The sequence below is a fragment of the Rhamphochromis longiceps genome, linkage group LG20, assembly GCF_057381845.1.
Source record: "Rhamphochromis longiceps isolate RC_006_pf linkage group LG20, R_longiceps_female_GT1.1, whole genome shotgun sequence".
Taxonomy (NCBI): Eukaryota; Metazoa; Chordata; class Actinopteri; order Cichliformes; family Cichlidae; genus Rhamphochromis; species Rhamphochromis longiceps.
Genome location: NC_140576.1, coordinates 29514387 through 29586475, shown reverse-complemented (window position 1 = coordinate 29586475; position 72089 = coordinate 29514387). Strand labels below are relative to the sequence as shown.

Genomic DNA, 72089 nt, shown 5'->3' with positions numbered 1-72089 from the left:
AACATTTGACCGTCCTTTTGCTCCTATTTAAATGTATACAGCCTATATAAAATCTAAAAAGGTAACATTGTCCATAGCCTACTGTTGTTACCACTGTCCTGTTTGAAATGGAATGAGAGAAACTGGTTATTTTGTCCTATATGCATGTACTGATAATGAACCCAAGGAACTAACTAGCTAACCGGATGCCCATTAACCTTATAACTCCTGTTGTGTGTGTGTGTGTGTGTGTGTGTGTGTGTACACAGAGCGACAGCCAGGTTCGTAATGGATATGAGGAAGTTTTTTCAAAAAAAGGAGCCACATTTAGGTAAAAGTGTAAGATCAAATGATCCATCAATAAAGGATAATGTTGGATAAGTGTTTCAATATTTATATCCTTTATTAGATGTACATGTGGTTTGGTTATTTGCCTTTTGGTTGAAAGTACACTGAGAGGACTTTTTTTTATTAGTGATCTTAATAGTATTTTTTAAATCTAATTGAATACAATCTATTTGTGTATGATTGTCAGTCCAAAGAAAGAGAGAGGAAAAAGGGGAACCTGAGGAGTACAAGGTCAGGAAGAACCAGGTAAGAAAACAGACGGGGAGTACTAACAGGCAAAACAGAAACTGTTAAACTGGCAAAGAAAAAAAACACAACTAATTTTACTCATACAATCTGGAAGTTGTGTTCTCCCTATATTAAAGCTGCTATACAGAGTCTGGAAAACAAACTGGGTTGTCAGCCCTGGCACTGCATTACCATATTGAAATTCAGTCAGAGGAAGTCACGGTTGCCAAAAACTTTCTGAAGCTCAAGAGTGAGGCTGGTGCCATTCTAGATATGTTAACATTGTACAATCTTCTGGATAATCAGATCTTCCCCACACTGAAAACTGTTATTCAGGTTGCCCTAACAAACCCATTTAGCAGCTGTAGCTGTGAAAGGTCTTTTAGTGTCTTGGGTCAGCTCCATACCTGGCTGAGAAGGACCATGGGTCAAAGCAGACTCCAGCACCTGGCTGTGATGTCAGTTGAGAAAGAGATGCTTGAGAGACTTGACCACCAAAATGTGATAGACAGATTTGCCAACCTCAAGGTGAGGCGACATAGGTTAAAAGAAAAGAAAAAATCTGCAGAGCCATAGTAGTATCTGCAGTAAAGATCTTTTCATACATTTTATACATTGTACAATAGGCCAAGGTGTCTCCATTTTTTTATTTTTTAATAATATTTTGTACATTTCAAGGACTCTTCTATTTTTGGAGTGTATTTTTTATGTATCTGTATTGTATTATACATACACTTTAAAAGTGAATCTCTGTCCAAAAATGCACTCAGTTTACTTTTTACTCACTGTGAGCATCATTCGTTATTCTCCCGCAGTAATTAAGGTTAGGATATGTATTTTTTATTCCAATCCATTCTTCTTTGGCAGCATTTAAATAACCTTTATCAGATTTGATGGTTTTGTTACAGACTTTTCAAAAAAGCGTTTTGCTTTTCTTTCACAAATGTGGGGATTAAATTGTGTTAAAATGTACAAAACAGTGATGTCATGTTTTGTGACGAGGACCCAGGCACAGAGATACTTGATGAATTTAAGAATCTTATGATTTAATAAAGAAATGTGCAGACTTGCACAGAGAGGGTAAAATTATGATGACTGATAATGGAGATGAAGACAACAGACAATGAGGACAGGGAGGAATAGGGGTTTAAATGCACCAAAGAGACAGTCAGAGGGAACTCGGGACAACGGGAGACATTTAAGGATGCAGGGACTGACAGAGAAGGGGAAGAAGTAAAGTTTACCGTGCCTGGATGGGCAGCTCTCTGGGTGCTCAGCACCCCCAAAGCTCTGATCCTAGAATCGCCCCTGACAACTGTTTAGCTTTATTTTTGTTTTTTGTTTTTTTTTTTGTTTTTTTGTCTTGCTGAGAAAGAGGACTTTCAGACAGAGTTTACAGAGGATTCACCCAAGATAATCATGCAAACATTGCCAAAATTATGTAATGGGTGTTAAACAGTCTTGCATTCTAAACTAATTTAAATGCCATCCAGTCCTAGTGTTTACTTCGGAATCTACCACTCATCTTTGGAGATTAGTTTGTCCAAATGATTACCACTGCTATTTGCTACTGCTGTTGCTTCAAATAGTGAATATTGTATTTTCACCAGTGTTATCAAAAGGTAACACTATTTTCTTGAAACACCTAAGCCCGAGTCTGTAGAGGGTTCCTGAACTGTGGAAGACTTCCTGTGTGGTTACGGTGCCAGATATCACACACTCCAGGGAGCCCAACCACTTCAGGCCTGTGGCCTGATGAAGACCATGGAAAGGCTCATCCTGCACCACATTGGTGAGCTCAGCGATGGACCCCCTGCAGTTCGCCTACCGGTTTGGAATCGGTGTGAATGAAACTGTCACCTACCTGTTACACCGATCCCTCTCTCACCTAGAGCAGGCAGGGAGCACTGTAAAGATCATGTTTTTTGACTTCTCCAGTGTTTTCTACAGCATCCAGCCTGCACTACTGAGAATCCCCCGGCAGCATACACCTATTACAGCATAACTAAGGGAGAATTCAGGGTCACCTGGTCCAGCCCTAACTATATGCTTTAGCAAAAAGAAAAGTTTGAAGCCTAATCTTAAAAGTAGAGATAGTGTCTGTCTCCCGAATCCAAACTGGAAGCTGGTTCCACAGAAGAAGGGCCTGAAAACTGAAGGCTCTCCCTCCCATTCTACTTTTAAATACTCTAGGAACAACAAGTAAGCTGCAGTGTGAGAGCGAAGTGCTCTAATAGGGTGATATGGTACTACAAGGTCATTAAGATAAGATGGGACCTGATTATTTAAGACCTTGTATGTGAAGAACAGGAAGGTCCGACCAAAATTAACAGATTTTATGGTGTTTCTCATCAACAATGCTCCATCTGGTGGCAGAAGATGCATAACATCTAGGACACAACTACTTATAGGCATGGGTATGAATTAAAATAATTAGAATAAACTACTAGTGTCTCTGGTACCGACTAGTGACAATGGCAATAATTTGTTGACTTGTCGCCAAATCCTTAAAAAAATAATTGTTTAATGAACTGAAATATTAATGTGTGACAAATATGCAAAAAAGAAATTAGAAAGGGGGCATATACTTAATGGCACTGTAAATATTTCTTGCATTTAAAACCCAGTGTCAGATGATTTGTGTGGTTATAATAGTAAGGTTAGCTGTCATAAGCCGTCTTATGCCATGAAATAGCTTCTCCCACAATGTTCTCTGTGGCTGCTGCCTATACACCGAATGCTGAGCTTTTCAGTGCTGCCATCTCTTTCAGAATCACAATATTTTAAAAGAGCTGTGGCACTGCTGGAAAGTCTTTTAAGATACCAGAGCAATGTGGGTGGTAGACAGTGGGTTTAAACCTACATGGTCTTTACAAACATACAAGAAAGACAAGGGGCCTGAGCAGGAATAAATTTAGAAGTCCCCTCCTTTCTGAAGAAATCGAGCTCTTAGGATAAAAGGCATAGTGAAGGAAGATAGAGAAAAGAAGTATTACGAGCGCCTCCCATCAGCCATCTGGTGTTCCTACAGTCTACCAGTGCATTCCAAGGAGTACTAAAATGGGAAACACCGGGTAGAAGAATGAATGATTTCTATGAAGGAGGCCCAGAGATACTGTCAAACCTCTCCATGCTGACCCTGTGCTTTTCACTGGATATACAAATGACAGGGATGTCCTCTCCATCTGAACAGTCCCCTGGAGGGGCCCTCCTCTCTTCTTCCTAAGTGTTATTGAACATGCAGACAGAGTTGAGGGAAGGCAGCTCCACAGATGGAGAGAGACACGGCAGAGCTCCGGAACAAGATATGGAGAAAGAAAAGCTATTATGGTGCACACAAAAAAGATACAGGAAGAAGGAGCTTTTTAGACTGAAAATACAAGAGTGGGCAGCGGGCACACGCCATTCACCATACTGACCTGACTTTCTTCCCCACTGCCATGACATGTACACAACAGGTAGAGTATATGCAGGTCAGGCAAGCAGCTTTACCATATTGTGGAGTGTTTACTGCTCAAAACACTCTGAAGAACTAGCACACTTAACTTCAACCCCCCTTGAGAACCTAGTATAATATAAGTAGTGAATGTTGGGTTTCAGGATTATATTATACAACTAATTTTGTTTGTGAGAAAATGTAAAGTCTGAAACAACATTGATCTGCTGTAGAACATGACTGATGGGGATTCATGAATCAAAAAGGGTCAGTAAGTATGAAAAAATACTGCCTTCATAAATATTATTTTGGACCATCAGCCAAACAAATCATTCTGCAGGGTTGAAGCACTGAATGAAACATGTGCAAACATCCACTATTAAAGCTGACCTATTCTGTTTGTTATTGTCTTCACAGTTCACTTCAAAACAATCTTCATTTTTCTTGTTTTCCAGCCAGTGCCTGAAACAAGCCCTTTTATCTCCCTTCCCTCTTTATTTAGGTTTTTTGCTTATTTGTTGCCCCAAAGGAGTAGCCAGCTCAGAGGCAGAGCTCTATGCTCGAGACAATCATATGATGGCTGTTTCTCACCAGGATCCTTCTTGGTGCCTAAGCCTCCTGCTCATTTGGAGTTGTTCTGTGTGGAGTTTGAACATTGGTCCCATGGTCCAATGTTGGTTTTCTCCCACAGGAAATACATCAATGACATTCATGTTAGGTAACTGGTGTTAAATTGGTGATGACGTTTTTTCAGCTTTTACAATCAGAGTTATATGTGATGCTGTACCAAACACATTTTGCTTTTCCAAAATAAGCTGTATAAAGTGTCTGTAGGCTCCTCTTGTTCATGTTTTTCTTTTGTCTGTTTATTTATTCAAACACACACACACACACACACACACACACACACACACACACACACACACACACACACACACACACACACACACACAGCCCATTCACTCACGCACTCACACATGCCCACCCACTAATAACGCACAGAAAAGACACACCCCCCCCCATTAAGGCGAGCAGACACCCCCGAAACCATTAGCTAACCAGGGTGCAGCCAGACCAGCCCCCGAACCACCAGTGGATCACTGCCCTAAAAAGAGTGTGTGAAACAGTAGTTCACCATAAGAGATGAGGTTCCTCATGTTAAGCACCTTAGCTAACATGTGTGATGTAGAGAAGATGAAGTGTGAAAAACCTGTATGTTAGCAAAGACAGCCCTGACAGTGATGGAGCGAGGAGGGCAGCTCCTACCATCTCAGGCTAAAGTTGACCTCGTGCGGGCTGATCCATCACTCTCAGAAAAGCATGTGTAAGAAATTATTTGGCTCAATGAATTCACTAAGTTTAATCAGCTGTTTTACAAAGACTACACCTTCATTTCTCATTGATATGTTTAATCCTCCAGTAGATATTGAAAGTTACACACTGTTCAACCATGACCAACTGTTTTTGTTTTTAGAGATATGTGATCATCATAGGACAGTGACTAAAAACATACTTATAGAATATGATTCTGGACATTAAACAGATAACGAAATAAGCTCAACCTTAAACTTTTGCATCAGTAATAATAATCAATTTAACACTAATTGTAATCATTTTGTGCAGATTACATATTTTGCTTTTGATACTTTTCCACAGTTTTCCAATAACAGTTTAATGTGTAGTGATGTGTTTTCATAGTGTTTTGGAAAAGACGCAGTGAAACTTAATGGCTCCATTTCCCACTGTAGAAAAGTGAAATCAGAATTTCCTGCCTATGCTGCCTGCCATCTTGCATTTTTGAAGCCAGAGTCTGCGCAGTAGTGATTGAGGTTGAGTCGTTGTGTTAACCTGTGTTGATGATTTTACTGCCGGTGATGGCTCACTAAATAAAGTTAAATACAATCATGTTGCTATATTTTGAAGGGCACACATCTTAACTGTTCATCATCACATCTAACATCATAACATTCATGCCTTGGCTAGATTAGCAGTGACCATACACAAGGTTGAAGTTAGCTAGTAGGCATTTCTACCCAGCTTTGTTGCACTCAATGAGTTTCAATATTTAGTCAAGTAAGGGACGCCATCAGGGCCAAGCTGTGTCAGGATTCCTGGGTCAAGTGGTTTTTAGAAACTTCCTCCTTATCACAGACGTCCTGTGCCAGATATTCAGCTGATCCAATGAGGGAGACGACATAGTAGAAACATTCGAAGTTCATTGCAAGGCTCAACAAGGACTCACGATTTTTACCAATATCTCCATCAGACTTCTCCTGTCAGCCCACGGCAGAATATGGACAAACCCAGCACTTTATGAAGAGTGTAATCAGTTAAAGTACAAACGCTCTGGACTTTTACGAAATTATGTCATATTCAGTCCCATAGAAAACAATTTGTTTAAAATGTATATTACTCTCTCCGGTTACTCTGAATGCCACTTAATAACTTTTTAGTAAATAACACACAATCTTAGCAAAGCACTGTATAAACAAAACCCAGATGAAAGTTTTTAGCTCGACATGTAAGTGAAAGTGACACGTCAGTATTAACAGGTTTTTCTGAATGCTTAAACCCAAACTGTGATTCTTATAGCACAATTTCTAAAACTATTAATACTTATGGCAAAACCACTCACTGAGTTTGCAAAACTAAAAGCACAAACATTGCTTTGCACTCAGTTTGCCATTTTGTAACACACACTTTGCAAAACTGTAATAATAATAATAATAAGAAGAAACTTTATTTATAAAGCACACTTAAAAACCAAGGGTATGCCAAGGTGCTTAACAAGTAACATAGAGAATAAAAGGAAGATAACAGAAATAGGACCAAAGCAAGTACTACGTATGCAAGCAGATCGTCTGGACGTCTTTAAAGAAGTCCAGAGGCTTTTCTTTGCAAGCTCCTTTGACTACGATGACCTGGATGACTGAGAACCTTCACAGACATATGCAAGCAGATAACTGTCACTGATAAATAAGAAAGCAACAGATACAGAACAAACAAGGAATTTAATGAGCATAAAAGTGCATAATATAAAATCATAAAAGAAGTGTTAACTAGAGGGAAAGGCAAGATTGAATAAGTAAGTTTTTAGTTGTGATTTAAACAGTGCAGCAGAATCAGATGCGCGGATATCAAGAGGAAGGGTATTCCACAGTACCAGGGCAGCCAGAGCAAACGCATGGTCACCCCGAGACTTCAGATCTAAGTGTTCTAGCAGGAGTGTGTGGCTTGAGAAGTTCACTAAGATAACTCGGCGCTAATTTATTAATAGTTTTGAATGTAAGGAGTAATATTTTAAATTGAATATGGCACTTTATGGGCAGCCAGTGCAAGCCAGCTAGAACAAGAGTAATAGGGCAAAATTTCCTGGTACCAGTCAAGAGGCGGGCCGCAGCATTTTGGACTGTTTGCAGTCTAAGAAGAAGAGAAGAGGGAAGACCGTAGTACAAGGAATTACAATAATCCAACCTGGAGGTCTCAAAAGCGTGAATAATCTTTTCCAGGTCCTCATGTGGAACATAATGCCTAGGCTTAGAGATAAGGCGCAGTTGGTGGAAGCTAGATCTCACTACAGCAGACACTTGCTTATCGAGTTTGAACGAGCTATCCAGCAGTACACCCAAGTTACTGACATAGTCACAGGAAGAGTTAGCAAAGGGACCCAGGGCAGCACAAAGTTGGGCACGAGGGATTTTACTGTTGAACACCACAATCGCAGTCTTCTTATCGTTTAAAATGAGAGAATTACTCAGGAACCATTCTTTGACCTCCCGCATGCATTCTTGAAAGTAGTGCAGGGACACAGCAAGGTCGTCAGCAAGTTCAAAATAGATCTGTATGTCATCGGCGTAACAGTGGAAGGTGATATTGTATTTTTCAAAGATTGCGCCTAGAGGGAGCAAATACAATGAGAAAAGAATAGGGCCTAAAACTGATCCTTGAGGCACACCGCAACAGACCGGTACAGTGGAAGAGGAGAAGGCACCTAAGTTAACCGAAAAGGACCTGTCAGCGAGGTATGATTTAAACCAGTCGAGGGCAGTGCCTCTAATACCCGCAGTTTGCTCAAGTCTTAATAATAAGATGTTATGGTCCACCATATCAAAAGCCAAAGAGAGGTCCAATAAAACTAGGACCATAGAGCGTCCAGTATTAGTAATTACAAGAGAACTCTAACATTAAGAACTCTAACCAACGCTGTTTCAGTACTACAGTTGGGCAAAAAAGTATTTAGTCAGCCACCGATTGTGCAAGTTCCCCCACTTAAAATGATGACAGAGGTCAGTAATTTGCACCAGAGGTACACTTCAACTGTGAGAGACAGAATGTGAAAAAAAAATCCATGAATTCACATGGTAGGATTTGTAAAGAATTTATTCGTAAATTAGGGTGGAAAATAAGTATTTGGTCACCTCAAACAAGGAAAATCTCTGGCTCTCACAGACCTGTAACGTCTTCTGTAAGAAGCTTTTCTGTCCCCCACTCGTTACCTGTATGAATGGCACCTGTTTGAACTCATCTGTATAAAAGACACCTGTCCACAGCCTCAAACAGTCAGACTCCAAACTCCGCCATGGCCAAGACCAAAGAGCTTTCGAAGGACACCAGGAAAAAAGTATTGTAGACCTGCACCAGACTGGGAAGAGTGAATCTACAATAGGCAAGCAGCTTGGTGTGAAAAAATCAACTGTGGGAGCAATCATCAGAAAATGGAAGACATACAAGACCACTGATAATCTCCCTCGATCTGGGGCTCCACGCAAGATCTCATCCCGTGGGGTCAAAATGATCATGAGAACGGTGAGCAAAGATCCCAGAACCACACGGGGGGACCTGGTGAATGACCTGCAGAGAGCTGGGACCAAAGTAACAAAGGTCACCATCAGTAACACACTACAACGGCAGGGAATCAAATCCCGCAGTGCCAGACGTGTTCCGCTGCTGAAGCCAGTGCATGTCCAGGCCCGTCTGAAGTTTGCCAGAGAGCACATGGATGATACAGCAGAGGATTGGGAGAATGTCATGTGGTCAGATGAAACCAAAGTAGAACTTTTTGGTATAAACTCAACTCGTCATGTTTGGAGGAAGAAGAATACTGAGTTGCATCCCAAGAACACCATATCTACTGTGAAGCATGGGGGGTGGAAACATCATGCTATGGGGCTGTTTTTCTGCCAAGGGGACAGGACGACTGATCCGTGTTAAGGACAGAATGAATGGGGCCATGTATCGTGAGATTTTGAGCCAAAACCTCCTTCCATCAGTGAGAACTTTGAAGATGAAACGAGGCTGGGTCTTCCAACATGACAATGATCCAAAACACACCGCCCGGGCAACAAAGGAGCGGCTCCGTAAGAAGCATTTGAAAGTCCTGGAGTGGCCTAGCCAGTCTCCAGACCTCAACCCCATAGAAAATCTGTGGCGGGAGTTGAAAGTCCGTGTTGCTCGGCGACAGCCCCAAAACATCACTGCTCTCGAGAAGATCTGCATGGAGGAATGGGCCAAAATACCAGCTACTGTGTGTGCAAACCTGGTAAAGACCTATAGTAAACGTTTGACCTCTGTTATTGCCAACAAAGGTTATGTTACAAAGTATTGAGTTGTATTTTTGTTATTGACCAAATACTTATTTTCCACCCTGATTTACAAATAAATTCTTTACAAATCCTACCATGTGGATTCATGGATTTTTTTTTTCACATTCTGTCTCTCACAGTTGAAGTGTACCTCTGGTGCAAATTACTGACCTCTGTCATCATTTTAAGTGGGGGAACTTGCACAATCGGTGGCTGACTAAATACTTTTTTGCCCCACTGTATGCAATGGCTTAAAAGCAGATTGAAATTTCTCAGCAATATTGTTCATGTCCAAGTACGCCTGGAGCTGGGAGAGAACTAGTCTCTCCAGGATCTTGGACAAGAACGAAAGCTTAGAGATCAGTCTGTAGTTTGAAAGGTCATAACAGTCAGAGTTTCTTTTTTTAAGAATCGGGTGGACTACAGCATGTTTAAAAGCCAAAGGAACACAGCCTGAGAGCAAGGAAAAGTTCATAAGAAATAGGATACTAGGTTCAATTACATCAAAACAGTCCTTAGCTATGCGAAATGGAAGAATGTCAAGCACAGTATTGGTGTTATTCATTTGATCAACTAGCCACTTAAGAGACAAAAGTGACACAGGCTCAAACTGGTGGGAAGAGGACATAAAACAGGGGGAAGGGAGGACTTAAGAGATGTGATCTTATCTAAAAAGTGAATTTGAAATCGCTCACAAGAGCCCGAGAATAAATTAAAGGCATCTCTGGGGAAGGGTTAACCACTTCAATTTTTAAATAAGGTGCGGGGGGTATGGCCATTGGCCAGGATGATTTTGGACAAGAAGGACACTTTGGCCATTTTAGCAGCACTTTGGAATTTTAAGCGGCTAGTCCGTAGCATGTCGAGAGAAACCTGAAGTTTATCTTTTTTCCAACTTCTCTCAGCGTGCCGACACACACGATGTAGAGCGCTCATAGTGTCATTAAGCCAACACCGAGAGTAGGTTCTGGGGCGCTTCATTTTAATAGGGGCAACAGTATCAAGGATAGAAGAAAATAACGATAACAAGGTATTAGCACAGTCATCAACCGAGCGGAAAGAACAACAGTCGGGAGTGACAGATGCAGAATTGAAGGAAGACAGAGAAGTTTGACACCGCTTCAGCATTAATTACAAGTAGCGGGCAAAGGGGAGCCGCAGGATATACTTCATTAGTGCATAAGCCAGTATCAAATATAACTGGGAAATTATCCGAGATCCCAGCATCACTTATAGCCTTGATACAAATGTCCAGACCATGTGAAAAAACCAAGTCCAAAGTATGTCCATTAACATGCGTTAGGTCATTAACCCACTGAGCCAGGTTAAAAGAGTCAGTTAAAGCAAGGAAGTCTTTAGCAAATGGGTCATCCTTACAGCAAGTGTGTCTGTTAAAATCACCAACAATGAGAACACAACCATACTTAAAAACAACGGAGCCTAGGAGATCAGCAAATTCTGTGATAAAATATTTGCTATATTTAGGCGGTCGGTAAATCACCATGCAGAGTGTGGTCATGGATGCAGTCATCTCCAATAACTGGACTTCAAAACTAGAGTAGGTAGGTGAGGGTAGCTGCCGAACTGCATATGAATTTTTAAAAACCGAGGCTACGCCGCCACCCCTACCAGCAGTGTTGGGGAGTAACGGAATACATGTACCGCCGTTACGTATTTAAAATACAAAATATGAGTAACTGTATTCAGTTAGAGTTACCGTTTAAAAAGGTGGTATTCAGAATACAGTTACTTTGTTGAAATAAATGGATTACACTGCGGTACTTTCCTGTTTCATTTTGTTGTGGGTCAGGACTGTTTGGGTTTTGTTTGACAGCTACGTTCTGTTGTTGTTACGGTTGCCATGGTTACAGGGCGATGCTCTCTCTCTCTCTCCGCGACTATGTGTTTCCTGGGTGAGAGAGCGCCTTTTCGTTGTTGTTGTTGTTGTTGTGCTAAGCCAACAGGCAGAATGCTACAAGCATAGCTCTAAAGAATGCAGCATCATGGGCAGTGTAGTCCGTGTTGCTGGGAGAATGGACTGCCATACACGTTATGGTTCTGTGAGCGCGAGGAGGGGAGAAAAAGGGCAGTGGAAAGGTACGAGTTGTCATCGAGGAAAAACGGGAGCTGGAAGCATGTAAATATAATAATAACCACTTCAGCCAAGAAGAGTGCCTGACGAGCCCAGTTGTAAGTAAGCTATTAAGACTCGACTGTACACTGTGTTCGTGTTTTCCTCCGAAAACAATAAGTTCCATTGGAGCAGTCTTTCAACGCCTCTCTCTGTCTCTCGCAAGAAAAGTTGACCCACACAACAAAGTAAAGCTATTTTTCGACTACGAGCCGACAGGGACCCCGCCGTATTAGTCAGAGGTCCCTTTACTACAGTTCGGAGTCGCGGACCTTCAGTAACAGTAATAAATCACACAGCAATAGTACATTCACGTTGTTGTAAAAAGCATGATAATATATTAAGTAATCCAAAGCATTCAGTCATTGAGTAACGTAACGGAATACGTTACAGAATACATTTTGGGGCATGTATTCTGTATTCTGTAATGGAATACATTTTAAAAGTAACCTTCCCAACACTGCATACCAGTAAGCCTTGGTGAGTTAAAAGCGACACAGTCCAATGGAAGAAGTTCGGTAAAAGGGATAAACTGCCCAGGACAAATCCAGGTTTCAGTCAGGAATAAAGCATCAAGCCCATTATTGGAGAGGAAGTCATTTAAGAGAAAAGTCTTATTGACCAGCGACCTGACATTAAGCAATGCCATCCGTATCCTAGGGGCTAAATCGCCACGTGTGGTGCGTCGTAGGACACTTAGGTTGCTTCGGCAAACGCCGCGTCGGAGCGATGTTATCCAAACCCGAGCAGGAAAACATGCCACAGGAAGGGCAGGGTAGACTTCGTGGTCAGCCGAGCAGATCCAACGGTGGGTGAGCAACTTAGCATCAGAGCACTCCTGGGAAGGAGGGAAAAAAGATAAAATATCCAGGCTGGCATGTGGGTAGCCTGTGGCTCTGGCTTTAAAGTAGACCCTGAGGCGAATGCAACGGCCACTCCTTCTACCGCGTTTCCTGTAGCGTTTCTTGTGTAGATTAGGAATAGGGTAGGTGGAAGAAGCCGGTCGGAGGGTCCAGTTGGGGCGGGGTGGCGTCGCCCAGGTTCCAGCAAGGATCAGCCTGAGAGGAATGGGAGAGTCTTAGATTTAAAAGTGTTTGCCTATCGTATGTAATCAGTGCACAGCCATTAGATGAGCATACAACTAAAAGGATAAAAAGATACAATGCCAAGGTCCATAAAAGAGCGTAGAGGGGGTAAAAAGCAGCAAAACAGATACAGCCGAGGACGGCAAGTCACGTACACCGGCGCTATCTTTCCCTCACTGTACCAAACTGTAGGTAAAATCCACTGCACAGCACTCTTTTTGCGGAACTGTAAACACAACTCACTGCTTTACACTCAATTTCCAAATGATCAACACACTCCTAGCAAGACTATACACATTTATGGCTATTATTTACACTATTTTGCCAACTGTCTGGCACACTGTCACATGTGAAAACTGTTTTAGATAATTAGTTCAATTTGCAATCAGCCTAAGCACTATAAATAAGCTACAGGTAAGCTGTCCGTGTGGAGTACAATGGAGGGAGCAGGAAGAGTGAGAATTAGAGGAGGCCGAGGAAGAGGACGTGGAGGTGAAGAAGTAGGACGAAGAGGACAACACGGACAAGGAGGTGACGTTAGAGGAAGAGGACAAGGAGGAGCAAGAGGAGGACGAGGAGAGGGAGGAGGAAGGGTAAGAAGAGTAAGAAATAGAATTACTGATGACATCAGAGCTACAATAGTGGATCATGTAATCAACCATGGAATGACCCTGAGGGAAGCTGGCCAACGGGTTCAGCCTAACTTGAGCCGCTACACTGTAGCAAGCATCATAAGGACATTTCGAAATCAGAGTCGGTTAGTACAGTCACTTTGCACTAAGATTTGTAGCACTGCCATATGCTACTGAAAAACACAACAATACCATAGATGTAAAAATACTGAAATTGTTACCAGATGCTGGGGGCAGAGGAAGAATGCTCACTGCAGACCAAGGAACCCATATAGTCAATATAGTGATTGCAAATAATTCCATAAGGCTACACGAAATTCATCAGCGCATAATTGTGGATGACACCACCTTCCAAAACACAAAATGTGAGCATTTCTGTATTAGGTCGTGTACTTGCCCACAACAGAATCCGAATGAAACAAATCTACAGAGTACCTTTGGAAAGAAACAGTGAACGTGTACAACAGCTGCGATATGACTATGTGCAGGTAAGCTATAGTAGCATTGGTACTGAATCTGGAAGTGTATACTGTAGTGCTGTGCATGTGCCTGCTGTGCTGAATTTGTTTTGTCTTGTCTAGAGAGTGATGGAGCTAGAGGCAGATGCCATGGGTCATGAGCAGTTTGTTGTGGATGAGGCTGGTTTTCACCTCACTAAGAAAAGGAGACGTGGCAGGAACATCATTGGACACCGTGCCATAATCAATGTCCCAGGACAACGTGATGGTAACATAACTATGTGTGCAGCTATAAGTCAAAATGGTGTTGTTCGCCATCATGCAACCCTGGGCCCATATAACACTGCACACATTATTACATTCCTGGACGCCTTACATGACATGCTCACTAATGTTCAGAGACCAGAGCAGACCAGATACGTCATCATATGGGACAATGTTAGTTTCCATAGGGCTGCTTGGGTCTGCAACTGGTTTACAGATCACCTACTCTTCACTGTACTCAACCTCCCCCCATACTCTCCATTCTTGAATCCAATTGAAGAGTTATTCTCTGCCTTGCGCTGGAAGGTCTATGACTGTCATCCCCATCAACGCATAGCCCTTTTACAGGCAATGGAGGAGGCATATGGGGATATTGACCAGCCATCATGTCAGGCCTGGATGCGCCATTCCAGAAGATATTTTCCCCGGTGCCTTGGACTAGAGGACTTTGCATGTGATGTAGACGAAATTTTGTGGCCGGAGAGATGACGCGATGTAGACTGATTGCTCTTTTTTCCTCAGGGAAAATACTATTTTGATTTGACTTGGAAATAAGCACTTGTGTTTGTTTTGATGTGTGTGAATAAACACCAGTACTTGAAGTTTGGATCCCTCTATGTTTATGGACCTATGACCTCAAACTGACATAGCCTACCTTGTGCACAGAGAAAGCAAAAGCCAGATGTGTTTTTTTATTCATACTATCAGTGTGTAGTTGGTGCATTGTGTGCTTATTAATGTGATGGCTTGTGTTAACTGTTTGATATGAAAATACTATTTTTACAAAGGTTTGGAGAGTTAAGCAAGAGTTAAGATAAGATAAGATAAGATAACCTTTATTGGTCCCACACGTGGGAAATTTGTTTTGTCACAGCAGGAAGTGGACAGTGCAAAAGTTATGACGCAAAAATTAGAATACAATAAGAATAAATACAGTACACAGCTGTACAGAATAGAATAAAATAATATACTATATACAGTAGAATAAAATAGAATAAAAATATACAATAAGATAAAAATAGAATACGAATGCTATATACAACTGAGTAAAAATACAACGATGCCAGAAAAGATTATTGCACTTAGTGTTATTGCACATGTGTGGATGTGTGTGTTTGTTCAGTTAAAGTCTTTGTTGTGGAGTCTGACAGCAGTGGGGAGGAAAGACCTGCGAAATCTCTCCGTCCCACACCGTGGGTGCCGCAGTCTCCCACTGAAGGAGCTGCTCAGTGCTGTCACAGCTTTTTATTGCTTTTGCAAGAAAACTACAATGTTTTGCTGATTTGGTGAAGGGTTTTATTATTTGTGTGTAGAGTTTTGCAAAAATAGGCAATAGTTACAAAAAAATTGCTTAAGCCATCAGAAACAACTGTAACACACTACCACTCAAAATTGAAAACACATGTTGCAACCTCTTCTTCTGCGTTTTGCTAGATTGAATCCAGCTTCATCCACAAAGATATATTCATGAGGCCTAACCATTGAGTCAAGCTCAAAGATTCTAATTTTAGTTTTGTAAATGAAATAGTATAATGTATACATGTGCTGTATATACAAGTATACTTATAACTAAATGGTATTTTGTTTAGAATTGAAAGACGGCCACATGAGGGTGGAAGAACACACATGTGCTCACGTCACCAGGAGACACTTATTGTGGATATGGTCCATCAGAATAATGCAATTTGACTGCATGAACTGCAGCAAGGGAATATAGAAGACAAAATTTATTTTGAATCTCGGAAAAAGGAGAAGGAAAGGTTACAATGTCATAGCTCAACATGCCATTATTGAACTGCCTGGCCAGCGTGGTGGAAATGTAACTGTGCTGCCATCAGCAGCTATGGGGTTCTCCGCTGTCATGTTACTGTTGGGCCATACAACACCGAACTTCTAGCAACATTCCTGGATGGTCTACAGGATGCTTTGCTTGAGCAGAGACATCGCGAGCAGGCAGAGCATCCCATATCATTTGGGACAATGTGACCTTATTTTATGCAGTTAAGTGTTATATGTGCCTTGACTGCATAAAATAAGGTCCTGGATAAATTATGGTGCTTTAAGCGGATTCCATACCTATGGCCAATTTAGAATTAAGTTAACCTAATAAACATGACCTTGGACTGTAGAAGGAAACTGGAGCCAAGCAAAATCAAGCAGGTGTGGTCAACCATGCAGGGTTACGGCTTGTAAGCAGGGGTGGGGGTGGGGGGGGTTCTGTATAATTATGAGCTGGGACTAGGATTTTGGCTGTGAATCCTTTAAAGCGTGTGGATTGCAGGTAAATTGAGATAACTCAAATGGAGATCTGTGGAGTTTGAACACTATGATGACAGACAGACGAGGGATTACACTGCAATGGTAATCTCTCATTTTAATATGTTTTGCTGAATCTATCCAATGTAAGTTCTGTTGATTCAAGGTCATAATGCTGTGTGTCCAGGAAAAAAAACTGTCTAAATTATTTATTATAAATTATATATATATATATATATATATATATATATATATATATATATATATATATATATATATATATAAAATATACCAGACAAGTTAAAGTCTGCACCTCCTTGAAGACCTCACACCGATGGGCCTCTTTTCTTTTCTTCTACCCTCTATTCTTCATTATCTAATTCAAGTGTCAATTTTCAGCTGGCGCCTGCATTTACCCTTTCTTCTGCTATTGTCTCTGCTCAGCGGGGTGGGATGCCTCCCACTTAATCGTTGATCCAATTAATCTGAAAAACCTTTCTCTGCTTCTTTACAAGAATGATGGCCGATGAATAAAAATGTGCAACAAAAGAAGCAAGTTAAAACAGAGCAGTGTTAGTGATTGACACCGGAGCCAAAATGCCTGTTCATTGCCATTATGCCAGATCGAGTTATGGAACCTTAGTAGAGAAAGGTGGCCTTGATGAAAGAGATGAACATATCTAATTAACTTGGGTTAAATAAAAGTTTCCAGCTCCACACAAGTGAGTCAACCACCCCACAGCTTTTCATCATTTTGCCTCCTGGTAGGGCTTTGGAAATTGTGGGAGCTTATTAAACTGATGTCATTTTATCTTCATTCTGCAAAACACACCTGGCATTTCTATTTGCCATTTTCTCTTGGGTACACAAAGGGAACACTGGCTGCACTGCAGTACATTTCAGCAATCCAAGCAGGCCAGATGGGTTTGGGGTGCAGAAGTCTGCAGTTACATACTTGTCTACATGTACAAGCCCAGTCCCCAAAACACTGGGAGTTTGTGTAATGTGTTTTTTTTTAAAAAAACAAACCCAAATGCAGTGCAGTGATTTCCAACTCATATTTTATTAACAGCAGAAGAACACAGAAAATGAAAAAAACAAACAACAAAAAATCAAATTTTTAAACTAACAATATGTACTGTTTAAAGTGGGACTTTTGGTCATTTTGAATTTGATGGCACCAACTTGTCTCAAACATATCTGGGTACGTGAATGAATACCACTGTGTATCATCCCCTCTTCTTTGCAATATGTAAACATCTGGGAATTGAACAAGTGCTGCTGGGCTTTTGAGAACTGAATGTTGTCCAAATGTCCAATATTTGAACCAGCCCGAATCCACCATAGCACAATGTGTACCCCTTTGGCACTTTACCGACACGCTGTACATCCCTCTCCGACCAAGGCAAGGCAAGCCACATGGCTCACTTGTCCCAGTTCCAATTCAATTCAGTTTATTCCATTTTATTTAAACATGGACATATATAATAACATGGACTGAACCACCACTCACAACCACTAGCACTTGATATAGCCTCTGTAGAAATTATCCACATATCTCACTTATCTTAACTGCACTACTGTATAGTTCTGTGTAAATAATCATTGTGTACATACGATAATTTTTAATCCTACAACTGTTTATAACTTGAATAGTTCACATTTCTGTATAACTGTATATCTCAGATTTCTGTAGTTTTTTATTTCATATTTATATCCTGTTCATAGCCTGTACATAGCTTGTACTCACTACAGCCTGTACATACTTATAGTTATAGAATATTCATAACATACTTCATACCATGTACATTATAACATACCATAATAGACCCATTTCTGTAATATACTTACTAGGGGTGCAACGATATTCGTATCGATATTGAACCATTCGATACAGTGCTTTCGGTTCGGTACGCATATGTATCGAACAATACAACATTTGTAATTTATTTTATCAACTTTCCTTCTGACGATGCTGTCTGTGTGGAGCGCTCAGTGAATCTGCGTTCGACTACTCCGCCTAGGCTGCACTGTCGAGCGCAGATCCACTGAGCGCTCAACACAGACAGCATAGTCAGAAAGAAGAGCGCAGGGCAAGCTAGCGAGACAGAAGTTAAGCTCTCCTTGCAACATGGACCTCCCCCACCCTCATTCAGATCTGGCGTTTGGAATTATTTTGGTTTTCATGTGACGTATGACCCTGAAGGTAAGCGAGTCATGGACTAAAGTAAAACAGTATGTTGGATGTGCCATGCAATGCTCAATTACATGGGTGGGAACTAGTGTGTTAGCTCGTTAACGTGTTGGCCGTCTAGCCCCATGCACGGGGCGATCGGCGGTAGCTCGTTAACGGAGATTTGCCGTGTTGTGGCGTTAAGGTCATTTCAACGAGATTAACCTGAAAGCACTAGTGGGAACACAACAAATATGACTGCACATTTACGCCGACATCATCCTAGTGCAAAGACAAAAACAACAAGCATGCTACTAACTTTAGCCGAGTCATTTAGACAGCTGTTAGCACGTGATTCTCCTTATGCTGCTGAGAATATAGCAGAGAAGAAGCGGATAGTATAGCTTTTATTTTGGAAAGAGACATTTCTCTGTAATAAACTCTCTTTTCCAAAGATGAGTGATTCCTCAATCAGATACAGGGCTTGCAATATCGCTAGCCCGACGTCCTGGGGCTAGCGATTTTTCCATTCGGGCTACCAAAATCTCTCTTCCCTGCCCGTCGGGCTATTGTAGGAAGGAAAAATATATGTCAATGCTTTTGCATTCTTTCAGAAATGTAGCTGGCTAATTATGTCATTGGCATCGGTGAGCCACTGTCAATGTGACATATTGAAATCGCGTTTGAATTTGCACTTGTTTTTTTTGCTTTCACTTTGCAATCGTGCGAACTGTGTATAGAGAGCGACAGCACTGATTGGTGAGTGATGATAATTTGTGCACCAATTCCTCTGACATCGTCTTATTAATCGTTAGCTTACTATGCAAACATGACAAGTGAAATCTCCCGCAGCAAGCTTAAACATGTGAGAGGTTGATCGCGCAGAGAATCGCTGAGCTTATGTGAGTGCGTGTGTAAAAGCAGCAGGATTTATATTTTATTTCTGCTAAGCCAAATAAGACAGGTCAGGGTGAAGAAGTGACAGCCAAAGAAAAGCTTACCACAAAACGGAGAAGTTATGACAAATCAGACTATAAGGCAAAAAGAAAGGGCAGCTTTATGGTTTCATGGACAAAATAATTTCTGTGGCTGCAATATGACGAGCTAAATAACCAGGGCTGCACATAAGTGGTCCGCAGGTGCGCATTCGCTGTCAAAATAAAAAACACGCACAAGGGTTAGGGTTAAATTTAAAAACTGTACTTTTGTTTGGCCATATTTCAGAGCTGCAACATCACTGGAGTGCCCAAGAGCACAAGGTGTGCAATACTCAGAGACATGGCCAAGGTAAGAAAGGCTGAAAGACGACCACCACTGAACAAGACACACAAGCTGAAACGTCAAGACTGGGCCAAGAAATATCTCAAGACTGGTTTTTCTAAGGTTTTATGGACTGATGAAATGAGAGTGAGTCTTGATGGGCCAGATGGATGGGCCCGTGGCTGGATTGGTAAAGGGCAGAGAGCTCCAGTCCGACTCAGACGCCAGCAAGGTGAAGATGGTTTGGGCTGGTACCATCAAAGATGAGCTTGTGGGGCCTTTTTGGGTTGAGGATGGAGTCAAGCTCAACTCCCAGTCCTACTGCCAGTTTCTGGAAGACACCTTCTTCAAGCAGTGGTACAGGAAGAAGTCTGCATCCTTCAAGAAAAACATGATTTCCATGCAGGACAATGCTCCATCACACGCGTCCAAGTACTCCACAGCGTGGCGGGCAAGAAAGGGTATAAAAGAAGAAAAACTAATGACATGGCCACCTTGTTCACCTGATCTGAACCCCATTGAGAACCTGTGGTCCATCATCAAATGTGAGATTTACAAGGAGGGAAAACAGTACACCTCTCTGAACAGTGTCTGGGAGGCTGTGGTTGCTGCTGCACGCAATGTTGATGGTGAACAGATCAAAACACTGACAGAATCCATGGATGGCAGGCTTTTGAGTGTCCTTGCAAAGAAAGGTGGCTATATTGGTCGCTGATTTGTTTTTGTTTTGTTTTTGAATGTCAGAAATGTATATTTGTGAATGTGCAGATGTTATATTTTTGGGTTTTTTGGGTTCATTGAGAACATGGTTGTTGTTCAATAATAAAATTATTCCTCAAAAATACAACTTGACTAATAATTCTGCACTCCCTATATATATTTAGACGCTGACACAAATTTTGTTTTTACATGTTTACTGAAACATATTCCAATTATAGTTATATTATGAACATGGTCATAATTTGTGGACTCTCAGCTTTCAAATGACGGCACCCACATTTAAATTGAACAAAGAGTTTAGGAGCTTCAACTCCTTAACATGTGCCACGCCCTTTTCGAAGGGACTAAGAGTAATTGGACAATTGGAAATCAAAGGCTCTTCGTGGACCTGTGTGCAGGGGCGGATCTAGAAGGGTGGCATGGGGTGGCAAGTGCAACCCTAAAATGATCCCTTGCCACCCAAGTGCCACCCCAGTTTTCATATGACAGTGTTGTTTATTAAAATAAGATAGCATGAACAGTTTGAGTGTAGTTACAGTCAACAGTGAATATAAATGCTAAAACTGAATATATTGCATAGTGTCCCCCCCACCATTTACAAATGGTTCAGCCCATAGCAGGACCAGCTTTTTTCTTGTTTTCAGTAGCAAGCATGCTTATGATTGTGCCAGAGCACATTTTGAACAACACCATGGGAATTTCGCTTTTACACAGGTGGTTGGATGTTACACTCTGGAAATGGAAGAAGGTGAGTGTTATTAACCCTCCACAGACACGCTGCACCCTGGTCCACAGACACGCTGCACCTCCAAATCACATGACTGATCTAAGCTGACATAGCAACAAGCTGCAGCCACTCTGACTCTGTAAATCCAGAGTTATGATAATATATATATATATATAAGCCACACTTTTTTCTAAATACTGTCATCACGTTTGTGTGTGTTTTAAGCGTTTTCTAAGGGCAGCGCAAAAACAGTAAAGGAAAAAAAAGGGGAAAAAAACACCTCTTTCCTATCAGTGGAAAAATGTACCATGTCGACCAATTTAAAAAAAAGTCAACACGTAGGATTTGGTTTTTTAATTATGTGGGCTACAGACAATTATTAAGTTATAGACTGTATTTATATGAAAAACGTGTATACTTACTGCATTTGAATTATTTTAACCATATATAACCACCTGCATATGTGTTTGAAAAAAAAGGCTTTAATTTTGCCACCCCATTTGATTTCTTTGCCACCCTCATGCCACCCTAAGAACATTTCTCTAGATCCGCACCTGCCTTTGTGGGCAATTTCTTTGTTATGCCATTATCAATTAACCAGATAAAAAGGTGTGGTGTGCTTGCATTTGAGAGATTTTGCTATGAAAACACAACATGCGGTCAATGCAGGTGAAACAAGCCATCCTTAGGCTACGAAAACAGAAAAAAAACATCCAAGACATTGCTACAATATTAGGAGTGGCAAAATCTACAGTTTGGTACATCCTGAGAAAAAGACAAAACACTGGTGAACTGGTCCAAAAACACCTGGATGTCCACGGAAGAGAACAGTGGTGGATGATTGCAGAATCATTTCCATGCAGATTAAAAACCCCTTCACAACAATCAGCTAAGTGAATGAAGCTCCAGGAGGTAGGCATATCGATATCTTATATGTACCTTAAGGAGAAGACTGCATGAAAGTAAATACAGAGGGTTCACTGCAAGGTGCAAGTCACTCATAGGCCTCAAGAACGGAAAAGATAGATTGCCTCAAAATATCTAAAAAAGCCAGCACAGTTCTGGAAAAAAGCATTCAAAAAAGCACACAGCAAAGGCAGTGTGATGGCTTGGACAATGTACCAAAAAAATACAGCCAAAGCAACCCAGGAGTTTATTAAAGCAAAGCAGTGGAATATTCTTGAATATCCAAGTCAGTCACCTGATCTTAACTCAACTGAGCGTGTATTTCACTTGCTGAAGACAACACATCGGACAGACAGGCTCACAAACAAACATCAACTGCAAAGCGCTGCGGTAAAGGCCTGGCAGAGCATTCAAAAGGAGGGAGCTTAGCAGCACTTTCAGAGACTCCCTTGCTCAGGCAAAAATTGGGCCTAGTGTCCTCATCATTGAAAAACCTGTTCAGGACTAGGATACTCAGGTTAATCCTGCAGTACAGGGGTCTGGTCTGGTGAAGGGAAATATGGAAAATGACAGGAATTGTTTTATTGTTGGCATCATTATGGATGTTCCTGTTGTTGTAGTTTAAAATATGACTTTACTTGTTTTCATTATTATACTTGAGGGAAATGTACTAAAATGTACTGGTTCACTGTAAAGGATGATGGCCCAAATACTCCTATGAGAAAATCATGTCTACAGTAGTAAATATTGGAGTTTTAAGCTAGTGAACCGTTTTCAAATACACGCTTCAAATGTCAGTATCAGTATGTATTTTTCACTGTACCTGAACGTGGTTTTGTTTTAGTCGCTCTTCAAGTAGCAGACAGACGAGAGTAGTGAGTACGTTTTCCTCATCCATTTCTCTGATCAGGAGAAGTGGTAAGGGCGTGTACAGCTGGTGACACAAATTTGAAGGCTAGACCGTCCCATTTCACAAGCCTACAAGGCTTGCACTTCTGGCCTTTTCAGCTCATGAAGACCACGTTCTCCAAGGCTCCAGACCCTGAATTGGGATACAGCCTGTATGTGTTGTACCTTATGTTCAAAAGGGGAACTCAATACCATTCCAGCAGAACTGTTCAAATGTTTCAGTGTTTTACAAAGCCTTGCTTTGCCCATCACAAGTGAAATGCAGACAAGACAATGACACTGATTAAAGGAGAAAACTATCAAGCATTTTACAAATAACAGAGCCTGATTACCACCAAAATAGTGAGGACAATCTGGCAGAGATATGCTGCTCACCCAGCCTTCAAATACTTCTGGGTTTGATTGTTCAAGATTCAGAGCAGGTGTGAGAAGGACAGACAAAGCAATACTCCCCAATGGTAGAGTTACAGCTTCATGTGAAAGATAGAGACTTATTAGAAAAAAAGGGAAACAAAGGCAAAATAACCCAGCCTGCCCCAATCATTAAAGCTATTTAAACTTGAGTGTAAAAATCTAATCCTTTGTTAGGATAAGATGACCTTTATTAGTCCCACATGTGGGAAATTTGTGTCACAGCAGAAAAGTGGACAGTGCAAAGTTACAGCAGCAAAAATTTAGAAAAACACAGGAATAGGATAAGATAATAAGAACAAGATACTATATACACAATACAATAAAACACCATATGCAATAGAATAAAATACAATGTTGTCAGAAAAAGAGAATTACACTAAGTGTTATTGCACATGTGTGGATGTGTGTGTTTGGTCAGCTGTGAAGTCCATATTGTAGAGTCTGACAGCAGTGGGGAGGAAAGAACTGTGAAATCTCTCCGTCCCACATCGTGGGTGCCGCAGCCTGCCACTGAAGGAGCTGCTCAGTGCTGAGTCTCCTGCATGGGGTGGGAGATGTTGTCCAACAGGGATGACAGCTTAGCCGTCATTCTCCTGTCACTCACCACCTCCACTGGGTCCAGACGGCATCCTAATACAGAGCTGGCCCTTCTGATCAGCCTGTTCAGTCTCTTCCTGTCCCCAGCAGAGATGCTGCAGCCCAAGCAGACCACACCGTAAAAGATGGCTGAGGCCACCAAAGAGTCATAGAAGACCTGAGCTGTCATGGTCCCTGTGTCTCTCTGGTTGACTCTCTGTTAGGCAACATGTTTGTTTTCGCTCTCTCCCTCCTCCCTCTCGCTTTCGCCGCAGTGATCCTCATTGCGGGCTCCCGCTGCTGGCCTACACACCTGCGCTCATCACCACACTGGTCGCCGATCCCAGCTGATTGCCGCACTATTTAAGATGGCGGATCTACACTAGTCTTCGCTGGATCATTGAGCTATCAGCATCAGTCAACCCGTGAACCTACAAATCAGAATCTGTGTGTGACTCTTTCTTTAATCGGACCTTTTTGTGTGTGTAGATTTTCCCTGGACGTGATTACCAGACTACTTGAGGTGCGGCAGTGGAGAGTTGGATTTGGACAGAAAGTGTGGAGCACTTCTTCCCGACCCCTGTTTCCCGACGGACCCTTCTGACTAAGGAAAACCCGGCTTGTGCCTGAGTCCCTTTAAGAAATCTTATCATGAGCTTCCACAGCAGGTACAGCCTGCTCTGCCCTTTCCTGTAGAGGACTGGAATTATGAGTCCAGTCCAGTTTATTGTTCAGATGAACACCAAGGTACCTGTAGCTGTCCACGGCCTCAATGTCCATACCTTGGATATTTAGTAGTTGCAGAGGGTGTCTGTGCCTGTGGAAGTCTATCATCAGCTCCTTGGTTTTCCTAGTGCTGATCTGGCAGTAGTTCTGCTGGTACCAGTCCACAAAGCCTTGGGTCAGTTCTCTGTCCTCCCTGTACAGACATTTCATATTCTATTCTTTACAAACTTCTTCCCCCAAGGCAATCCGACTGTTTTTCTTAGTAAGGTTAACTAATTAAAATTTTCAGTATGGCAGCAGACTCTGCAGTCCCTTATCCTTTGCATTCATTGTTATGTGGCGTTTTCCAATACATTTGTGTCACGGTCTGAGGGGACAGACCGTGCAGGGGTGTGTGTGGTGGACCCAGATGCAAACACAAGAGAGTGGACCGGAGTAAACTTCAACTGAAAGCGAGCCTTTATTGTGGCTGATGACAGGTCTCAACACAAAGCAGAAACATCGTGACTAAAACTGAACCTAAACTAAACTGGGAAACAGGTACTGATAAACTAAGGAGACTCAGAAAACCATGACAATGTTGTACAGACTGACCGGGAGGACATGGAGGGTAGGAACACAGACGACGTGACGCAGACTACATGAAACACAGAGACTAAATACACATGAGGGATGATCAGGGGAAGTGGCCACACATGGGATCACAGCTGACACACATGAACCTAACGACAGGACAGGAGGGTGCAACTGAATACACTGACATGAATACAGATTTACAAAGTAAAACAGGAAACATGGAAATTAGACATGACAAGAACTAAACATAACCACGCAGACAGGACTCACGACCCAGGGAAACTTAGTACAGGGGAGATGACATAACTGACAGCATGAACTTGACAATACAAGACACACAGACATAAACACACGAAGGGCAAGGGAGGCTTGATACGAGGGTAACACATACAACTGGCTGGACTACCTAGTGAACCTAAACAAACAATAAACGATAATCATCAAAATAAGTTAAACACAAAACACTGGGTCGCACGACCCAGGACCATGACAATTTGACCTGATAACAGCTTTGCAAATGACCTAACAGCATTGTAGGTCTTCATGCATATCCTCATAAATTGCATTTTTAAATAGCCTGAATAATGGATAAAATTTAAAACCACCCTGAGAGAAAAAGGTTATATGAAATGCATGGTCAAATATGTGGTTAAAGTTAAACAGCCTTCCAAGTTAGCTGAAAAGTATATTAAATGTTGTCTTTTTAAAAATTAGTATTTTAGAAATAATACCATAGTTACCATTGACTACTTAGAAATTCAAATACCACACTTTTCAGATTGTCTGATGCACCTTGGTATTGATTCTCCTTTTGATGGTTTTTAGGGTACACCTATGTTGAGGGATTTCATTTTTAAGTATATTGAGGAGAAAATATCTAATCACAGGAACATTCGGAAAGGTGGTTTTTTCCCCACTCTCAGTAAGATTAGGAGACAGTGTGTTGATTGCCAAAAACAATGCTTGCTTGGCTCAAGATTTTTGATGCCTGTCTGACTTTATATGCATTTATAGAAAGAGCAAACAAATAACAAGACTGCAGTGCCCGACAGCTAATTACCATACAGTACATAAGCTTTAATCACAGTTGATTAGTCCCAGAACTTGAAACATACAGTGAATATTCCCCTTTCACCAGCATTAAAAGATTTTCATGACAAATAAAAGCTCAATTAAAAAAATGAGAGTATCCAAGGCTGATTTAAAGAGTGGGTTTCTTTGATGGGGATTTCTAGTGGCAGCAGCATCAATTTCATGTGCCAGTCTTTAAAATACCATTTCACGATCAAAGCAGCCAAACGTGAGTACAGGGACAGGGTGGAGCAACAGTTTGACAACCCTCGGAGTATGTGGCAGGGACTAAACACGATCACAGACTTTAGAGGGAAAACCAGCACACCGCAGACCACGGCCTCTCTGTGTGAGGATCTAAACGTATTCTACGCTAGATTCGACGCAGCGAACACCATGAGACCGGACAGTGTGCGCACCGCGGATGACGTCAGTGCGCACACTGTGTCTGAGGAGGATGTGCGGAAGTGCTTCAGGAAGGTGAACGCGCGCAAAGCTACTGGTCCGGACGGGATTCCCGGCCGCGTCCTCAAGTCATGCGCGGCTCAGCTGGCTGGAGTGTTCACGCACATCTTCAACCTTTCCCTCTCTCTGTCTGTAGTCCCAGCCTGCTTCAAAATGGCCACCATCGTCCCTGTACCCAAATCCTCCACCATCTCCTCATTGAACGACTGGCGACCTGTAGCCCTGACCCCCATCGTAAGCAAATGCTTCGAGAAGCTGGTCAGGGACTTCATCTGCTCTGCACTACCCGACTCACTGGACCCTCTACAGTTTGCATACCGCCACAACAGGTCCACTGATGATGCCATATCCCTGACACTACACACTGCCCTGTCACACCTGGAGAGACACGTATGTGAGAATGCTGTTTGTAGATTACAGCTCAGCATTCAATACCATCGTTCCCTCGAAGCTGGACAGGAAACTGCAGGATCTAGGACTGAGCAGCTCCCTCTGCAGCTGGATCCTTAGCTTCCTGTCTGACAGACGCCAGGTGGTCAGACTGGGCAGCATCACCTCATCCCCCATCACACTGAACACTGGTGCTCCACAGGGGTGTGTACTGAGCCCTCTCCTGTACTCACTCTACACCTACGACTGCACAGCCACTAACAGCTCCAACATCATTGTGAAGTTTGCGGACGACACTACAGTGGTGGGCCTTATCACCAACGGTGATGAGACGGCTTACAGGGAGGAGGTCAGCGCCCTGACCCACTGGTGTCAAGACAACCATCTCACCCTCAACGTCGCAAAGACAAAGGAGTTGATAGTGGACTTCCGGAGGTGCAGAGAAGTACACACCCCCATCACCATCAACGGCGCTGCTGTGGAGAGAGTGAGCAGCTTCCGGTTCCTTGGAGTACATCTGGCTGAGGATCTTACGTGGTCAGTACACACAAACAAAACAGCAGCAGCGCCTCTTCTTTCTCAGGAGACTGAAAAGATTCGGCATGAGCCCCCGCATCCTCAGGACCTTCTATCACTGTGCCATTGAGAGCATCCTCACTGGATGCATCACCACCTGGTATGGCAACAGCACCGCCTACAACTGCAAAGCTCTCCAGCGAGTAGTGCGGTGCTCTGAACGGATAATTGGAGGTGAGCTTCCCTCCCTCCAAGACATCTACAGGAAGCGCTGCCTGAGGAAAGCGGGGAGGATCATCAAGGACTCCAGTCACCCCAGCCATAAACTGTTCAGACTGCTTCCATCAGGAAGGAGGTTCTGCAGCATCCGGTCCCGTACCAGCAGACTGAGAGACAGCTTTTTCCATCAGGCCATCAGACTGCTGAACACGTCATAGACACCTCAGCTTCACTACTGGAACTTCAACATTATGCACTCCATACTGTATATAAATGCCACTTGTTTTGCACATATTCAACTCTGTATATTTTATATATTTTATTATTATTATTATTATTATTATTATTATTATTATTATTGTTATTATTATTATTATTTTTTTTTTTTTTTACTATTTAATTTGTAAAAATGTGTACACACACACACACACACACACACACACACACACACACACACACACACACACACAGGAAAATATTTAGTATACACATCCAGAAATGCATACACTATTATATATTGTACATATATTTATTAGTTTCAGGTTGGCCATTCTCGTATTTTGCTCGTTTGTGTTGTTGTGTTTGCACATCTCTGTTGCTTGTGGGGCTCGCACACAAGAATTTCACTCGCATGTGCCTGCACATGTGATGTGACAATAAAAGTGATTTGATTTGATTTGACTTCTTAGATATCTCATTATCATTTTGTATCTCAGAAATTAGTCTCGGATTTAAAGAACCTGAAAAAGGTATTTATGATTCTGTAACACACACACACACACACACACACACACACACACACACACACACACACACACACACAAAGATTCTAGGTCCGACCAACCGTCTCCGCCGTGGGCAAAATGATGACGGGTAATAAGGTAATTACAAGGTAATTTATTAATACAATGCTCCAAAAATAAAAAATAAAACAGTCCAGTGTCCCATTTGCGTACAAAGTAAAAACACACAGTCCAAGGCCAGAGCCACCTATGCCAGAAAGCCAGATGCATTCCACATCACTTTAACAGGGGTAGCAGTTGTCCTCTGAGACCCACCACCCTGTAAGTAGACAGCCAGTGATCACTCCGGCCTCTGCAACTCAACTGCCTGAAGCTGCGGCGTGTAATAGGTCCTGGCCTGCACAGAGAGACAAAGTAACACAGCAGTGTTTGTAGTGTGGGCTGTAAGTAGACCAGTGTATCAGTGCAATTAATTACACCTGCCTCTAATTAGTCCAACCCCATTACAGCCATTAGCTCACCACAAATGTGACACACACACACACACACACAACCACTCCCAAACCAGAGCAACGTCACACAAAAATATGGACATGAATTAATACAGGCACATTAGTCTACCATGTTACAATTCCATAAGATACATTTTAAATTCTACACAGAGCCTTTTAGCTTATTTATAAACACTGCAAACCCTTTTCATGTGTCTATACTGAGCATATATAATCCCAACATTGTTCAAGTTCTTTGTTATGTTAACATGACGTCTGTGTGCATCATGTTGTGTTTGCCCTTTTCCCCGTCTCATTATTATTATTAGTAGTATTAGCTGTGTTCCCGGTGTGCTCCTACGTCCCTCGTTAGCCTTCTGTGTATTCATGTCGTTCTTATTTTACACTGTGTGTTCCGTGTGCTAGCTCGCCTGCCTGTTTAATTCATTTTGCATTCTCAGTTTAGTTTTCTGTTCCGTTGCAATCCAGCAATAGGTGTTTACACATACCTTTAAGGGATAGAATTAGTTCCACTCTGGAGTCCCCACTTACCTGTTTGATCAAAGGATCAATGATCTTGAGTTACTAGACTTTACGACACTGACGCATTGGGCTACGATTTTAGGTTTAGTTTGTGGATGATACAGCCATCATGGGGTGTATTTGGGATGTTCAGGAAGAGGAGTACAGGAGTCTAGTCGTCACGGGTTTGAAACTGACTCAGGCGCAGACCCAAAATCCTTGGCAAGGAAGACAGTGTGTTTATTTACACTGGAAACACCAGGTGACGATACATACACAGTGTGGCATGGGACAAGGGTCCGAGGCTCCAGGGTCCAGGAAAAAGGGAAATTAGTCCAACACAAGCTCCTCTCCTCAGGAGTTTCTTTACACACACGCTCGCTTGGTTGGTTTCGCAGGAAACAGATCCAGGGTGGATCTACAGACACGCACAGAAAAGTCTAATTAGAAAACGATCTCAAGAAACTCACAGACTCTGACTTGCAGATTACAGAGGGACTGACACTGATGGCACAATGATCCAGCGAAGAATAACACAGGTCCATCTTCAATCTGCTGGAATCAGCCGCAGGTGTGACGGTGAGCACAGGTGCGTTGGCTAGTGGTGGGAGCCCATAATGAGCACCGCCCCGGCAGAGAGGAAAGAGAGAGAGGGAGAGAGAGCAAAAACAAAACATGTCGCCTACACAGAGTCAGCCAACAAGGCACGGGGACCATGACAGCAGTGAGGAATTTTGTTACATGGAGTCACACCTACCACCTGCAACTCAACACCTCAAAGACCAAGGAACTGGTTGTGGACTTCGGGAGGTTCAGACCAGGTCCACTATCAGTTAAGATAAAGGATGAGGAGGTGGAGGTGGTCAACACCTCGGGCTGTGGGTGGACGACAAACTGAACTGGTCATACAACACACAGCACCTGTATAAGAAAAAGGCCAAAGCAGACTGTGTTTCCTCAGGAGGCTGAGGTCTTTCAACATCTGCAGGAACCTTCTGAGGATATTTTACTAGTCGGTGGTTGCTGGAGTACTGTTCTATGCTGTTTTGTGCTGGGGGAGCAGCACAGCAAAAAATGACTCACACAGGCTGGAAAAAACTAATCAGGAAGGGTGGCTCTGTGGTCGGCATGAAGCTGGACACTCTGGTTATTCATGATCATATGCAGAGCATATCGAACATTGTCCATAATGTATGGCAGGTTTTTTTGTGTGTCCTCCTCTGCCACTGTCACCAGGCGAGTTCACTCAGCAACAGCTTGCTTCTGCCCAAGACTAGGACCAATAGATTTAAAAACTAACTTGTCCCACATGCCATCAAACTGTTTAACTCCTCGCTGTAGGGGAGGGGGAGGGGGAGGACAAAGGAGGGCAGGGACTAAGCAGTAGCATTTTGGCTGCTGCACTGTGTATTCATAGATGTTTAGATATGCTATATTTTCCCCTTTATTCTTTATTTCAACTTTTATTACTATGCAAATTTTTGTTGGTGTTCTGCTACTGGAAACTGAATTTCCCAGAGGAACCTACCTGAGGGATTAATGAAGTTCAGTCTAGCTATCTATAATGTGAGGTGGTATAACTTGGAGCAACAGCCTGCCATTGGGCTCTTTTCTTGGTCACTCACTCAGCTCAACAACTTAAAAATGCCCATTAAGTTGTTCACTGCTCCCCTGTCTGTGTCAGCATTCAATAGTGAGATGTTAAACTCACCATTGAGGGTTAGGAGACTGTTGAACCAGTTCAACTCATCAAAGATGGACTACAGCAGTGATCTGAAAAACTCACTACTAGTTATCACAAATGCTTGTGTAGCGGGTTGTGGTCTGTGGTTTGGCTACAGGTGGTTCAGTGGGTTCAGAGGGCAGTGCCAGGGGGAGGCACTGAGAGCAGACAGCTGTGCAGCATTCATTGGTGACAGAGGAACATTTAACATTTAAACATTTAACAGCTGTGTCTGTTTCTTCCTGGGCAAATTAACACTAACACATGTTACACTGATATTCTACTATTACACATTACATGATTGTTATCAGCGGACAAAATTTGATTGACAGATAAGACTGGTACAGATAAGTGGATGGGTCAAAAAAAAAACCCAAGAAGTACAAACTTTCACTGTTCACACTGACTGGGTTAATCCACACAGCAGGGAAGATACAACAGGATAATACCTTGCAATTTCTGGACAGTGCTGTGCACATTGAAGAGAATGGAAACCTCAACATTGCAGTTTACCTGAAGCCCACACACACAGTCCTACCTACTCTTTGACTCCCACCACCCTCTGAAACACAAACTTGGAGAAATCAGGACCATAAAACATTCCCTCTAATGCAGAAGGCAAAGAAAAGGAACACACACATATAAAGGAACGTCTTGATACATGCTCAGTCATCCAGGTAAGCAAATCCCCAAAAGTTTTCAGTGGGGGAAACGTTTCTCCCACTAAGATTTCTAAGCTTCCCTTTATCTCAAAGATCCTGGAAAAAGTGGTCTGTAAACAACTTCAGACCTGCTTAGATACCAATGGTATTACTGAAAAATTCCAGTCAGGCTTCAAGCCTCGACATGAGAGAGCTTTGTTAAGAGTTTTTAATGATCTCCTTTTAACCACTGATTCAGATTGCTCTGTGGTTCTAGTCTTACGGGATCTGAATTCTGCGTTTGACACAGTAGATCATAACATTCTATTATCAAGGTTGGATCAAGTAGTTGGTCTTAAGGGCACAGCCTTATCATGGTTTAAATCTTATCTTTCAGAGAGGTCATTCTCTATCGCTATGGGGCAATATTCTGCCTCCTCTGCTCCCTTTTTCTGTTGTGTGCTGTTGTGTGTTTTGGGCCCTACAGTGGGGCAAAAAAGTATTTAGTCAGCCACCGATTGTGCAAGTTCCCCCACTTAAAATGATGACAGAGGTCAGTAATTTGTACCAGAGGTACACGTCAACTGTGAGAGACAGAATGTGAAAAAAAAATCCATGAATCCACATGGTAGGATTTGTAAAGAATTTATTCGTAAATTAGGGTGGAAAATAAGTATTTGGTCACCTCAAACAAGGAAAATCTCTGGCTCTCACAAGACCTGTAACGTCTTCTGTAAGAAGCTTTTCTGTCCCCCACTCGTTACCTGTATGAATGGCACCTGTTTGAACTCATCATCTGTATAAAAGACACCTGTCCACAGCCTCAAACAGTCAGACTCCAAACTCTGCCATGGCCAAGACCAAAGAGCTTTCGAAGGACACCAGGAAAAGTATTGTAGACCTGCACCAGACTGGGAAGAGTGAATCTACAATAGGCAAGCAGCTTGGTGTGAAAAAATCAACTGTGGGAGCAATCATCAGAAAATGGAAGACATACAAGACCACTGATAATCTCCCTCCATCTGGGGCTCCACGCAAGATCTCATCCCGTGGGGTCAAAATGATCATGAGAACGGTGAGCAAAGATCCCAGAACCACACGGGGGGACCTGGTGAATGACCTGCAGAGAGCTGGGACCAAAGTAACAAAGGTCACCATCAGTAACACACTACAACGGCAGGGAATCAAATCCCGCAGTGCCAGACGTGTTCCGCTGCTGAAGCCAGTGCATGTCCAGGCCCGTCTGAAGTTTGCCAGAGAGCACATGGATGATACAGCAGAGGATTGGGAGAATGTCATGTGGTCAGATGAAACCAAAGTAGAACTTTTTGGTATAAACTCAACTCGTCGTAAATATTAAACATTATTGTAAAATCTTAAATAACACTGCCCCTAGCTATTTAACAGAACTTCTTCATTTGTATAATCCTAAAAATCCTAAGATCTTCTAACCAGATGCTCTTAATGCAACCTAAGTCTAGGTTGAAAACCAGAGGTGATCGTGCCTTTGCTATTGCAGCTCCTAGACTGTGGAAAAACCTCCCTATTGCCTTTCGCTCTTCTGAGACTGTTCAGTCTTTTAAATCTCGTTTAAAGACCCATCTTTTTACTCTGGCTCTGACGTAAGATAGTTTGATTATCATTTGGTTGGTTTCTATGTTTGTCTCGTCTTGTGTTGTTTTTGGTAAATTTGTCTTATTTTATTTATTTCCTAACTTGTGAAGCACTTTGATCAAAACTGTTGTTTTTAAATGTGCTATATAAATAAATTTTGATTGATTTTATTGTCATTTCATCCATGTACAGTGGTACAGTACAGAGTGAAATGAGACAGCATTCCTCTGAGACCCTGATTAGGTAGAGGATCATTAAGGGGTCCATTGTCCCTCTTGGTGGGTTACTCCCACAGAGCTTAAATCTGGGACTCTCCACCATTGGACCCTAGAACTGAAGAAGCTTCTCAGATGAGAGGTGAAACATCTTCAAGCACTTAAGAAGTCCAGACGCTTTTTGTTCCAAGCTCCTTAGACTTTAAACTAAGTTGTTTCAGCTATTTTGACTATTAGTAGCTTCTCTGTTCTTCTGTTTATGCACATATGTTTTCAAACTAATTATACCACATTTAAAAGTAAGATTGTTTTGGCTTTTTATTATCAGAGTTGGTGCTGGAAAAACTCTGGACACGATTTTAATCACTTAAAAAATATGCAAAAATAAATTTTCAATTGCATATTTTGATATTATATAAGGTATTGACTTAAATATTTAGTGACGAGAACCATGATGTTTAATTTTACATTACTTAGAGCAAAATTGAGTATTTTGGTCTAAATAAACAAAAATGTGATGTCCACATATGTGGACGCCAGGTCCTAGGAGGTTAAATTAATACATATGTATTAAAAAAAATGCAAAATCATACTTTTTTTGTATAAACATTGCCCTGGATTGTCTTTTAGTCAGTTGGGTTAACACTTGTATTCATATTTTTAACCCCAAAATTGGGTTTTATCTGGCAGACATGTTTTGCCCCTTATCTCAAGAATCACTGATTATCATATATCATATGGTCCGCCATTCATCTCTGGTTGATTCTAATAAGTCCATTTTCTTTCTCTTGCTTCTTTGTTTTTTCTCACTCTTCTCTTTTCTATATCTGTGCTTGTTTATTTCTGTTTTTTGTGTGTGGGACTCTATCTCTGGTTCCCGCCACTGCCCGAACACACCTGTGACAATCAACCAGCTGTTCCTGCTGATCTCATCAGCGAACGTCATTCTTCACCTGATCATTAAGCTACCTAGTTAGTGAAACCCTCACTCTTCCTGCTTTTGTGTATTCCGATCATGTCTCTGCCCTGTGCAGGTTCCCAGACTTCCTTCCCAGTGAGAGAGAGTGTTGCCTGTAGTTGTATTTGGGTGTTTGAATGCCCTTTGCCCCTGTACCACTACACCCCTTTTTTGCATTGTGTCATTGTGTAAATATTTCCACTTTAAATAAACACATCAGAACCTGTGCTTGAGTCCACCCTGCCTGCTGGCCTTGCTAATGTCAAAAGACATGAAGAAACGCCTTAACCCCTTCATATTTATTTTACACATTCCCAACATGAATACAGCACACTATGTGATGTATGCATGTGAGGATTTCAGGAATGGTATCAAATTATTTTGAAGCTTATGCGTAAGTTCAATAAGGAAGATCCAAATAAGATCATAATCACTCATCTGCCTGCTTTCCTGGGTGTCCAGCTGTTTTTCTGTTCTTTAGATGACTGCCACTTTCCCACATTGTCAATCTCAATACTGAAATCATCATTTTAGTCCAATCATCTTCTTGGCCACCTTCTTTGAGCCAATCAGCCTCCACTTCATATGGTTTCAATCTGTGCTCTCCATCATTCCCCCTTTCAGACTCTCTTTTGTGCAACCCACCTCCTCATCATCCCCACCTGAGACACCTCAGCCAGAGCTCCATTCAAGGCTCAGTCTTCATCTTTACCACCATCAGCGGTGGGATTGTGTCCTAAATCCTATAATCACTGAGATTCTTTTCTACCATGATGGGTCATCGGGGTCTAATTGCCAAATACATCACCTTCTCTAATTCAATAAATCATGAACAATTCTTTCAGGTGATCTCTCCTCATTGAAGTTCTTTTAAATGCGTTTGGACATACATTAAACTGTCCCAGGTTAATAATACTGAAAGATGGCTATAGAAAGAGCCTATAGTCAGAGTTTACTCTATATCTTTTCTTTCTCATATCTTTAATGCAATACTCATTATAATTTAAAAAAGGTTACAAAATATTAACGACATTAGCACTGCTGTGATTATGTTGCTAGCAGTGTAATGTGCTCTAATGTGACCCTGACCAACACAAAACATTGATGCATGATTGGCAGACCTAAGTAACAGAGTGCTTCTCTTGTAAGAATGTAAAACTTACTTTTATCAGTGCATGAATTTCAACATTCATTTCTTTATTTGATAGAGACAGTAAAGCATGGAGAGAGAGAGGAAGACATGCAGCAATAGGCCTTGGGTCAGACTCAAACCCAAACCTGCTACTCAAGAGACACTCGCTAGACTAGTTCCGCCAGCTCCAGCTCCCGCACCAGTGCCCTCTCGGTTTATCCCGCAGACTCTAGGTTGTGTCCTCTGCCGCCCTTCATGAGGGAATTGGGCTGCTGTGGGAGTTTTCTGGCAGGACTCAAATGCAGGACTCAGAGTTGTGCAAGCAGAACAGGGTTTCTTTTTACAGCACCAGGTGAGATATGTACGTATATACAGTCAATGAAGGTTGAGGGTTCCAGGGGTCCAGAGGGAAGGTCCAGGGCTGGGCGGGAAAGCACTTGCTCACACTCTTCTTCAACCAATCTGTGCTAACTACTACACTCAGTCCAGAAATCCATGCTGTGCCTCACTCACACACCTCATGCATCCAGGCAGGGTCCAGGGAAACAGGTGGGAGAACAACAATTAGTAAACCATCCAGATCATCACGGGAAAGAAGCACCAGAAAAGAGCCGGGGCTACACTAACTGAAGTGAGTACAACAATCAAGCAAGGACCAACACTCCACTGAGACCTTAAATACTGCCAGGAGTAATCAGCTGGGATGAACAGCAGGTGTGCATGGTGTGGGCGTTGAATCCAGGATGGCACAGAACCCCAGGTGTCGCCCTGGCGGAGAAGGCGAGCACAACCACCAGAGCAGCATATGGCAGACCGTGACAGTTTCCTGCTATTCCAACATTTTCCCCAGGATTTCTGACAATGCTGCAAAGATTTCTAAAGTAACTGGCTGCCTTTGTGACTGTGCCCTGTGCTGAGTCCATCCATCATCCACAACTCAGTATTCTTCTTCCTCCAAACACGACGAGTTGAGTTTATACCAAAAAGTTCTACTTTGGTTTCATCTGACCACATGACATTCTCCCAATTCTCTGCTGTATCATCCATGTGCTCTCTGGCAAACTTCAGACGGGCCTGGACATGCACTGGCTTCAGCAGCGGAACACGTCTGGCACTGCGGGATTTGATTCCCTGCCGTTGTAGTGTGTTACTGATGGTGACCTTTGTTACTTTGGTCCCAGCTCTCTGCAGGTCATTCACCAGGTCCCCCCGTGTGGTTCTGGGATCTTTGCTCACCGTTCTCATGATCATTTTGATCCCACGGGATGAGATCTTGCGTGGAGCCCCAGATCGAGGGAGATTATCAGTGGTCTTGTATGTCTTCCATTTTCTGATGATTGCTCCCACAGTTGATTTTTTCACACCAAGCTGCTTGCCTATTGTAGATTCACTCTTCCCAGTCTGGTGCAGGTCTACAATACTTTTCCTGGTGTCCTCCGAAAGCTCTTTGGTCTTGGCCATGGCGGAGTTTGGAGTCTGACTGTTTGAGGCTGTGGACAGGTGTCTTTTATACAGATGATGAGTTCAAACAGGTGCCATTCATACAGGTAACGAGTGGGGGACAGAAAAGCTTCTTACAGAAGACGTTACAGGTCTGTGAGAGCCAGAGATTTTCCTTGTTTGAGGTGACCAAATACTTATTTTCCACCCTAATTTACGAATAAATTCTTTACAAATCCTACCATGTGGATTCATGGATTTTTTTTTTCACATTCTGTCTCTCACAGTTGAAGTGTACCTCTGGTGCAAATTACTGACCTCTGTCATCATTTTAAGTGGGGGAACTTGCACAATCGGTGGCTGACTAAATACTTTTTTGCCCCACTGTATACTGAGAAAAAGGTTTAAGGTTTCGCGGTTTATGAAATACTACAACCAGATTACATTCCCACTTACCAAACTCACTTCTCCCACTCGAATTTTCCCGTGCTCACCTGAGGCTGATCAGGTGTTTCCTAGATTAAAAGAGCTATTTAGCACCACACCCATCCCTACCCATCCCAACACCTCCAAGCAGTGTACTGTGCAGGTGGACTCTGCTGACACCAGTGCAGGAGCAGTCCCATGCTCTCAATGTGACATTGTTTACACTCCTTACCAGTTCCCAGTCATCCCTGGTCACACATAGCGTTAGATGTTGTCACTGGTGTGCCATGCTCCTCAAATTATTCATTCCAACCATAGTTGATAGGTTTTCTAAAGCGCCCACTTCATACCTCTTACTACGCTTCCTTCAGCCCCACAAACTGCCACTCTACTTGTCAATCATGTTTTCAGACTACATGGGGTCCCCCAGGATATTGTCTCTGACAGAGGGCCACAGTTTGTCTCTCACGTGTGGAAAGCATTCTGCACAGCCTTGGGAGTAGAGTTGAGTCCTCAGGCTATCACCCTGAGTCTAACAAACAAACAAAACGGGCAAACCAACAACTGGAAGCTACCCTTCGTTGTGTAGCCACCTCAAACCCAACTTCTTAGAGCTCACATCTAGCCTGCATTTGATATGCACATAATTTTCTCACCTCACAAATACTGGGTTTTCCTTTTTGAAATCTGTCTCGGTGACCAGCCACCACTGCTCCCTTCTTAGGAAACAAAGATCGCAGTATGTGCAGGAAGAACTACGCTGCAGTTGGAGGATTTGGCGACATGCCAGAGCGGTGCTCTGCATAACCGTCGACTCACAGATCGGAGGAAGACCCCAGCTCCTCACTACACCATTTGCTAAAAGGTTTGGTTATCATCAATGCACATTCCTCTTTAATGTATGTGTAAAAAGCTGGCCCAGTGCTTTCTAGGTCCTTTTGATATCCAGTGCATCATAAACCCGGTAAGGAGCAGCGCGGCTGATGTCTGGTGTCAGAGTACTGTCTCACACACAAGTGGTAATGTGTTAGTTGTGCTTAGTGTCCGATTCTATGATCGCCAAAGTATTTACAGGATCCCTTATACCTGTATTCCTTCCTCCAGCTTGCCTCATTTTTTCCCAGCCACCAAACTACCTGCCTTTCTGAGTTCATCTCCCCCTGGATATACATCACCCCATCTGCCTGCACCACCATCAACCCACACTCACCTCACCTCAGCCACCAGTGTGTGTCAAGTAAGCTTGCCAACTCTCTTCTTCACATTACTCGTCTTCCGCTCACCACGCCCGTGCACTAACGACTTCTCTCTTTCGTTCCTCCGTAAAATGCTCGAGTATCTCCTCCAGCTGTACTTCCCAGTATTGAATTGTTACAATATTCTTTCACTGTAAATAAATCTGTTTCACTGCTGCTAAACTTGTCTGTGTGATCTGCTACCTGGGTCCACCCGAGTTACTCCTCACAACAGTTCTAAAATCAGTAACACACTTCCCCACCCACATCAGATATTCTCATTGTTTCTACACACTCTTTACTACTAAAGATATTTGCTCATATATATTTTCTCATTTCAGACCATCCATTTTCATCCGCTTTGTCCGGGGCCGGGTCGCGGGGGCAGCAGCCTAAGCAAAGCGGCCCAGACCTCCCTCTCCCCAGCCACCTCCTCCAGCTTATCCGGGGGAATACCAAGGCGTTCCCAGGCCAGCCGAGAGATATAATCTCTCCAGCGTGTCCTGGGTCTGCCCCGGGGCCTCCTCCCGGTGGGACATGCCTGGAACACCTCACCCAGGAGGCGCCCAGGGGGCATCCTTGTCAGATGCCCGAACCACCTCAGCTGGCTCCTTTCGATGTGGAGCAGCAGCTGCTCTACTCTGAGCCCCTCCCGGATGGCCGAACTTCTCACCCTATCTCTAAGGGAGAGGCCAGCCACCCTTCAGAGGAAGCTCATTTCTGCCGCTTGTATCCGCGATCTCGTTCTTTCGGTCACTACCCACAGCTCGTGGCCATAGGTGAGGGTAGGGACATAGATCGACCGGTAAATTGAGAGCTTCGCTTTTACACTCAGCTCCCTCTTCACCATGACGGACCGGTGCAGCGTCCGCATTACTGCTACTGCAGCCCCAATCCGTCTGTCGATCTCCGGCTCCCTTCTCCCATCACTCGCGAACAAGACCCCGAGATACTTGAACTCCTCCACTTGGGGCAGGAACTCATCCCCGACCCGGAGTGGGCACTCCACCCTTTTCCGGCTGAGAACCATGGCCTCAGATTTGGAGGTGCTGATCCTCATTCCCGCTGCTTCACACTCGGCTGCGAACCACTCCAGTGCGAGCTGGAGGCCCTCACCCGATGAAGCCAACAGAACCACATCATCTGCAAAAATCAGAGATGAGATTCTGAGGCCACCAAAGCGAAAGCCCTCCGCCACTTGGCTGCGCCTAGAAATCCTGTCCATAAAAATTATGAACAGAACCGGAGACAAAGGGCAGCCCTGGCGGAGCCCATCACCCACCGGGAACGAGTCCGACTTATTGCCGGCAATGCGAACCAAGCTCTTGCAACGGTTGTATAGGGATCGAATGGCCCGTAGCAATGGACCAGACACCCCATATTCCCGCAACACCTCCCACAGGACACCCCGAGGGACACGGTCGAATGCCTTCTCCAAGTCCACAAAACACATGTAGACTGGTTGGGCAAACTCCCATGCACCCTCAAGTATCCTGGAGAGGATAAAGAGCTGGTCCAGTGTTCCGCGACCAGGACGAAAACCGCATTGTTCCTCCTGTATCCGAGGTTCGACTAACGGACGAACTCTCCTTTCCAGCACCCTGGCATAGACTTTCCCACGGAGGCTGAGGAGTGTGATCCCCCTGTAGTTGGAACACACCCTCCGGTCCCCTTTCTTGAAGATGGGGACCACCACCCCGGTCTGCCAGTCCACAGGTACTGCCCCTGATCTCCACGCAACATTGCAGAGGCGTGTCAACCAGGACAGCCCTACAACGTCCAGAGCCTTCAGGAACTCGGGGCGGACCTCATCAACACCAGGGGCTCTGCCACCAAGGAGTTGTTTAACTGCCTCAGTGACCTCGCCCCCGGAAATTGGCGGGTCATTCCCCTCATCCCCAGACTCTGCTTCCTCCTCGGAAGACGTGTCAGTGGGATTAAGGAGGTCCTCGAAGTATTCCTTCCACCGCCTGACAATTTTCTCAGTCGACGTCAGCAGCGCTCCGCCAGCACTATACACAGTGCAGGTAGAGCACCGCTTTCCCCTCCTGAGACGTCTGACGGTTTGCCAGAATCTCTTCGAGGCAGCCCGAAAGTCTTTTTCCATGGCCTCTCCGAACTCCTCCCACACCCGAGTTTTTGCTTCAGCCACTGCCCGAGCCGCATTCCGCTTGGCCTGTCGATACCTGTCGGCTGCCTCCGGAGTCCCACAGGCTAACCAAGCCCGATAGGACTCCTTCTTCAGCCTGGTGGCTCCCTTCACCTCTGGTGTCCACCATTTGGTTCGGGGATTACCACCACGGCAGGCACCAACCACCTTGCGGCCGCAGCTCAATGCAGCAGCTTCGGCAATGGAGACGCTGAACATGGTCCATTCGGACTCAATGTCCCCAGTCTCCCTCGGAATGCTGTTGAAGCTCTGCCGGAGGTGTGCGTTGAAGATCTCGCGGACTGGGGCCTCTGCTAGACGTTCCCAGCACACCCTCACTACGCGTTTAGGTGCACCAGGTCTGTCCAGCATCTTCCCCCGCCACCTGATCCAACTCACCACCAGGTGGTGATCAGTTGACAGCTCAGCCCCTCTCTTTACCCGAGTGTCCAGAACATATGGTCGCAGGTCTGCTGATACGATTACAAAATCGATCATCGACCTACGGCCTAGAGCATCCTGGTGCCACGTGCACTTATGGACACTCTTATGTTCGAACAGGGTGTTCGTTATGGCCAAACTGTGATTAGCACAGAAGTCCAATAACAGAGCACCGCTCGGGTTCAGATCAGGGAGGCCATTCCTCCCAATCACGCCCCTCCAGGTCTCGCTGTCGTTACCCACGTGAGCATTGAAGTCTCCCAGCAGGACAACAGACATTTCAGACCATTCTTTTTAAACCCTAGATGTGGCTGAGCTGGTCGATCAGACATCAACAACCACGTTCAATCATACTTTGTCCTAATGCTTGGCTTGAACTTCAGCAGACTGTCTTAACCATTAATGCTTTATGTTTCTGCTGAAGCAAAAAGCTGATTAAACACTTTTTTTCCTGTCACAAGCAGTGAAGCCGGCATACCTAATAAAGTGATTGGTGACTGTATGTAGTGTGACTTTACTGGACTTTAAGGGGTGGTGAAAGGTTTTTATTCACTTATCACAGGGTTGAAGTAATTGACTACAAATAACAGCTTTGACTGTTATAGTGTCTTTTGCACAGGTGAAAACTGTTCTGAGAACAGCATTAAGAGTGGTCAGAATGACTTTTCTGCTATGAGAAAAGTGCCAAAGTACTTGAGAAAAACTGTATACAAACACCTTGATGAAGGGCACTTAAAATAATTAGGGAGATGTAATTTTAATGCAGTGCATTCACACAGAGTGTGAATTTTAAATAGAAGCACTTACATAGAAAGAGAAAAGTGTTTGTGTGAGTTGGTCAGTTGGGGGTGTAAAGCGCTTTGAGTGCTCAGTTAGAGTAGAAAAGTGCTATATAAGAACCTGTCAGGGTGAGTTGTGCAGCAGGCAGGGGTTGGACCCAAACGCAGGACTCTGAGACAGACAACCTAACGTACAGTGGCAACTTTTATTTGCTGGCAAAAATGAACTGAGAAACAAAATACATAAACACTAAAAATAAAATAAAAACTCAAACTAGGACTAATGATCTAAACTTGGAGTACATGACATAACCTGACCTGACAAGACAGAGAAGGACCCACAGCTAACATGGAGAAAGTGACTACAACAGAGAGAGACTGAGGACTTAAATGTACAGGCAGGATAACAAGAGGGTGGAGAACAGATGGAAACACAGCAGGGAACTGTGGCTTGGCAGGACATGGATGTGCAGGCAGGCCCTGATGGCATGCAGACCTCCAGCTCAGGCAGCGCAATGATCTCTGGCTGGCTGGGTCTGCGCAGATCTTGCAGCAGGCTCTGGTGGCCCTGACCGAAACAAGGTCTCACAGCTGGTTTCAGTGCTTGGTTCTACTTGGGCTGCAGGAGGCAGGGCAGGCTTGTCTGAGCCCCGGCTGGTGAAGCAGGATGATGGATGGGCTCACCAACTTACAGGTGATGTGGCCAGATGCTGGATGGGCTCACCTTTGCCTCCAACTGACAAAAAAGTATGCCCCAGTTTAATTACTCCCAGGGGTCCAGAGTTTACTGAGGCCTCCAGCTGAGCCTCTGAGAAGGCCCTGGGCAGAGTTTTAATCTCTGGAGGAGCCCGTTCGGCAAAATAAAAAACACGTTTCGCACACATGCATTAAAGAAAACATTATTTATGTGCCCACAATAAGTAATGTGTTACTGTAATCTGATTACTTTTTTCAAGTAACGAGTAAAGTAAGAGATTACTATTGAAAAAAAGTAAATTGATTACTGTTACTTTCCCATAAGCCTGCTGCGTTACTGCGTTACTAAACTGTGATTTTGTTTGTGAGAGTGTCTCATGACAAAGATGTACGAGCGTGCGATGTCCATGGCAGCAACAGACGTGTGCAGATCAGCAATGGATAATACAGTGTGCAGGAGAGAGTACGACCATGCAGTGTTTAAAGCGTGGAAGTACTCACATTACTTTGAGTTTGAATCTGTGAAAAGTGACACAAACATTAGCGTCTGCTGTACACTCTGCGTGGCAAGAAAACTTTCTAAAGTGAAAAATTAAACTTCAAATCTGCTACGGGAATGTGAAACTCACAGAGAATTGTGTTTTACTTGCATCTATTTGAAAGAGTGAGTGTAAACACAAAACATGATTTTATTTTATATGCTGGAATATGCAAAACATAGGTTTAAATGTTAAACAAATTTCTTCAATAATTTCATATAATAAAATTTTTGCTTGATGCAAGTGCACAAAGTTAAAAGATTAAAACTAATAAAACAATTTTTAGAGACTTTTTCATTTGATTCAATTTTATATGATGGATTATGCTGAAAAAATAGAATTGGGCTGAAAGGTCTACGGCTTTATAACCAGAGATGGGCAGTAACGCGTTACTTGTAACGCGATTACTTTTTTCAAGTAACGAGTAAAGTAAGGGATTACTATTGCAAAATCAGTAATTAGATTACCGTTACTTTCCCGTAGGAACGCTGCGTTACTGCGTTACTAAATCCGTGATTTTTTTTGCGAGAATGTCTCATGACAGTGACGTAAGCAAGTGCGACGTTGGTGACAGCAGCTGTGTGCAGATCAACAATGGATCTCTCTCGAGTGCGGGAGAGAGTATGAGCGTGCAGCGTTTAAAGTGTGGAAGTACTGACCTTACTTTGAGTTTGATTCCATAAAAAGTGACAAAAACATTAGTGTCCGTTGTGCATGGGAAGAAAACTTATTTTTACAGCGAAAAAAACCCCTAAACTTCCGAGCAAGCACCGAGTAGCTACGACGTGATGGGAAACTCACAGAGACACTCGCGCGGATTCTTCAACTGACCGCAGCACACCTGCACCAGGGTAACCCTCCGCCTACCCTGCTCCTGCTTTACAGGTGAAAATAGAGCAAAAGGACCGCTGAGTCTTTGACTTTATTTATTTTCTGCTGTGTTTTACTTGCATCTGTTTGAAAGAGTGAGTGAAAACACAAAAAATATTTTATTTTATGTGCTGGAATGTGTAGAAAATAGGTTTAAATGTTAAACTAATTTATTCAAGTCAGAGAATGTTGCATATAATTAAATGTTTTGCTTGATGCATAAAGTTAAAAGATTAAAACTGATAAAACAAGTTAAAAAAAGAGACTTTTCCATTTGATTACATTTTGTATGATGGATTATGTAGAAAAAGTAGAATTGGGCTGAAAGATCTATCACTTTATCACCTCTTCAGGTTGTAAATCGTGTTTTTAAAAAGTAACTAAGTAACTAAGTAATTAATTACTTTTGAAAATAAGTAATCAGTAAAGTAACGGGATTACTTTTTTGGGGGAGTAATCAGTAATTAGTTACTGATTACTTTTTTCAAGTAACTTGACCAACACTGTTTATAACGTATTCAGGTTGTATATTTTTAAAAGTAACTAAGTAATAAGTAACTAAGTACTCATTACTTTACAGTAATCTGTAAAGTGCACCACCTCGTCACTAACATGATAACAGTATTTATAGGCAAAGGACCCATTGGTTCAGGGATGCTCTGTGTAGATATCACTTTATCATTAGCTGTTTTTGAACAGCCAGGCAAAACCTTACTGTCAGTTCCCGAAATATAACAATCCATTTTACCATTGGTTGACTCGGAAAAAACAGACTCATGACATCTTTCTGGATTTTTCCACCTCAGCCTTAGAACTTAAAACAGGGTTAAACACAAAACATGCACTTGTCTTTATTTCTTTTGACTTGGGAGAAGCATGAGGAAGAAAGTCTCTGTCACTGACCCCCGCAGTTAGCTCTGGATTCTGATGGCTGTGATAAGTGCCGGTGGAGTGTAAGCCAATTCCTCTGGGGGGGTGGGTGCAGTGTTGACAGAGGTGGCTGAGGAGACTGTGGAGGCTGGCTCCTCATCCTCTGACCATATTCCATCCAGGAAAGGGGAAGGTGAAGATTGGCTAGGTCGAGGTAACATGGGCGATGTGGATTTGCTTGCCTGCTCTTCGAGTGACAGCATGGATGGCACAGGGAGTGCTAGTTCCCGGGCCTGCAATGCCTCCTTTATCTCCCTAAAGACACTGGTGATTGCAGGTGAGTCTGGGGACTGGTGGAGGCGGCAATTCCTTCTCAGAAGTGCCTCAGCCATGTTGATTATTATTCCCATGCTACATAGATCAGGAGCCTTGACACGAGTCATTTCCTCATAACACTCGAACAGGTTTGAGTCTGCTGGGTCCAAAGTATGGTCACATTCTTCTGTCATGGTAAGCTGTGTGGCGGGCAGGGGTTGGACCAAAACGCAGGACTCTGAAATGAAGAACTGAACTTATAGCGACAGCTTTTAATTGCTGGCAAAAATGAACTCAGACTGAACTAAAGAGATGGAGAAGGAACATGAAATACGGAGACACTAGAAATTTTAAACACAGGGATCACACTGAGACAGAACCCTAAAGACAAAAACACTATACATAAGCACAAAACCCATAAAGAGAACAAAAACCATGACTGATACTGAAATATTAATAAAAACTCAAATACACCTGAACCCTGGGTCACCAGACCAAGGGCCATAACAGAACCAGTCCATTTATTTCAAGCAGACTGTCATGTGAAGTTTGCATGTTTTTAGTCTTTCTGAACACTGATCCATAAAAGGATTGATGTTGAGGGGATCGTGGAAGAGGGTGTCTGTAACAATATTGTTTGCCCGGCCGATACCTGATTTCAAAGTGAAAGTCGGTGAGTTGCCTCACCCAATGATAACCCACAGCGTTGAGCTTGGCTGTCCTCATAACATGAGTCGGGGGTTGTCATCTCTGAAAACACTGAAAGGGGGCACATAGTGCTGGTAATTTGTCACATTCTGCTCATTTCAGGGCCAGAAACTCCAGGAAAAAGGAACACGAGAAGCTGGAAAAGGTCCAAGGGCTCAGAGAAGAGCTGGAGAAGATGTGGCGGGTGAAGGTAACAGTGGTCCCAGTGAGCACTCGGTGCAGTGACTCAAGCTAGGCGAGTGGCTCCAGCAGATCCCGGGAGCAACATCGGAGATCTCTGTGCAGAGGAGCGCAGTCCAAGAACAGATAAGATACTGCGCAGGACCCTCAAGCTCCCAGGCCTGTGGCAGAGGACCCGAGCTTGAAGGATAGACCGCCGGCAGGGGCGAGCGGGGAATTGAAATTTTTTTTTACAAAACTGTGCCAGCTTGTTAAAGACATTTTCTGACAGGTATAATGTTATCTTGCTTTAACAATGCCACAGATTCTTGCTTTGGCTCTGATGTGTTAGTGTCATGGTCCTGGGTCGGTGACCCAGTGTTTTTGGTTGTGTACTTTTACTTTTGATAGTTTTTGTATTATGACTGTTGTTTTGGGTTTCCTAGGGTTTAGTTGTGTTCCCTCTGTTTGGTGTCTTCCCTGCTTGTGTATCCCCTTAGTGTAGTAGGTCTCTGTGTTTAGTCCGTGTCTCTGAGTTTTTGTCATTACGCGTATGTGTTTCCTGTTTTACTTTGAAGGTCTCTGTCTTATGTCAGTGTGTTCTGTTTACGTTTTCCCCTGCCTCGTAAGCTGTGATGTCTTCCAGGTGTGTTCCCCTCCTGTTTCCCATCCCTTGATTCCTGGTGTGTGTATTTATAGTGTGTTACCTTGTCCTCGTTGCTGGTTCGTCTCGCCGTCCCTCCCTGCATCTTGGTTTCTGGTTAGTTCTGTTAGTTTTTCCAGTTTAGGTTTTCTTAGTTTCATGTTTCACCTGCGTCATCCCTGTTGTATCCACTGCTGTTAAATAAACTCACTTGCACCAGAGCTGCCACATCTTGGGTCCTATCTACTACTCCACACGTCTGCCACGCCAGACGGGACAGTGACAGTTAGTTGTCTCTGGTAGACTTATTTCGAATTTTCAGTCTATCCATGGCGTTCTTTACTTATACTAATGTCTTTCAGCTTTGTTTGGATAGCTATTTTTCCCTTTGTAAATGTAATCATCATTTATATTTTTACATGTTTTATTCACTGAAACATGTAAATGTGATAAATATGCAAAACAAAAAGAAAAGAAAATCAGGAAAGGGTTAAATAAATTTCTCCAAAAATATTAGGGAACACTGAGAAAACACATGCAAGCTCAATGGGGGGAAAAAAACCTATGTTGGATATATATCTGTGTAGGTTCTCAATCATCTAGGGCACAGTAGTCTAAGGAGGTTGAAAAGAAGGTGACTTGACTTCTTTAAGTTTTTTAAAGATGTCTCACCTCTCATCCAAGAGGTTTCCTCAGTTCTATAAGCAAAAGGTGGAGAGTCCCAGGCATTTAAACCCTAGTGGAAGTTGATCACTGACCCTCTATTAATCATGTTCCTCATCACATGGGCCAAAGTGTGAAAAAAGGCATGGGTCATTACCACCAGAGGTTTTGGGTGAAACCACTGTGAGACCTTGCCCACCCTATCATGTCATCTATTGAGGTCGCCTGACAGGATATGTTGTGGAGGTTGAGGCGCCTGGAAATGGATGTCAAAGTTTGTTTGTTTGTTTGTGTGCAACAAAAGAGATTTCAATTAAATACAGTACAACTTTGTTTTAATTACCAATTTACACAAACATTTACACACACTGTAATGCCACTCATTTTGACTTCACATTATAATGTAGAAGTAAATCTTTTGTTTAGCTAGAGTAAATTATTTATATTGTTGCTTTCACTTCATGAATACTAACGGACTAGGCTTTGTTAATTGGAAACATGCACGAGATGTCCTGGTGTACAATTATAAATCATCTCAGACAATCTGAAAGAAGTGACTTGACTCCTGTAGAGCTAGTTTGACCTTGTGGAAGATTTATAATGCAAGGTCAAATAGGTCAAGTTGGCAAACTTGACTACAACACAGAAACAAAAATCATGCAGCATACATTTATGTCCACTGAATCCCAGCTGCAGACAATGAAAGGGCAGATGCTGATTCACTTGTCACAGCTTTGAGTACAACGAGATGATGAGTTATTTTCCTGGGGGTTGGCACAGCATGACGCATTCAGTTCCCCAGATGGTCCTCGCCATGATTCAGTTGTCTGTTGCTGGGCAGCATGCGTGGGCCAATAAAACGTCATACACACTTCAGAGTTTATTTTCGTATGGCAAAAACCAACAGTCACCACACTGGACATGATTCTTTTTTCTTCCAAATGATTTTTGTGATTTTGTTTCCATTTTTGTTCTCACCAATCAAAGACAAAACTCCTATGTGGTGGGGACTGGACTACTAGAGTTGGTTTCACCCAGCATGAAGCATCAGTTTAATCAGAAATACTGTAAGAAACAGAAATAAATTCCAGGATCTCCCTGATTCTTCACATCAGTTGGGACTCTCTTGTGTTCTTTCTTTAGTTCGCTCTGGTGTGCACACCAAACATGCATATAATATGTATATGCAGTTCTCTGTCGCATCAAGACTGTCTCCACTCTGTTATATATTCCATATGTACGGGGAATGGCCGCACTCCCAATAGTCAGGGTGTGTGTAAACAGGGCTATGGGCCAAGCACCATAGCTTAGCTATAAAAAAAAAAGCTCTGCAGACATGAAATCACTGATTGTTTGATCTCATCCTAGCACTCAGGTGCAGCATGTGTTGTGAAATTTGTTTATGATTGAGTTTGGATTACAGCATTAGTCCCATTACCTGTGTGGCTGGAAGCTTGCCTGTTGGCAGCCTTCCTAGATTGCCATTTCCCTTAAGTAAGAACCCCTTTCCTGGCCAAACCTTGTGGGTTTGGAAAAAATGTATCTGAGAACAACTTTTTCCTGTGCTGCAGCCTGACACCAGGGGGCTTCATTTTGGGGGAGCTGTTAAGTTGTCCATGTTTTCAACAGTCACTGGTAATGCTGGTTGACTTACTACAGACTGAGACCATTAAAAAAATTTGAATCAGTCATATCAGAGACGGTCAAAAAAGTGCTTCAACTGCTTGAAAACCAGAAAGAAGAAGAAAAAGAAGAAAAGTACAACGTGGGACTATTCTTACCTTTGCTTTAATGATGAACCTATCACACGGCAGTATTATTTACCCATCCAGATTGAAAATACATATGTAAACACAGTGTAAGGTGAGCACTTCTATAAAAGATGCATGTAGACGTTACCAAACTGGAGCTGTGTGAGAGCAGTCTTCACTTTCAGGAATTTTAATAAAGCTGTCGGGATTGAATATGGATCACAAGTAGTTTCTCTTCATATCTGGATCTATCATGGATAGATGATCCGAGTAGGCTTTAAAAAAAAAAACAAAAAAACTTTTTGTCCCGCAGCTTGGCGGCTGTACCTCGGGAGGTAGAGCAGGTTTTCTACTAAACAGAAGGTTGGTGACTTGTTTCCTAGCTGCTCCAGTCTCCATGCCAGGTATCCTTGTGCAAGATACTAATCCCAAGTATGAATGTGTGTGGATGTTAAATATAAAGCACTTACATATAAGTTTAGAAAAAAGCCCTTGTGTGAATGTGGGAATGCTCAGGTAGAGTGGAGAGGTGCTATGCAAGAACCAGTCCATTTCCTTTTTTCTACTGACTGTCCACTATTGGACATCATGATGAAGCAATGTTCTGCCCAGTAGCCACATGACTGAACATTTTGGATTGGCCTTTGAGTCCTGGCAAACGAAAAGGACCCATATTTGAAGTGGAACTGATCCAGGAAACCTGGGATAAAACACTTTCTGATAGTTTGAGAAAAATTTTTCAAACTATTTAAATTGTCAGGCTTTTTTTAACACTTTATTTTTATTGGTAGTTTTGTTTCTGTTTTGTACAAAACATTCAGACCCTTAACAAGTACAGAGCATCTAGGCTAGCAGAGACACATTAAAAAAAAAGATACATCCATTTAAGGTACAATCAAATCAAATAGGTGAATTAAGGCAATGATACATTTGGTACCAGAATTTATAATATTTTTCCATTCAGGTAAAGGTCCCATTCTTTCCAGGATTTCTCAAATTTATCAGCAGCAAGTCTTAATGAAAAAGTTAGTCTCTCCATTGTGTAAATTTCCTTGATAGTGCCTGTCCAGTCCAAAAATGACAGTGGATCCACATTTAGCCATTTGCGATTTATGGCTTTCTTTGCACCAGCCAATAGTATTAATAAAAGACATTAACCAAGCCCGTTTCCTCCTCTTCTAGGAATTTTATGTTTCTTTCGTAATGGTGTCTCAGCTGGAGGTATCTAAAGAAATCCTGTCTTTCCAAATAAAAACTTCTCTGGAGTTGCTGGTAGTCTTTTAGTACATTTTTGTCTGCGATCTTCCAGTAGCCTGTTATACCCAGTGTAGGGACTAACGCGTTATTAAGTAACGCTTTACAGTAACTTTGTTATTATTGTGGTAACTGTTTCGTTTGTCTCCTTATTTATGAAGAAAGAGTCCTTTTGTGATCTGCGACATACTTTTATTAACCATCCTTGGTTAGCCGGAACAACCACCACCTCTTAGCTCTCATGCCCGTGTTTACTGAGATAGTGCCACCTTGTGGTATGGCATGAAACTACGTTAACTTACAGCAACAGCTGCTTTTTTTTTTCCTTTTCTTTTATGAAAAAAAAAAAAAAACACATCACCAAACATATGTGAGTTAAACAACAAACATTAAAGAATATGGCAGATGGCACAAGCATAACCTTTGCTTTGTCTGATTTGGAATGTTATTAGTTTGTTGATTTTGTTTTTTTACAAGTCCAGTCTCTCAGGTTTCCTGATCTCTCGTGCAGACCTCCTGAGCACAGGCTTGCTTGAATTGTCCATTCCTGTGCCACTCTGGTCATGTGGAGATGTGGTTTCATCCTTACTTCGGATCTCAGTGACTTCTGAAGAAGCTTCTGGTATTTTCAAAAGGCTTCGCCGATTGCGATGAATGATTTGTCCATCTTCAGTCCTTACATTGAATGACCTTGGAGCCACTTCTTCGAGAACGGTAGCCTTGGTTTTCCAACCATTTTGATCCTCAATCCTGACTGTGTCCTCAACTGCTAATGGTCAAAGTTGCTTGGCTCTTCTGTCATAAAATAACTTTTGCTTCATCTTTAAGTGTCGAAGCCTCTGACATACTTTTGAATGCGTTGTGGGCTTGACGCAGCTTGGCGTGCAGCTTTCTGTTCATCAGTAGCTCAGCAGGCGATAAACCATACTCAACTGGTGATGCTCTGTAGCTGAGTAAGGCGAGGTATGGATCTGAGTCCCTATCAGCGGCTTTCTTTAATAGCTGCTTGAGAATGTGAACTCCTTTCTCTGCCTTACCATTTGACTGTGGATACAGAGGGCTAGATGTCATATGCTTGAAGTCATACTGCTCTGCAAACTCCTGCCACTCCTTGCTGCTGAAACATGGCCCATTGTCACTCATCACCAGTGTTGGTCAAGTTACTTGAAAAAAGTAATCAGTAACTAATTACTGATTACTTCCCCAAAAAAGTAATCCCGTTACTTTACTGATTACTTATTTTCAAAAGTAATTAATTACTTAGTTACTTTTTAAAAGCACGATTTGCAACCTGAATAGGTGATAAAGCGATAGATCTTTCAGCCCAATTCTACTTTTTCTACATAATCCATCATACAAAATGTAATCAAATGGAAAAGTCTCTTTTTTTTAACTTGTTTTATCAGTTTTAATCTTTTAACTTTATGCATCAAGCAAAAATTTAATTACATGCAACATTCTCTGACTTGAATAAATTAGTTTAACATTTAAACCTATTTTCTACACATTCCAGCACATAAAATAAAATATTTTTTGTGTTTACACTCACTCTTTCAAATAGATGCAAGTAAAACACAGCAGAAAATAAAGTCAAAGACTCAGCGGTCCTGTTGCTCTATTTTCACCTGCAAAGCAGGAGCAGGGTAGGCGGAGGTTTACCCTGGTGCAGGTGTGCCGAGGTCAGTTGAAGAATCTGCGAGTTTCTCTGTGAGTTTCCCATTACGTCGTAGCGCACTCGGTGCTTGCTTGGAAGTTTAGGGGTTTTTTTCGCTGTAAAAAGAAGTTTTCTTCCCACGCACGATGGACGCTAATGTTTTTGTCACTTTTTATGGAATCAAACTCAAAGTAAGGTCAGTACTTCCACGCTTTAAACGCTGCACGCTCATACTCTCTCCCACAATCGATATGTGATCCACTGTTGATCTGCACACAGCTGTTGTCACTAACGGCGCACTCGCTTACGTCACTGTCGTGAGACATTCTCGCAAAAAATCACGGTTTTAGTAACGCAGTAACGCAGCGTTCCTACGGGAAAGTAACGGTAATCTAATTACCGATTTTGCAATAGTAGTCCCTTACTTTACTCGTTACTTGAAAAAAGTAATCAGATTACAGTAACGCGTTACTGCCCATCTCTGCTCATCACTATGTACGGGATACCGTGTCTGGCAAAAATGGATTTTACATGTGTTATGACACACGCCGATGACAAGTTTGAAAGCAGTGCCATTTCAAGTTACAGTGGTAGTCAATGACCACTAAATAGTCTTTGCCTTTAACATGAAATAAATCCATCCCTACTTTGTACCATGGCGCTGTTGGTGTTTCATCAACAACCATAGATTCTTTGGTCTGTTTGTTGCAATACTTCTGACATGTCTCACACCTTCTTATCATGTTCTCAATGTCTTTTGTTCATCCCAGGCCAAAAGACTCTGTCTCTAGCCCTCCTTTTGCATTTCTCAATTCCGAGATGCCCTTCATGTATTCTGGTAAGCATCTCTGGCCTCATTTTCTGTGGGATGACGATTTAGTCCCGTTTAAATAGCATGCCCCTGACTACACTCAGTTCCCCTCTAATGTGGTAGAAAAGTGGACACAAACCAACACACTATCCTCTTGACATGCTTTTTATAACATGTTGTAGTTCTATGTCTTGTGCAGTCTCATCAGCTATTTGCTTGGATTTCATGTCTGACACAGGCCGTGCGGTAAAGACCATGTTTATGTGAGTTTGAATGTCTTCTTCTGTTGTACTCACCATGCCCCCTGTGGGTGCTCTTGAGAGCGCATCTGCAATTATCAGGTGTTTTCCTGGTGTGTAAACTAACTGACAGTCATATCTCTGCATTCTCATCATCAGACGCTGAATTCTGGGCGTCATTTCATTTAGGTTCTTCTTGATGATGGAAACTAGTGGGCAATGATCTGTTTCTGCAGTGAAAGAGGGTAAGCCATACACAAAGCTGTGGAACCTCTCTAGGCCAAAAACCAATTCCAGGCATTCTTTCTCAATTTGAGCATAGCGACACTCACTCTCCGTCATGGACCTGGATGTGTAGGCTATAGGTTTCCAGTGCTCACCTTCAGCTTGCAGAAGTACTGCACCAATTCCATCTTTGACAGTTTGATCCTCTTTGAAGAGTCATAGAATGCCAATACAGGTGCAGTTGTCAGCGTTCTTTTGAGATGTGCCCATTCACTGTCATGGTTGGCTGTCCACTCGAACTTGTGCTCTTTATGGAGGAGTTCACAAATACAGGATGTGTTTGCTGCCAGGTTAGGAATGAATTTGCCGGTGAAGTTCACCATTCCCATTGATGATCTCATTGAACCTGGGGGCGTGCTATTATAGCAAAAGAGCACATGCGGTAAGCATGCAGCCCAGTCGCGTTTCCGAGATGATGGCAGGGTCCGGAGGAGGTTATGGAGGGTTCGGTTAAACCGTTCGCACTGCCCATTACCCGCTGGGTGGTAAGGGGTTGTACGGGACTTGGCTATCCGATACAACTCGCATAGCTGTTGCATCACCAAACTCTCAAAGTTTCTACCCTGGTCAGAGTGGAGGCGGCTAGGAATGCCAAACTTAAAAAAACCACTCTGTTAACAGGGCCTGGGCCACAGTAGAGGCCCGCTGGTCCCGGGTAGAGACTGCAACAGTGTATTTGCTAAAAACGTCAGTCATAACCAAGGTATTTTCAACTCCACTACGGGAAGGTTCCAACACTGTGAAGTCTATGGCCAGGATTTCATTTGGCCTAGACGCCCAATAGGTGACCCATATAACTATGAGACCCCAACTCTGAGTCCTTTGCGACCTGACAGCGTTCACAACGCTGAACCCATTGCTTGATGTCAGAGGACATCCCGGGCCAATAGCAACGCTGCCTGACCAGTTCAGTGGTACGCTCAATACCTTGGTGCCCATGGTCCTGGTGCAGCTGCCTCAAGGTCTCAGGCTTCAGAGCCTCTGGAAGAACAAGTTTGAGGGCTTCCTCACCTCCACCTGGACGCAAAATACGGCGATAAAGGATGCCATCCTTCTCCACCAGACGATCCCACTGACGCAGCAGAACCATGACTGGTTTGGGGACCTGACTCCTTTCCTCCGAAGAGGGCGGGGTGTGCCTCCTCCAGTATACCAAGAAATCCTTGAGGAGGGGGTCAGCCTCCTGCAAAGCACGAATATCCTCCAGGGAGTGAGATGGAAAGGCCCCAATCTCCAACTGAGTAACAGAGAGCAAAACGGCTGGACACTGAGCCTGCTGAAGTGAAGTTGGGACAGGAGTCCCAGGCAACACACCCTCGTTCAAGCTGGAGCTCGTCTCATACTGTCGAGAGAGAGCATCAGCGTTCCTATTACTGCGGCCTGAGCGATACTTAATCTCAAAATCGAATGCCGCCAGCTGGGAGGCCCACCCCTGCTCGGTGGCACCCAGCTTAGCTGAAGAGAGGTAACTGAGTGGATTGTTATCAGTGTAAACCACACACTTCTGCCCCAGCAGGTACTCCCGGAACTTCTCGGCCATGGCCCACTTGAGCGCAAGAAACTCCAGCTTCATGGAGCTATAATTGTCCATGTTGCGCTCATGTGGCCGAAGACCTCCACTGGCCTAACAACACCTTCTACATCTTGGGAGAGAACTGCACCCAAACCACTGTGGCTGGCGTCAATCTCCAAGGTAAATGGGCCCGTAAAGTCAGCATATGCTAGCACAGGTGCAGACACAAGCTTTGCTTTCAGGGCCTCAAAGCTCTCCTCACACTGAGGGGTCCAAATAGCACTCAAACTCTGTCCCGAGCCCTTCTTTGTCTTTGTGCCAGCCGATTTAGCCACCACTTGATGCAGGGGAGCCGCAACGTGGCAAACCCCTCCACAAAGCGCCAGTAATAGCTGGCGAAACCCAAAAAGGATCGCAACTCTGACACGGAACGAGGACACTGCCACTTGGCTACTGCGTCAACCTTGGCTGGATCGGTGGAGACACCCTCACAGGAGATTATATGGCCCAAGTAGTTAACCTTCTGCTGGAAAAAGGCACACTTTTCTAACTTAGCCTTGAGCCCCTCTTGCTGTAGCCTTGCCATCACCATCTCAAGCCGTTGCAGGTGCTGAGAGACAGACAAGGAGAACACAATGATGTCGTCTAGGTACAGCAGTAGCGACTGGCACTGCTGATCCCCGAACATCCTCTGCATTAGGCGCTGGAAGGTACCAGGAGCATTGCACAGCCCGAACGGCATACGATTCCACTCGAACAGGCCAAACAGCGTGCAAAAAGTGGTCTTGGGCTTATCCTGCTCAGAAACTGGCACCTGGTTGTACCCGCTGGCCAGGTCGATGGTAGAAAACCAGAGTGCGCCAGCAAGGGCATCCAGACTTTCCTCGATGCGAGGTAAGGGGAAGGCGTCCTTCCTTGTTCTGCTATTCAGCAAACGATAGTCAACGCACAGACGGAGGCTTCCATCCTTCTTGCGGACCAACACGATGGGAGAGGCATAAGGACTGCTACTCTCCCTAATTACCTGGGCCTCCAGTAGCTGGTTAATATGGGCCCTGACAGCCTCATAATCAGAAGGAGGAATTCGCCTGTACCTCTGCCGGACGGGTGCGTCATCGAGCAGCGGTATGTCATGCGAAATGAGGTTTGTGCAGCCCAAGTCTCCCTCATAAGTGGAGAAAACGGAGCGGAACTTCCGCAAAAGTAACCGTACCTCATGTTGCTCTGACTCAGCGAGAGCAGACAGGTCAATCGTATCCACCATCTCTTGAGCAGGGCTGCTGGTTGTATGGGAGGAAACGGTAACGGGAAAAGAGTGTTCCTCGCTAACACCAACAGGGAGGCTAACAACAGTAGCTTTGCTTATCACTCCCAAACGGGTTCGTGGGTGGAGGACAGCTTCAGCTGTTCCCACATTAGTGACTGGGATATAGGCAACGCCCTTATCCACCTGGACCAAACAGGGAGAGGCCAGCAACCCAACTGGCAGCCCGGACTCAGGTGGCTCAAAAAGCACAGACTGACCTGACAACTGCTGAGAACAGGTGGTGGCCACCAGCTGCATGACACCACCAGGTATCCGCACGGCCCGCGGGCCCTGTACCTTGATGGTACCGACAGGGTCCTCTGGGGCTTGGGCTGCAGACTGGTGACACTGATGTAAGGCCTCCAAAACTGGTCTCGGTGCCTGTGACACAGAAGGAGAATTAAACAAGGAGCCACCGAGAGCCCCAAACAGTTCTTGATAACAGCGGCGGATTACATTCATTCCTAAAATGCCAGGAACAGAGGGCGTAGCCCCAGGAGGGTCCTTCACTATAAGGATCCCACAAGAGGGCATTTCCTTGCCACACAGGAGTACACTGAGCTCCAAATAGCCAATGTAAGGGATGGCAAGCCCATTGGCAGCCCGAAGCTGTAACCAATGGCATGACTGAAGGCGTTCTTGTCCCCAAGGGGCAAAATGTGCCAAAAAGAAACTTTCTGTGATGGTGGAAACCATGGACCCAGTATCCACCAAACAAGGGACAGTTACCCCACTAATCAGCACATCTATCTTTGGACACAATGAAATTAGCCTGCCAATCCTATCTTTCTGCGAGCCAGTGAACTCCCCACCTGAACTGTGACTCTGCAGCTCAGAGGGCTTTAGTTTTCCGACTGGGTAGCGGGAAGATGATTGCCAACTGTGGTATAGGGAGGGCCTAAATCAGAACCTGCTCTGGTGTGGCGTAAAGCCCGCTCCCCAGTGCACTCCCTAGCAAAGTGTCCTGGCTGCTGACACCGACGACAAATCACCGAGCCAGCCCGTGAAGGCCGAACACCTCTTCGGGGGTTCTGTAAAGAAACCACTGTCTCAGTGAGCTGATTTAACTGCTCTTGTTGGGGCTTTAGGAGTTCCTTTAGCTCACGCCACTCTGACTCAGGTGTACCAACAGGAGCGAACCTAGGGCTGGTGTTCACTCCACACTGGAAACCATATGCTGATGGGTGAGAATAGCCACGGTCGCGAACACCGCCTGAAAACCCTTCTCTTTCCCATCTAATTGCTTCCCCGCGCACCTCTAACAAGGTGGCAGTAGGCACACGGCGAATGTATTGTTTAAGCTCTCTGCGGAGAGCACTGTCAACAACATGTTCTACAAACTGGTCTCGGAGCAACACCTCTGCGTTACGCATGCCATCAGGTGCACTTTGTTTTACTTGCTCCACCAGAGCCATTAGCGCTAAGGAAAACTCCTGCAAAGTCTCTCCCTCCCGCTGTCTCCTCGAAAAGAAAGCCTGCTGCAGAGTGACATAGGACTGCGCATTACCATACAGTTCCTTTAGAATGGTCAACACCCAAGCAGGATCCCCTCGCTCTAAATTAGGGCGAAATTTGATCTCCTCCCTTGCTTCTCCCTCTAAATGGTCAAAAATAAAGAACGCTTGATCAGCAACAGACAGGTGCCGGGCACGCATGCACGCTTGAACCTTTTCGACCCATTCAGCTATATTGATGCCCGTTCTGCCATTGAACATGGGACATTTACGGTCCCTAGGCACCACCACCAAACGCTCTGTAACGGCGGCCTGGCTACCAATGTTTGGTATGCAACCAGCTGGTGCGAAGGAGGCCGACGCGGCACCACCACCAGACTCTAGCACAGCGCCCCTATCCCGGAGCAATTGCTCATTATCTGCCTTTAACTGCGCTACCAAGTCTCTAAGTTGCTGCAATTCTTCCTCCATAATAAATTTAGACCAAAAAAAAAAAAAAAGTTAAATTAAATCAGCAAGGTGCTAGAATCCTATTACTCTTCCTCCTAAACCTGGATACTGCTGTCTTGTCTATAATCACACTCTAAAACAAATAGAGCCTTCAAACAGGTGAACTGTGATCTTTGCAAAAAAAATAAAACAATTTACAAGACCAAATGTCTACCTCAAATGTGCATCCTGTCGACCAACGCCAAGTATGTGACCAAGTGGTCAGCGGGGTTAGATAAAAGGAAATAATAAAATGACAACGCCACCTAGGGGAATTTCACCCCCAGGAAATATATTTAAGAAAAATGGATAAAAGGAATAAAAGGAGGCCGCACAGATTCAAGGATGCACACTGAGGCAGGTTGGCTCCAATATTAAAACAGTTTTATTTATAGTAAAAATAAATAAAATATTAAAAACCAAGATGTAGCGTCATTGTTGACAGTGTCTTAAAGTGAAAATAAAACAACCATGGAACTTGGACTTACCAGCAGCTGTGGAACCAAAAGAAAATCACACAAAAAGAATCACTGCAGCCCACCCGGTGCTGTACAAAAGTGTGAAAAGGACCCACCACCTGAGGTCCCAGGGCCACTGGCACGTCCTCCGTTCACTGAAATAAAACACAGAAAAATATGTTAAAAGAATAAGAGGACACTGAGCGTCAGGCTCGCTACAGATCATAAAAAACTAAAACACACTTTTATAAAAGAAATCACACACACACACACGAAGGTTTATACCCCACGGGTCAAACTACCACTCGTGCTGGTAGTAATTATTCTCAATCGCAAGCCGGTCTGGCTCCCCACCGGCTGAGACCGGCAACCAAGGCGATTTAAAGTCCTAGCACGACACTCGGGCAGAGGGTCGCTTCAGCCCGATCACAGAAGCGTGGGTACGAGCAACAGTCCAGAATAAAATAGAATAAAACCAGGCGAACCAGAAAAAGGTAAGCCTATGTAACAAGTGTCACCTGGCAGTTTGTTGCTCTCTGCCAGGTGATTGGCTGAAGAGCTGTGAAAAGGTAGTGGGTGTGTGGGGTGAAGTCAGCGCTCTTCTGTGGAAAAAAACAGAGGCAATTAATTCACTCAGGTGCGAGTGGGTATACTGTCGGTAAGAGACTTTTGCCATTTTTGTTTGGATCGTTTGCTATTGCATGTGCCTATTTTTAATGTGTCATTGGACTTTTTTTAGTGTGACCACGAATTTTAATAGAAGAATTGATCAAGCCCTAGATCGACTGCGCGGAGGGAAACTGATCAATATTGTAGGTATATTGAGTGTTTGTTTTAGCTTCATGATTTTGAATGGTTTCATAAAATTGATATTTTATTGGGTAATAATTTAATTGATAATGTTGTTTGTTTTTCAGCTGTGCTGTCTCTGCTGTCCTTTTTTCGTTCTTTTGATTGATTTGTAATTTTGTTTTGGTTAGTCCGTCCAGCCGCAAAGGCGGTTATTGATTGAGAGTAAGTTGTGTAAGGGCGGACTAACCTCCCTTTTGTTTTTTTGTTTAATTGTTTGTGCCACTTCCCTTTATCTCCCAATCGCAGGCCATCCATAGTACTGATTCCCAGCTGCGCTGAGACCCGAATTGTTTGCAGTGTGTGCCACGATTGCAGTGTCGCTAAGCGGGGTGTGACGGGTTGCAGTGTTGTTATTTTCGCACAGCTTGTGTGGTAAGTCTCATGTGCAGCTGGCATATCAGCAGGATGTGTTGTAAGTCCTGTCTGGAAATGACATGATGGGAATTTGTATGTCTAACTCATGTAATAAATAAATGATCAATTTATTTCTTTGCCCCGTTTACTCATCTCTTGTCCTCTGTTACACCTACTTAATAAAAACAAGATAAGACAAACTAAAACAAGACAAGACAAGAAAAGACAGCAGGCTCCACCGAGGAGGAGTCCTCACAACAGCGGCTGGGAAGGCGTTCCACTCTTCCGATTTAGGTTGGGCAATTTGCCACGGAGAGGTGAATACAGCAGTCAAACCCTAAAACAGATAAATGTAACCTTAGACTCTTATAGCTATGAATGCTAATAAAAGTAGTTTTAATGGCTTACCCCAGGACCGGAGGTGCTATACTCTCAGCTGGTGGGGATAACACGAGCACCTCTTTCCGCAACGTCGGAATAAAACAAACTGCCGTGCTACAACAGGCCGCAAAAACTATATTAAGACAGATTCCAGTACTCGGAGGGAATCTAAGGTTAAGCAAGAGCATACCTGTAGCTGTCATATGATCCGCTCTTGCTGATCAGTCCGTCGCAGTGTGCCAGCATTTACTGCTGCTTTGCGCTGAATGCACAGGAGGAATGATCCAACAAAAACACCGGCTTAGCTTTATACGGGCTAACGCCACCCTGCAATCAATATGCAGGTGGGTTCCCAATTAACCTAGTTGTGCAGCGAAGAGAACGAGCGCAGGAGAGAGAGAGAAAAAGAAGGGCGAGTAGCCCATCTGGCTACACATATATACCACCAAAGCAGTGTACATCACTGTCACAACAGCGCTTCTTTTCATTCAAAGGCTTTATGATTTTTCCTATAATGGCGGGCCGGTCTCTAGTCAAAATGCCCGGGCCGATTTTTTGTTCCAGTCCAGCCCTGTATGCAGCTCATCTGCAGTCTGGTGTTGCCTACATCTTCCTATTTGGAAGGCAGAATTTCTGAGTTCTGAGTATAATCGAAAGAACCACGACTGCAGTTTTCATGTTGGATGTAAAAAGCGCACGTGATGCTGTGACGTAGGCCAGGATCATGGCGGCGGTCAACGCTGGTCCAGGTGTGGGATTTCTCTCGTGGAAATATGCACATTATTTTTTCCTTTCTGTTGGTAGGTGGCACAGTGCACTTGTGGCTAGTTAGCAAGCTAGAAGACTGGCAATCTTGCTGGGCATCCATTTACAGAAGCAACACATTAACAAGAGAATTTTGAGTAAAACCCAAAGTTACTTTCCCTAGTAACTAGTTACTTTGAAAGTAATTAGTAACTTGAAGTAACTGAGTTACTTTTGATAGAACTAGTAATGTAACCAAGTTACTAATTTAAAGTAACTTACCCAACACTGGTTATACCCTTATGTGACTACTGTATAAATTTCTTATCTTATGTTTGCAGATGCAAAATCCAATTTTTTTTCAGTTTTCTCATATTTGAATATCCTATGCCATATCTCTATGGGCACTTTTATTAGCACAGGGAACAGGTCTGCATCTATATGTCTTTTAATAAGTGGTTGATCTCCAAGCAGTGATTGAAGCGGTGTCTCACAGTAGGATTGACCCATCTCCTTCCATTTAGCCTCACACATTGGATCACACCACCCAATCATCACTCGTAACTGTGCAGCCCTGTAATAGTCCTCCAGACATGGCAGAGAGAATCCACCCTTGTCCTTTTGCAGTTGTAGTGGGTTCTAATGTTGTAATGAGGGTACATGTATAGGCAGCGGCTGAAACAAATAGAGAAGCTTTGACAAAAGATTCATTTTTATTATATCTGATTGTGCATATTCATTGGCAATAATGACCAGCGCTGTAGGTCTGCCTTAATTTCTGACGTCAGTGGGACATAATTGCATTCATAGAGATGGGATAAATCCGTGGGTATATGGATTCCTAGATATTTTATAGAGGTGTTTCTCCAGTTAAACTTGGCTATCTTTTGAATGTCTTGTGGTGGTTGGTAATTATATAAGAGAATCTGAGTCTTCTGTAAATTTAATTTATATCCGGATTATATGCCAAATGTTTTCAATAATGAAAGAAGATTAGGCAGACTGATTTCAGGGTTAGTTAGCGCTATGAGAACATCGTCAGCATACAGACTAACTTTATACATTATATCATTAATTATTACACCTGCCTTTAGATTCCCTGATAGCTTGCGCCAGAGGCTCAATGAATAGCGCAAAGAGAGTGGGACTGAGAGGGCATCCCTGGCGGGAGCCTCTCTCTAGTTGTTGTGTATCTGTTAAATCACCATTAATTTTAATCCTGGCAGTGGGCGAGTTGTATAGAGACTGTAAGCATCTGATGATTTGGCTGTTAAAACCAAATCTCTCTAAAACCAAATAAAGATAATTCCAGCAGACAGAGTCAAACGCCTTTTCAGCATCAAGACTGACAGCTACTGATTTGAAATTTTTCCATTTTGTTTACTAGATGGAGAGCCCGCCTCACATTATCGTGAGTTTGCCTATTTCGAACAAAGCTTGTTTGATCCTTGTCCGTTAGTTCCGAAGTTGTAAATTCCAACCGTTTAGCTAATATTGGTCTGTAGGAACCACAATCTTTTTTATTTTTACCCCGTTTGGGAATTACTGAAATATCTGCTCGTTTCCAGGATTGTGGTATCTCCCCCCGTAAGCACATGGTTAAAGCAATCCCTAAGCAGAGGGGTTACTAGATCTCTGAAGTGTTTGTACCCCTCTGCTGGGTAGCCATCCTCACCTGGCCATCTTATTACCTTTCAATTTTGAAATGGCCTTGTTAATCTCCTCCACAGTTACTGTTTGTGTTAATCTTTTATTTTGTTTTGTTGCTATCGATAGTAAATCAAGGGAGGAAAGAAATGCATTAGCAGAGGGCACATCTATCGTGGTTGGTTCTGCGTACAGTCGGGTATAATAGGTCACAAAAAATTCTTTTATGCTTTTCATGTCATGACATCTTATCATTTGCTGGGTTTTTAATTTTCTAAATAAATCTGACAGCGTGCTGTTTCTGTATCCTCCAAGCAAGTACCGTATTTCCCGGACTACAAAGCGCACCTGAATATTAGCCGCACAAGCTAAAATCAGGGGAAAATCCTGTTTTGTACATACATTAGCCGCACCTGACTAAAAGCCGCAGGTGTTTCAATGTTGACTTATCATATGTAAGAGAATATGCACAAAGGGAATCGTCAGGAAAGAGATGGCTGTTTGGAGACACATCCCTTTTATTAATATTTTGAAAAACAAGTTACGGGTACATATTTGCATAACTTTTTAGGTATATGTAGAAGTACCAGTAATTACAAGTACGAAACATGTACTGTGCTTCATAAACGTGTAACAAATGTAGTACATAACAATAACCTACAGCACACCAGAAAAATAGATTCGGCCTACCTTTTAGGCTCAGGTGCAGTGACACGGCTTTAACAAGAAGAAAAGTCATTCACCACCATCTTTCTCTTCTTCCTGCACACTAAAAACCACCAAAGTCCTCTTCTCCAGTGTCGGATAGGAACAGGCTCAGGATGGCTTCGTCATCCACTCTCCGCTTCTCTCCTTTGTTGTCACTTTCAAAACCAAAGAAATCCTCGTTGTCAGTGTCAGAGTCGAACACCCTCTGAAGGGCCGTGGCGGTGTCCTCCTCTCCATCATGCAGCAGTCCAGCCCTCGAAATCTGTTGGTGATCGTGGATGTTTTTCACACTTTTCCACGCTGTCAGAATCCACTGACAGACTTGAGCATAACTTGCTTTTCGCAAGTTTATCGCCGCTCGTCATCCACGTCTCCCGCTGAACGCGTAGCGCTACTTTGAAGTTTGTTTTTCGCGCTACTTCGTACGGCACTACGTTGCCTGGCGGACAGACATGTGACAAACATACCACTCTTGAACCCCAATACTGTTTGTCTGATCACATGCCCGTCCGCCAGGCAACGTAGTGCCGTACAACAGCGGAACAAACAAAACAAATAGTCTTACGATATGACAAAAATCATGGACAATCCATAGAAAAGCCGCACCTGACTAAAAGCTGCAGGGTTCAAAGCTTGTGCAAATAGTAGCGGCTTATAGCCCGACAATTACGGTAGTTTCTTAGATTTTGTCACGGTGCGGCTGTGTGGCAGGCAGGATGTAGACCCAAATGCAGGACTCGAACTCAAAGGGTTAACTGAGAGAGGCTACTTTATTGCAGTAGAAAGATTTCCACAAAAACATAAACTTGCCAAGAACAAAACCACACTAGAAACTAAGAACTAATAACAAAAACTCCAGGAGCATGGAAGGAGGCACACAGCATGGTGAGGGGACGACACAACAGAGAACAAAGGAGAACACAGGGCTTATATACACAAGGGAGTAATCAGGGAATGGGAAACAGGAGGGAGACACAGGTGGGAGAAATTAGACTAACAAGACAGGGGAGAAATAAAACTGAACACACTGACATCAGACTGGGACTATCAAAATAAAACAGAAAACACGAAACAAATCACAAAGACGCAGACTTGACACTGACAGGCAGACTGAAAGAATATAATACATGGAACACGTGAGTGTGAATCCCTCCATAAGTCAACCAACACTAATTCCTTAAGCATTTCTTTTACATATACTGCTTCTGTTTGTGACAATTTAGTTTTGCTGGACGTGTCCAAAAACGGATTCAAGTTAATATTCCAATCTCCACCACATATTAATACGCCTGATGTTTCTGTTGCAATTAATTCAAAAAGGGTCTTGATCAAATGTTTATCAGTCCCTGGAGGTCTGTACACATTAAACAATGAAGTTCCTTGTGATCTATGTACCCTTTAACCAGTATATAACGCCCCTTCTTATCTCTGATTTGTGAGGAGAGTTGGAAATGTACTTTGTCAGACAATAAGATGGCCACTCCTCTAGAATGTTTTTTTATATGTGAGGATTAACACACATTTTTAAACCCCATTTTACACTGGGACAGAAAGATGTTTATCTTGCCAGAAAATTATATCTTGTTTTTCTTGTTTAATTTTAGCAAGAGCTTTGTTTGTGTAAGTGTAATTACCTTATCTAATCCAATCCAACTTTATTTATATAGCACTTAAAAACAACAAAGTTGACCAGAGTGCTTTCCAATAATAAAACAGATAAAAGTTAAAAACAAACTAAGCAGACAAAGAAATAAATATAAATAACAGTAAAATAAATATATAAATGAAAATGATAAAAAAAAATCAGTATATATATTAAATCTTAAAACATGAGTAAAATAGACAATAAAATATACAATGAATAAAATTAACAAAATAAAAAAATTAAGAGCAACAACTGATTAAAAACTGACTACAAACTGACTCTGGTACTACTCCTAAAAAGCCTTTGAAAAACAGTGCGTTTTTAAAAGCGATTTAAACATTTAAAGTGTTGGGGCCAATCTAATATGGGAGGGCAGTTTATTCCATATTTTAGGGGCAACAACAGCAAAAGCTCAGTCTCCCCGGTGTTTCAGTCTCGACATGGGGACAGCAAGGAGTGACTGGCCAATTGACCTGAGAGACCTTCATGGAGTGTATCGGTGTAGAAGGTCTGACAGGTAAGAAGGAGCCAGGCCATTTAAAACTTTAAAAGCAAACAATAAAATTTTGAAATGAATTCTAAAATGGACAGGCAACCAGTGTAAAGAGGCAAAAACAGGGGTAATGTGCTCACGTTTGCGTGAGCAGCAGCATTCTGGACCATTTGCAAGCGTGATAGTGAAGCCTGATCAATACCAATATAAAGTGCATTACAATAATCAAGGCGAGTGGTCACAAATGCGTGTAAAATTCTCTCCAAGTCAAAAAAAGAAATAAAAGGTTTGACTTTAGAACGCTGCCTCAACAGAAAAAAAGCTATTTCTCACCACTGTATTTATTTGTTTATCCATTTTAAGAGCTGTGACAATTTTTACTCCAAGGTTGGAAACAATTGGTTTGACACAGGAAGTGAGAGGACCCAAATAAGATGGAGGGACACCAGGGCCACTCGGCCTAAATATAATGACCTCTGTCTTCTTTTCATTAAAATTTAAAAAATTCAGAGCCAGCCATGCTCTGATATCTTTAAGACATTCTAAAATAGGCCTGAGGGGGTCATTGTGTTTCAAGGGTAAATAAATTTGACAGTCGTCCGCATAAAAATGAAATGGAACTTTATTTTTTTAATAATATGGAAGTAAATAAATGCTAAAAAAGAAGGGGCCCAAGGATGGATCCTTGGGGTACACATGGGAGGGCGGCGGAAGATGAATAAAATTTACCAAGTGAGACAGAGAAACTTCTGTCAGATAGGTATGACTTTAACCAGTGCCTCTAATTCCAACATGTTCTAAGCGAGAAAGCAAAATGTTGTGATCTACTGTATCAAAAGCTGCTGTGAGATCCAAAAGCACAAGTAAAACATAAACAGAGTCAGCAGTTAGTAAGATATCGTTAAAAACTCTCAAAAGTGCAGACTCTGTGCTGTGAAGTGCTCTAAAACCTGATTGAAATACCTCAAAAATGTTTTGACTCTTTAAAAACATCTGCAGCTGTGAAGACACTACTTTTTCCAAAATTTTGGAAACAAAAGAAAGCTTTGAAATAGGTCTGGAATTACACAACAGAGGCATCCAGGCCAGGGTGTTTTAGCAGAGGCTGGACCACTGCCTGTTTAAAAGTTACAGGTACATTGCCTAAAGTCAGGCTGCTTTTTATAAGCCTTTGAATATAAGGTCCAATAGTGCCCCAAACTTCTTTTAAAAATCTAGGAGGAAGGACATCACTGGAAGAGCCAGACTTGATTTGGGTGACAATTTTACCCAGATAAGACAGAGTCACGGGTTCAAAGTGGCTAAAAACTGGTGTAAAAATAACAGAAGGGTCATAAGAAGGGGGTATGATATGTGCTCTAATAGTTAAAATCTTGTCAACAAAGAAATTTAAAAAAGCTTCACAAGTTTCAGCAGAAGCTTCTGTACAGTTGGATTGGGGAGGGTTAATAACAGAGTTTAAAATACTAAATAAGACACAGGCAGTTGTCGTTAATATCACCTGCAAAATGGGCAGACTTCTGGTTCTTAACAGTTTTCTGATATTTATGCCAGCTATCCCTTAGAATATCGTAAGAAACTTGTAGCTTGTCTTTTTTCCATTTACGTTCTGCTTTTCTGCACTCTTTTCGAGCTGCCCGATGTCATTCAGCCATTGCTCAGGCTTTGATTTAGGCCGTCTGACCTTCAGGGGAGCAACAGTGTCCAGAATATTTTGACAAGTAGAGAAAAATTATGCAGTCAGCTCCTCAGTGTCAGCACAAGCTGAGAGCTCTGAATCAACATTAAGGGCCTTATTAAAGGCGGTAGAAAACTGAGCTGCACTTGATGGTTTAAACATGCGAGAAGCAGTAGGAGGACCACAAGTAGTGATATTGCAGGGAAGAGAAGTTTCAAACAATACAGGCATATGATCAGAAAAAACAGCGTCATAAATCTGAAGGTTAAAAACAGGTAAACCATATGACAAAACCAGATCCAGAGTGTGTCCATGTTTATGTGTGGGACCAGTGACAGACTGCAAAACATTAAAAGCATCAAGTAGGTTTAAAAAGTCCTTTGCCAGCGTAATAGTTCTGAGAAAGTGCTTAACTCACCGTCACTTAGCCAGGTTTCTGTCACACAGAGGAAATCCAGATTATGAGAAGTGAAGAAGAGAAGTGAAGAGAGCCATGCACTCCGGCACCATCTTGGATATTCTAGAGTTATATTGTTCTCTTATATCCATCAGCAAAATGAAAATACACAATAATGTAAACCTCTAGGTGCTCTGAAAAGAAAATTTGGGTCTGCGGAACAACGGAACAACATAACTGAACAAATAACATGTATGACTTCCAATTATGAAGTGTACGTCCAACTTCGAAACAAAGAGGAGAGTCCCTAGAGTCCCCGAGAGCCCCTCGTAGTGCTGCTTGGTAATCTCCGCTCATCATAGCAGCGCTCTTGGAAAAAGCCAGTAACATCCCATAACTGCGGTCAAACCTATTACATCAGAGATGTTGGTCATTTTAACTAATGATTTTAATTTTATTTTAAATTATTGTCTATTAATTGTAATTGTATTTATGATGTAATTTGGTTTTCTGAAAATGTATGTTTTATTGTAAAGTGTACATATTTTTATTGTAACAAGGGACAATTGTTGAAAAATAAGCAATAGCTATAAACTTATGTGCGTTACATCAGTTTCATGTTTTGTACTTGAACTACAGTATGTTAAACTGCACTGTCCCTTTTAAATAAATAAATCCAAATAATTTTACAGATGAAAACTGCAGTTTCAGGTGCGGAAAAAAAATGAGGTGTTACTATCCATACACTTGAATCCCTGGAGCTTTTCCTGGATGTATTTCATCCATTCCTTACGGATCCGCCGCGGCACCCCACTCGCTCTTTCCTAGAGGGGTGTCCTCGGCTTGGGTGGTATTGGATCGTCCGCTCCCTTTTCCATCAACTTCCTCTTCTCCAGGTCATCGGAAGCGTCTTCCGCGTTGTTGTAAACCACGGGCCCGTTTTCATAAAACACATGCAGTCTCGACGAATACAATGCTTGGAAGCGGAGCCCCTTCTCTTTTAAAATCTTCCTGATCGAGTTGTATGCTTTGCGTTTAGCTAAAATGTCACTGGGGTAGTAGTCTTGGTCAAAATACACCCGTCTCCCTTTCAGCAGTATTTCTTTTTTGGTCCACGCAGAGCGGAGCACCAAGTCCTTGGTCTTGTATTCCAAAAAATGAATCACGATAGACCTGGGGTGGGAGCCCGGTCGTGACCTGGGGCCGAGCGAGCGGCGGCACCGCTGTATGCCCAGATTAGTGTCCAAGAGGGACAGTTTCTTCTTTATAAAATTCTCCATGAATTCGAGCATGTTGTCCCCTTCTTCGCCCTCTGGTATCCCGTGAACACGTATGTTATTCCTGCAAGAGCGGGCTTCCAAGTCAGACAGACGTGTCTGGAGTAGGGCTGGGCGATATGACCCAAAATTCATATCTCGATATTTTTTAGCTGGATGGCGATATAAGATATATATCTCGATTTTTTTTTTAAAGCCATAAGTTAAGAACAAAAAGAGAGTTCTTAGTCACACTGTGTCCCAGATGTCACACGGGCACTTTTATTTACATACAGCGTAGATGTACATGAAGAAATTACTCAAAAATAAATTATCAGCATTTATTAAATAATCATGGTCCATAAATAAAAGAAAACAATGTTGTTTTTGTGCATAACAAAAAGCTCATAATTGTGCAGTCAAAATGTAAACTAATAGACGCTGAGCATAATAACAAAGAGACAGATTTCAAAGCTGCACCACGTCTCTGAACAGGTGCCATTTGTGGTCCTTATACACACACAGTACGGTAATATTACGTTGAAGCACAGTACGTATCACTCCGCGAGGCTCCTCCCCGGTAGCCGTAATCCTCCGACAATCCATCAAGCGGTGCAGCTCCGTAGCTTAGCAAAGTCATAATAAAACATTTTTGACAGATTGCTGAGCGCTGTGTACCACATAAAATCGGTTCGCGGTCAGTAAGCACAACCAGAATTCATACATAAGGCGCAATGTCGAGTTTTGAGAAAATGAAAGGATTTTAGGCCGTGCAGCCCCTCCGGGCTGCATGTCGTTAGCGCGGTTAGCTTGTTAGCGCGGTTAGCTCGCTAACACGTTGACGCCGTCCAGCCCCACGCACGGGGCGATCCGCGGTAACTCGCTAACGGAGATTTTCCGCTTTCATCTTGTCATTGCCTGCAGGTGAAGCTATGGGGGAGGCGGAGTTGTGTTCAGTGAAGGAGAGGCGAGGCCGAGTAACGTTGCGTAGAGACAAAAGTGGACGAAAGAGAGGCAAACCTGCGGCTCCACAAGTATAATTATAATGTAACATAGACTATATCGATATAAACGATATTGTCACATCTTATATCTCGTATGAAAATATATCGATATTTTTAAAAAACTCGATATATCGCCCAGCCCTAGTCTGGAGGTCCTCTTGTAACTGGAGAGTATGGCTGAGCACGTCTTTAAGATCGACTGTGACCTCCTCTACCTCGGTTACTCTCTGCTCAACCTCCTCGATTCTGCTTGTTACCTCTTTCACGTCCGTGACAATTTCGTCAAGCCATTGCCCCACTTCTTTCCTAAACTCCGACATTTCTGTTTTCACAAGTCCAGTCTTTTCCATTATTTCTCTTTTCAAATTAGCCTGGACTTCTTTCAGCTCAGCAAGAATGTTAGCTTCAATTGCCTTCATAGCTCTGTGTAGCTTTAGCTTGCTAGCACCGTCAATTTCTTTTGGTGAAAAAACTCCTTCCTCCGCACTTTCTTGCCGAATTCCTCTTGTCTTTCTCTTGTTACCCCCTGGCATACTATTATGAATATTCTTAGTTGTGTTATAACATGTCAATTGTCAAGGGGTAACCAGACCGAGCTGAAACATTATACTGCAACCAGTTTCCTCACATTCTGGAAGTCCTCAGCACTAGGGATGGGTACCGGTGTCTGGTGCCATGATGGTACCGGTGTCCGGTGCCATGATGGCACCGGTTCTGACATAAACGGTAGTAACCAGACTGAAAAGCAGCGCACATTTCGTTGCTTTATTTCGGTGCTTTATTTCGGTGCTTTTTTTTCCTGAGCTGTGATACACTTCTAGCCAATCATTTTACGTTTCCGAGGATAGTAGGCGGGGCCAGGTACGTACGTTCTTTTATGCAGAGCTACAGATTAAAAATGCCCAAGGCGAAGCGGTCAAAAGTCTGGCTGTACTTCACAGCAAAATATGCAAACTCAGCAGCCTGCAACAAGTGCTTTAAGCTGATACTGTGATACTGTCAAAGGAAGTAACACCTCGAATCCGATGAAACACCTGGCGACGCATAGCGGGTTTTTTTTAAAAGCCGAGAAATGCGCCGTATTTGATGGCAGCAGCAGCCGTTCTTCTCTGCGTGAGTAGCTTAATGTTGTTCGTGTGTAATTTACGTTGAGTAGGCTAACCACGTTATTACATTAATGCATGTAAGGTGAACTAGCAAACATCATCATAGCTACATGCGGCTGTCCTCTTGTTTGATGGCAGATACTCCCTTCACCCTGGCCAAAAAGGCTAAAATGACCAAAGAAAAAGAGGGGAAAAGCTAAACATGAGAGGTTTTTGGACAAAGTTTGTATTTTTTCCATTGTTTAAGCACTGCTTCCAGCTAAGAGTGATACCATATATGCCCCATAGCTGCAGAAAAGGCTAACATTGTTATCTTTTTACAAAAAACAAGCTGAATATGAGAGGTTTTTGGACCAATTTTGTGTTCTCCATTCTTTAAGCACCAGTTTGAGCACCGTTTGAGCACCGGCACCGTTTCAAAAGTACCGATTTGGCACCGGTATCAGATAAAACCTAAATGATACCCATCCCTACTCAGCACTCAGGCTTTTTGAGGAATATGTGTGTCTCAGACAAATACTTCTACCTTCCACAGAATCCTCACATTGGTGGCTGGATTGGAAAGCCATAATAGAAGTGACAAGCAACAGA

General features: G+C 43.1%; 1 protein-coding gene across 1 annotated transcript; it reads left to right on the top strand.

The window, feature by feature from the left end:
* Positions 1 to 13834: 13834 nt before the first annotated feature.
* LOC146645580 (uncharacterized) lies at positions 13835 to 35694 on the top strand. The gene is made up of 3 exons (XM_085392587.1): positions 13835 to 13909; positions 14003 to 14531; positions 35579 to 35694. The coding sequence occupies exons 1-3, from the start codon at positions 13835 to 13837 to the stop codon at positions 35692 to 35694; spliced, it is 720 nt and encodes a 239-aa protein (XP_085248713.1).
* Positions 35695 to 72089: the final 36395 nt, after the last annotated feature.

Excerpts from the sequence above, each read along its gene's own strand:
- LOC146645580 (XM_085392587.1), top strand. The coding sequence starts at position 13,835 with ATGAAACAAATCTACAGAGTACCTTTGGAAAGAAACAGTGAACGTGTA. Across the intron at positions 13,910-14,002 it reads TGCGATATGACTATGTGCAG|AGAGTGATGGAGCTAGAGGC; the intron begins GTAAGCTATAGT and ends TGTCTTGTCTAG. Across the intron at positions 14,532-35,578 it reads GGATATTGACCAGCCATCAT|ACTCTCTTTTGTGCAACCCA; the intron begins GTCAGGCCTGGA and ends TCCCCCTTTCAG.